At 39.7% G+C, this 72,089-nt stretch overlaps 1 protein-coding gene across 1 annotated transcript; it reads left to right on the top strand.

The window, feature by feature from the left end:
* Positions 1-52,880: 52,880 nt before the first annotated feature.
* LOC131256690 (AAA-ATPase At3g50940-like) lies at positions 52,881-54,966 on the top strand. The gene is made up of 2 exons (XM_058257675.1): positions 52,881-53,415; positions 53,495-54,966. Exons 1-2 carry the CDS (start codon positions 52,891-52,893, stop codon positions 54,521-54,523), a joined length of 1,554 nt encoding a protein of 517 aa, XP_058113658.1. The 5' UTR covers positions 52,881-52,890; the 3' UTR covers positions 54,524-54,966.
* The last annotated feature ends 17,123 nt before the right edge of the window (positions 54,967-72,089 follow it).

Here is a 72,089-nt window from a genome sequence, read left to right as displayed (position 1 = left end):
TTACATGGTGGGGCCCACTTTTGATATATATCCTAGGTGGCCAAATCTTAAATAATCAAATAATTAAAATTATATGTTTATTAAATTTAGATTTTCTTTTTAAGATCCTAAAATTGAATGTCAAATAATTAATCAGGGTGGCCCACCAGATGATTGGATCATCAAGATTCTTAAGGTCTTGACATATCTTGCCTCTACACATTGAATGAATTGTGTGGATCTAACTACATATACACCAATGACCCATCTCAACTTTCTACGCTAAGTGATATCAATTGGTTGTGCAAAAATCTAAGCTTTCCTTATTAAACATTTATAGATTTGACTAGTGTGGCCCATCTGATGGTCAGATCGATCTGAAATTCAAGACACTTTTATCTTTTGGTGCTTAGGATCAAATGACCCGTTCAGATCAATTTTAACACAATTAGATTCCATCCATTTAATTTATTCGTAAAATATTACTAACCAGATCTGAAATCATAAAAGCATCACTTTATTAAAATTGTCTCTATACACCTATACAATGATCGTGTGGATGATCCACACCATCCATTGTATAGATCAAGAAGAAATTAACAACATAATAAAAAATTTAAAAAAATCTAAGAATTAGAACTTACCTGATCAAGCCTTCTTAGAATCTCCTCTCCCTTTTTCTTTAGGGCTTCCTATCTTTTTTCTTTTTTTTTTAAAATTTAAAAATGCAAAAACCTCTCCTATCCCTTTTTAAAGAACTTCTCGTAAAATAAGATGAGCACATCCTCCCTTATCCTGAAATAAAATTTTTTTATGACATTTGATAAAAAAATTTATTATTACTACTCCAAGAATTGATCCCTAAACCTCTCTCTCAATTAAAAATGTCTCTACCAAATCAACTATTGACTTGTTTTTATTTTTTATTTAAAAACAAAATCTTTAAATATTTATTTTAGTTTTTTTGAATGCACCAAAATTTAGGGTTGTTACAGCCTGTCCCTTAAAACCTAGAAGGATGAGAATTCAGATAATTCTACAAGAGAGACTAATCTAGCAAAATCTCATGAAGGTTCGGATGGTTGCGATGTATTATCGGTGTCCAAAATGGATCACTTCTATCAGGAGTAGAGTTTATATACTAGGACTTTATACCACATGATCCCTTACCGGAGTTGGTTCACTACATACAATAAGTATGATGGTGGCCTAGTTCTTATGGGTAATGATCATACCTGTAAGATTATTGGAATTGAATCCGTTCGCGTCAGAATGTTTGATGGGATGGAGTGTACTCTGAACGATGTGAGGCACGTTTTAGATTTGAAGAAAAATCTTATTTCTCCAGGTGCTCTAGATGCACTAGGATGCAAGTTAACCGGTCATGATGGTATCTTAAAAGTTTCAAATGGGGCACTCATCATTTTGAAAACACAAATGAGCGACAATCTTTATAGGTTGATCGGGAATACTGTATCGAGTGTAACTGCAATGTCTGTAGCGGAATCCATATTAGCACGCGTGCGGCATGCGTTCCTTAGGTATATGAGCGAGTGCGGTATCAAGATACTTCTCGATCATGGCTTAATTCATGCTTTAAAAATTTTTGATTTCAATGTATGTGAGCATTGCATATAGGGTAAACAATTAATTTTGTCTTTTAAAACCGAAAAACATAGTAATTAGTAACTATTGGATTATGCGTACTGTAACATGTGGGGGCCGTCACCCATGGTTTTTAGAGGAATGTCATCATTATTCGTAACATTCATTGACCATTTCTTTAGAAATGCGTGAGTTTATGTTACGAAGAATAAATCCGACGTGTTTGCCACTTTCAAGTCTTGGAATGTAATAGTTGAAAAACAATCTAGGCGACAAATGAAAGTACCGAGGATGAACAATGGTGGACAATTTACTTCAAATAAATTTAATCAGTTTTGTAATGATGAAGGGATTGTGAGGCACAACATAGTCAAGTACATACCAGAGCAGAATGGTTTGATGAAACTTATGAATCAGACTCTTTAAGAGATGACCCAAAGTATATTGAGTAATGTTGCATTGGACAAGGACATATGGGCTGAGGTCGTTAACACGGCTTGCTATTTAATAAATTGGTCTCTATCTACGACTATTGATTGTAAGATTCATGAAGAAATATGGAGTCGTCAGGAATTAAACTACTCAACGATGTGTATATTTGGTTGTGATGCTTACTCTCATATATCATCTATTGAGAGAAATAAAATATATCAACAGGTGAAGAAGTGTACATTTGTTCGCTATGGTGATTGTGTGAAGGGATATAAGTATTACCGAGACACACAGAAAATCACAATGAGCTGGGACGTCAAGTTTTATGAGAAATCCTTATTCCGTAAGAATGAACACAAGGAAATAGAAAAAATCAATAGTGATTGATGTCAAAATTGACGAGTGTGAGACACTTAGGGCGTGTTTGATTTTCCAAACCTTTGGTAAATACGCTACAAATGAGTAATAATTATTTCAGGTAATTACGTCATTATTATCGATGCTTGATTTGACACTTTTTAAGCTCTAAAACCGAGGGCACTGCTAAATATATGTGGGGCCCACCGTGATGTCTGTGTCTTATCCACACCGACCATCTGTTATGCCAGCTGAATATAGGGCTTGACCAAAAACATGAGGTCGATACAAAGCTCAAGTGAACCACACTACAAGATTTAGGAGATCGAACATCTACCGTTAAAAACGTATCAGTGCCACTGTTTCCTTTAGTGTGAGCCAATTGAGTGTTGGATCAGGCTTAGTTTTTGGCTCATGTCTCAAAATGTTACGCTAAAACTGATGGATGGAGGAAATATATCATATATATCATGGTGGGCCCCCAGAAATTTAAACAAGTCTTTTTTACTCGGTTTTCAAAATAGAAATGTAAGTGCACTTTCAAACAAGTGGAGGAGTAATAATTACTAATTCCTATTACATTTACATGCGATTTGGAAAATCAAACAGTCCCTTAAAAAAGTCAAGCCGCAGGAAGAGGTACAGGAGCAGGTTTAGCCACCACCTGTTAGGAGAAATTCACTGCGGGGTCGAAGGTTACTGTTGAGGTACAGAGATGACAAAAATTTTGCATTCATTCTCATTATAGATGAGAGAGACTCATCTACTTTTAAGGATGCTCTTAATGATGTGTATGTAGAAAAGTGGATGACATCAATGGAGGATAAGATGGATTCTTTGCATAAGAATGCAACATTTGAATTGATAGAGCTTCTCGCTGGACGTAAAGCGATCAGATGCAAGTGGGTTTATCAGAAGAAACGTGATAGGTATAAGGAAAGATTAATAGCAAAGGGTTATGCACATAAGAAGAGTATCGACTTCAGAGAGAATTTCGCACCTGTGGTCAAGTAGGTATCTGTCAAGTTTGTATTGACACTGGTTGCCCAATCCAATCTTGAACTGGAACAGTTGGATGTAAAGACTGCTTTCCTGCATGGGAATTTAGAAAAACAAATTTAGATGAAGCAACTAGAAAGGTTCGAGGTACAGGGGTCAGAGAATAAATTTGCACATTAAGAAAGTCGTTGTACAACCTAAAATAGTCCCTTAGGCAGTGGTATAAAAAGTTTGATTCTTTCATATTAAGTTAGCAGTTTACTAAAAGTGAATTCAATGACTGTGTTTACTTCAGAACACCGAGCAACGGAGAATTCATTATCCTAGTATTATACATTGATGATATACTTATCGCCAGCTATAACATGTCTGAGATCAACATATTGAAGACTCAGTTATATAGGACATTTAAAATGAAAGATTTAGGGGCTGTAAAGAAGATTCTCGGCATTGACTTGCACAGGGACAAGACAAGGAAAGGAGTAAGCTATGGTTATCTGAGGAGTATTTGGAGAATATACTACTCAAGTTTGGGATGGAGAAGACAAAATCGGCTAACACTCCCTACGCTACTCACTTTCGGCTTTCTTAATAATAGTGTCCTATATCAGATGAAAAAAGAAGTATATGTCTTGTCTGCCCTACTCAAGTGTAATTAGCAGTTTGATGTACGCTATGGTCTATACAAGATCAGATATTTCACATGCAGTAGGTGTAAGACCCATATCCTAGATCGTACTATTTTGTAGGTTTTCGCAATCCTCCCGGTCAAATTCCGGCAACCCGCGATACGTAGACTTCATTTGCGCGCAACCTTGAGTGGCCTCCCATATTCTAAAGTCGGCTAGACCCGAGACTTGTATTATTGCGACCACACCGTCGCCGCGGTTCCAACGCCGCGTCTTTCATACCGATCCGATATCCTGGCCAGGATATGTGGGCCCTCATTCAGTTCGAGGAAAACACTGCGCGTTTGCAATCATAAGAGAATCTCTACAACATGTCCCATCAATCAATTACTCAATCAATCAATCAATCACCTCATGTCAAATACAAGAGCAACCCCAAAGTCAACTCTCTCTCACCCTCTCTCTTACACACCCATACATGTCAAGTACACCTATCAACTCATATCCATCACTCACATCCATCACCTCTCTTACAATCACCCATTCTCTCTCTCTTTTTCTCTTCACATATTCCAAGTAATTAAAAAAGTGGACGTCCAAGCTCTTCCATGGAGAGAAAAGAGTGAGTTGTGTGACCCACTTCCTATCCTAAGATCCATTCCTAGCCATTCATTTCTCATCATCTTCCATCAAAGAGGGACACAAGGAAATCGGCGTTCCATCGGACCAGGAAGATCGAACGGTGGGTGTTTCTATATGCCTAGATTTCATTTTTTTAATGATGGGCCAAGTGGGGCCTACTGATTGATGGTGTGGATCTCACTTTGGACCCTAGGTGTGGCCGATGGCCCACCTTGATTCTCATGATCATTTCATGATGGGGCCATTCTCCATGGACCCCATCATGATGTTTATTTTCCTTGCATGGATAGGGTCATCTAGACCTTGCATTTCGGTGGAGAAAGGATTTCCACCGTTGATTTTGATCGGTGGGCCTATATGTAATGGGACCCACTTGATGTATGTTGTAAATCATGGAAGGGAGGGCCCATAGTACTGGGGTCCCTCCATCACACGACTCTTTCTCTCTCTCTCTCTCTCTCTCTCGTTTTCATTTTGTATGATGATATGGCTGTGTGGCCCACTCGAATGGACCCCACCATGAAGCATGTATTTTATCCAAGTCATCTGTAGGTGGGGGCCACCTTATCTATGTGTTACCCAAACCGTCCAGCGTCCAGGGACTTTGGACGAGGCTATACAATGAAGTGTGAACTGACAGTGTGGTATACCGTCCAGCAACAGAAAATAAAAATATCAGTTTAATTTAAGGCTTTGGGTGGACCACTTATGCAGGCCCCACCTTGATGTATGGCTTTAATCCATGCCGTCCATTCCATTCGCCAGCTCATTTTAGGCGTTGAGCTAAAAAATGAAGTTAATCCGATAATCAAGCGGGCCATACCATAGAAAACAGTGATATTGACCGTTAAAGGCTGTTAGGACCCACTCTGATCTTTCTATGCACCAAAACACATCGCATATTGGGCTCATTTAGTTGGTCTTGAGCCATATAATCCAATGAGTGGAGTGGATTCACCTGATGCAGGCCCTACTAGGAAAAACCATGAAAAAATAAAATTTTTCAAAAAAAATATATGAACAGCAGCAGACGCTACTGCTGCTGACAGAGGACGCACAGCAGCGTCCTGCGCTGCTACGTAGGTGGACGGGTAGGTCCTAGCCATGGGCCCCACCGTGATGTGTGGGAACATCAACACCGTGCATTTTGATGAGGCCCCTTAGGGCAGTGGGCCCTCCAAAAATCAGCCGTACTAGGAACTCAGGTGGCCCACACAATAGGAAACAATGAGGATAGAGCGTCTGCCATTGAAATCCTTTTGGATTTCACAGAAGTTTTAGATCCTTATGAAATTTGTTTTTCCTCTTTATCAGGGTCTGTGTGACCTTATCAACAGTTTGGATGAAAGATAAATGTTATGGTGTGCCCCACATGGGACCCATTGATGTTGTGTTTAAACCAAACCTCCCCACGCATGGGGAAGTGGACAGTTGGTGTACCTCACTCCAGCTACATAGTTGCTGTAGTGGCGTCACCAAGTTCTGTGGGTCCCATCTGTTTAATCCACGCCGTCCATCTATGGGACCCATCATGATGCATGTGTTCCAAACCGTTCAACCCTTTTTGCAAGCTTGTCTTACAACTTGAGACTAAAAAAAGGCAGATCTAGGATCAAGTGGACCACATTATAGAAAAAAATGGGTTTGAACGCCCACCATTAAAATCCCTTGGGCTACCAAGTTTGGACCTATATGATATTTGTTTTTCCCTTTAAATCCAGGCCTTGGTGACCTTATGAATAGGCTGGATGGGAAATAAACCCTATGATGGGGCCCACAAGAATTTAACCGTGGAAATCATTATCAACACGGTTAAATATGGGATGGTCTAGTTGATCTTTTGATACGGTTCATTTTTATATAATACTCTATATGATCTCTAAAAATAGATGAGTTGGACTCGGCCCATATAACTCGGCCCAATCGACTTGGCCCATTTGATTCGGCCCACTGATTAAGCCCATGTGATGAGGCTCATCTTATTGTATTTGTGACTCGTTGTCGAGGCCCACCTTGATGTGTATGAGGCCCATGTGATGCGACCCATTAGATGTATCTGAGGCCCATGGGTTGAGGCCTAATGGGATATATATATATATATATATATATATATATATATATATATATATATATATATATATATATATATATATATATATATTAGGTCCATTGCAATGTGTGATTCCTCATGGTTTATATAATGATGTTTATGGTTGGCCATGCCTTGAGAGCAATGATGGTTTGACGTCCACATTGTAAGAATAATGTTGGTTAAATATCCGCATTATAACTCTCCCTAGGGCACATTGAAAAGCCCATACTTGTTATGTATAGGCCATCTAGGCCCATCTTCGTTGTGAGGGTAGTTTATCACCATATAACATGCTTAGTATAATTCCATACTCATGCCATAAGCATCATATGTATGCTTGATATGAGTAGTGACTGATCATAGCATATGCTATTGGGCAGATTATTTATGGGACTCACTGATAGGAGTTACCCACATGAGCCCGCGGTACGCGCAGGATTGCTATTGACTGGATGGTGTGACTCATGCATCTCGTATATGTATGACATGATCATTGTACGCCCTATCGACATCAGGGCCGTGGCCTCCACAGGCATATCATGGATGGCCAGATGGGATACAGGACACGTTTGGTTCGAGCATCTAGGCACTTTGGATGTCTGTGGGTGAAAGTCCCTAAACCTCCGAGGCCAGGAGACGCCCCAATGTCTAAAACGAGTGGAACGTGAGCACCCGAGTGCCGAATACCAGTAGGCCGTGTCTCCCACTATGTCGTGGTCGGTTGAGAGGGGGTGTGGCCTTATCCGCCCGAGTGAGGGGGCTATAAGCTAGGCTGAGTTTGACCAGCTCGCAAATGGGTCCGCTATCGACGAGCTGAGTAGGTATTGGCAGACTACTGGTCAGGCGGATAGTGTGGTCTCTTCCACCCACTGGGTTGTGTGGCTAGGGAGGCAGCAGTTAGTGTGGTGTGTACTAGACCCCGGTGATGATCCCAGAGAGGAACCGTACTGATATGGGACTTATTAAGCAGGAATTGTATACTTATTCATTCACTATCCACTCGAGCTGGTGGTGCGCAACTATTTGGTACATGTACCTTTGCATGGCTAGGATTTCGGTTGGGCGCCCGACTAACATGAGATCAGGAGTTTACTACATTGAGACTGACTGTCTAAATTTAGGTATGAGACTAGTTTTGATAAAAGTCCCTTGTGATGGACCCCGTAGCCTGTGATACTATGTACTGTCATCCCGACCTCACACTCCAGCTTGGTCATTTCATTCGCATCGCATATTGCATCTGCAGGCATATGACATTTTGGGTTATCATGTTTTTTGTACTTGTATGGTCTAAACGGACTTAGCAGGATTTACGTATTGCATTGTACTGTCGGCATCTGATATTTGGCTCTCTATGACTTCTCATTTGCATAGCTGATCTGTATTGCGTACTCTGATATTGTATGACTCATGGACTTGTCAGTATTTTTGCTTACTCTGTTATCGTATGATTCATGTCTTGTCAATATTTTCGACATTGTATTGCATTGAATACTTAGCACTTATCTTGTGCACACACTTGCACCACCCTATAAGCTTTCTATAAGCTTATGCACAATAGATGCGTGCAGGTGGCGTTAGGTTGCAGCAGCATTGAGCATGGAGTATGCAGCGCTCTTCTGGAGCTTTGTTTTCAACATATGTATTTCCCTTTCAGCATTGTATTCAAAGTTTATATTAGTGGATATGTGATGATGCTGTTGCCTTTATGATTTGGGTAAACTTGTGGTTATGCTTATTATGAGACAAATGTACGTTGAAAAATCCTCCTTGTAGGATCCCAGGATCGAAATCTTGCGTATGCGATTTGCAAGCCGAGAATGGGGTATTACGGAGGCTGTCGGCACCAGATTCGGCGATCGAAAATTTTGTGAGCCCGATTTCTGGGTTTGGGGCGTAACAGTAGGTGTTATGAATAGATACAAGTTAAACTCTGGCAAGTAACAATAGGAGACAGTGAAATAGTTACTTCATTATATACGAGGTATGAAGGACTATACCTTGACATTTGAAAAATCAGAGGAGAAACTAGTATGATATGTGGATTCTAATTATGTAGGGAATGTGGACAACAGAATATTGACTTCCGGTTACTTGTTTATATTAGTGAGTGGAGAGATTAGTTGGATGTTAAAGCTGCAATCTTTAGTTACTCTTTCCATAATCGAAGCTGAATATATGGCAGTGATGGAGACATTCAAAAAAAGTGTTTGATTGAGAGGAATGATGAATGAGTTGAGGTTTTAGCAGGAAGTTGTGCATATGCATTGTGATCAAAAGAGTGCTATCAAATTAGCAAAGATTTCGATATACTATTCATTTACTAAACATATTGATGTTCGTCATTATTTTATCCGATGCGTGCTTGAAGAAGGTAGTGTTACTTTTGAGAAGATTTACACCAGCGTGAATCCAGCTAACATACTTATAAAAATTGTTCTTACAGAGAAGTTCAGGTTTTACTCAACTTCCTATGCCTAACAAAGGTTTGATGAAGACTGAGTGTGCACAAAAAACGATGATGAAGCTATGATAGAGATGATTAGAGATAAAGGAAGTAGCTTGGAGTAGTGAAGCATGGGGATTAAAGAGATGGTGGATATTGTTGAAATCAGGTGCCTTAATCTATGCTGAACATGAATTTTCGATAGGATCGACACCATGTTCGATTTGATTAAGAAATTCCAGTTTTTTTTTTTTTTCCAATTGCTCGTTGGACTGTTTTGGTCCAGTTCGATTTGATCGAAGAGGCTTTTGATTTGATTGAGAAAATCCAAAAATACAAATTTGCTCTCTAGATGATTTTGGGCACTTTCGATTCGATTAAAAGTATGGTCGATTCGATCGACGGGCCTCGATTGGAGTCGATCATATCGAAGGTCCTATGGACAATTTGTGCGGTTTTGTGTAATTCCGCAATTTTATTTCTAATTTTGGAGCTGGGTTATATAAATGGCTGTAATACGGGATTAAGGAAATACAAGGTAATTGGAACTTGTTCTAGAGAGAGTTATGATTTGTTGGAATGTGATTTACCGTGTTCAACTCTAAAGTTTGCATGTAAGTAGATTTCCTCTCTTGTAATTTCATTTTCATAATAAATTGCTTGTTGCATTGTGTTGTGATATTTTCTTATAAGAAATTTTCTACATAAATCAAGAGGCACATCAGAGTGATGCTTTCACGCTTGACATTATCAATATCATTCAAGACTATGATGGCCGATATATAGACCGTCGAATTGTCGGCTTCCATTGCATGTTGAGTTGACCAGAAATATGGACACAGATTTCCTGCGGAAGGCTTTCGCAGTAAGTTCCTGCGTTGGAAATCTAGGTGGGTCTCACTGTGATGTTTGTGATAAATTCACCCTGTCAATCTATTTTATGAGTTCATTTTAGGACATAAGGCCAGAAATAAGCGGAATCCAAGACTCAAGTGGGTTGAAAATGTGAGAATTGAATGTTCATAGTTGAAATATTCATATGGCCATGTAAGTTTTGAATCATGCTAATATTTATGTTTTCAGTTCATCCCAGAAGTAATGACTACGGCTGAAAGTTGGGGGGGTTCAACCCGACCCACCCATGACTGACCAGACATTGGGTTGGGCTTGGGCAAGATGTATCAGGTTTGGTCACGGGCTTGGGCCATACAAGCACCAACCCAATAAAACTTGGGTTGGGCTCGGGTTGAGGTCTCGGGTTGCTTAACCCAACCCAAACCCGATCAATATATAAGTTCCTTATAAATTAATTATAATTGAGTGTAGATTGTCTATGTTGAAGGCACAAAAAATTCCAATGCCGTCGGGTTTCATTGGTCCACGTCATTAACGATGACTCAAGCTAACAAGATATGCTGGATTTATCTCTCCCAAATAGATTGGTTGATACACCATACGACTTTTAAAGGATTAGTTGTCCTATATTTTAGCTTGTTTGTTTAGAAAAAAAAATGATCTTCTTCACAATAAATAACTACATATATAATTAATAAAATTATAAGTACAAAAAAATATATAATTAATAAAATTATAGGTACATAAAATAAGATCTATATTGAAAATATAATAGACTAATGTAATAATGAAAATATTAGCATATACCTACGCAACCAACCCAGCCAACCCGACCGAGCCCGCTTGGGTTGAGCTTGGGTTGAGAATTCCCGACCTGAGGTTGGGTTGAGTTAGGGTTGGAGTATAGGAACCTTGGGTTGGGCTAGGGTTGAGCATCAACCCGACCTAACCCGCTTGACTTTCAGCCCTAGTAATGATGTGATGAAAGGTATGGATGGCACGTAAACATCATTACCGACCCCGGGGGAAGTTTCAATGGTAGGGATTTTCCTACCCACCTTTTCCTTTATTACGGCCCACTTTGTCCTGTTGAATTTGCCAGCTGATCATTGGTGGTCACGAATTGGACAGTTAGGACAGTCTGATCAATGTGATTTTTTTGGTCTATGCTCCAGCCCATTGGACCTCATAATCTGGGTATCTAGAATGACTTTCATGTATGATGTTCACACCCCAAGGATAGGGTTGTGATGTAGTAATAATCTCGATAAGACCGAGGTCGAATCCATAGGAATTGAACCTTGTACATAATCTGAAAGTAACTCGAACTAGAACTAGGCGAAAATGAAATCTAAATCAGAGGTTTTTAAGAGAGTAATAGTGAAATATTAAACTAAGACTTGTGAAATTCATAGGTGGAAAACTAGGGTGCTAAGGATCCACTTGTAGAAATCAGGGAGATCTATGCTTGATATAACCTTAAAAATCAAATATGAACTTCAGTTGATCTAGTTTTCAAGAGACGAGAGGTATGAGAATTAGAATTGATTCCATTACAAAACCATGCCCATGAGACAAAGCGAACAACAGAATTTAACCAATCCACATCCAATCGGAGGAGTTATGAATGTTAAGAAGGATTCTATCGTCTAACCATGCCCAAGGAATGATGGTGAACAATAAGGGTTCTTAAGTTCATAACCTCAATAATGAAAAGAATATGCTCAGAGCTATTGCAGATCCATTTTAATTTAAAACACAACAAACCATTAAAAACTATAAATAAAACCATAATCAAAGTCAATTCAACATAAGATGAATCAAATGCATAAAAAGTATCTCATCACGCTACAAGCTTCACCTCTTAGCCCTAGCTAAGAGGTTTAGCTCGTCATAGACATTAGAGATGATGAACTAAGTTCTCTTTTAAAAAAAAAAAAAAAAACATAAAACAGAAAATAAGAAAAATGAAGAAAACAAAAACTCTTTTCAGATGGATCGCCCACGCTCATTCTCTCTCTCCTCCTTTCGTCACGTCTTGGATCTGATTGGATGCCCCACTCTCTCTCACGTCTCCTTTTATAGAGGCAGCAGGGGCGGTGGCTGGGTCGGTCGGTGGAGAAAAAACTCCATGCTGAAGTTTTTACACAGGCGTGCGCAAGAAGAGGCAAGAACAGCTGCGTTTGGTTTGATTTTGGGAGGCTGTTCTTCCAAATCTCTTGAAACCGATTTCATTGACAGGGTTATGGCCACCTGTTGCAGCATGTAGACGGTCCAGATCATTCCGACCACGATCAAGATCACAGAATGACCCACGGAGGGCCGGATGTGCGGACGCACCGTCCTTGCGAAAAACAGGGCACGCTACGATGATCGGTGGGCCCCATGATGATGTTTTAGAAAGAATCTACCCCATCCATTGGATTCCTGGGGAAAGTTCAGTCGAAAAGGAGTCATTTTGTCGAGTTTTGGTGCTGTCCACTGTATAAAATCAACTCGCCGTCCATCCTGCTTTTTCTGGCGATCCACCTGTGTACGGACTCAAAGGACCAAAATTTCATCTTGGAGATGGTTATGTCCCCCCTATGGACACAATGGACAGTCCAGATCACCGAAATGTGAGATGGGTGGGCCCCACTAGGCGAAACCGGTGGACGCTCGTCCGTCCGCTGGCGTGCCTGCGAGAGAGGACGGTTAAACCGTCTGTCGACCGGATCTGGCGTTGGGTGCGCGTCCAGTGCACGTGTACCCTATTACATGTAGTGTATGTGTGGGGTCCATAATAATGTTCTTGAGAAATCTGTTCCGTCCATACGTTCTGTCACCATATTTAAGTGGTTGAGACCAAAATTGAAGCATATCCAGATATCAGGTGGGCCCCAGATCAGTATTTTAGGGTCTGATCTATATATTGGGCTACTTTCACAAGGATCCAATGGTTGAAATTTGATGTGTACGGTTAATTTAGGGTCTTTAAGCCAGATATAAATTTTTGAACTGAAAAGATGATGAGAACCCTGTGATCTTGCATTATGGACGACTTTCAGGCCCGTTTAAACCCAATCACTTGATTTTCTCAGATCTTTGGCATGTAAATTCTTCGATCTATATCCCCTGGGGTCCGTCCCTTACCTTAGTGACTTCTGAGCATTAAATCCATATTTTTAGTACCCTTTTTCAATACAGGCTCCTAAATTCACCTTCCAACACAAACACAATTAAAATAGGCCGTTAAACAATATTATGTTCGTAAAATCATATAATAACTGAGGTCTAATATGTAATATTTAACCCCCAACATATGACACGTGTTATTAGATAAGTTAACACAGTTTAGCAAATTATAACCAATCCATCGTAAAATTTGACGTGTAAACAATACACGCTTCAGCATGTCCGAGACTGAAACAAACAAGAAAAAATTAGCACTATAGATGCTTGTTTTTTATGTATTTTTTTTCTGAATGGCCAAAAATTTATGTTACGAAAGTAGAATTTTCAGGTACGGAAAGAGGGTTTTGGACAAAAATACCCATAGTTTTCAGGTAAAAGCAGCTGGAAAAGTATGGGTATTTTTGTCTTTATTGGGTTGTTAGTACAGGTAAAGGTCTAGATTGGTAAGTAAGTTTTGTTAGAGTCGAAAAAAGGAAGGTAGATGGAAGGTCGCGTCTATAGTAAAAAATTATCCATTTTCGTTGAGTAATTAAAACTATGAATCTACGGAGTTTTTTCCTAGATAAAAATTCAATTGATTTTTTATTCAAATAATACTTAATTATCTTAGATTACTTCATTACATTATTAATAAATAAGAAAAAATAAATCCTAATTTATAATTATCAGAAGTAGTAAAATTTTAATTTTATTTAAAAGTTCTAATTTAATTAAAATAAAATTTACCCTAAATAATAAATTTGGTTAAAATAGAAAATTTATATAAATTTTACTACAGGAGTCCTAACATGATTAGGAGTAATTAAAAAAAAAAAAAAAAAAGAAGTAATCTAACACTCTAAAACTAAGGAAACATGATAAAAATTGGAATTATTAAAAATGGTAAAATTTTAAAAAATCCCTAATTTTAAAGTGACAGCACGAATTTTCTTGCGAAATGGACTAATGTAACCTTGGATAACCCGTTACAATAAAGATTGATATGTTGTGTGCCCCGCATTGATACCCGAATTAAAAGTTATGGCTAATTTACGGTTCACCTTCTTTGGGTCCAACCCGAATGTAACCGTGCCACATCGTTCATCAAACCCCTCCACTTGGAAAAAGCTTGATATTGAGTTACTCAGGAAACTTTACTCATGATATTCAAATAATTTCTGGCATCGATGTTTATTAGCATTTTTCTTATATTTTGCATTAGGCTCTTAAGCTTACGCAACACATATACCCATGCTCTTCTTGATTTAACCCATATAGATCAATTCCTCCGTGTGTACTTGCAAGATCTCGCATTCTTTTTTATAATATAAATAAATAGGCAAACTTGCTCCTGAGACAATATCAATGCGGTTTTGTATATCTCGCATGAGAGGTAATTCCTTAGGGAGTTCATCAGGTATAGTTGCCTTGAACTCTTGTAACACTGGTTTCAAATTCTCTGAGATGTTCTTGGGCTCCACATCTTTTTCCTGTTTAACAAATACATCTGCATCTTCCCTCTTCTCATATTGTTGGACGAAATCTTATTCGGTTATGAGAAATAGTCCCTCAACTTTAGAAGTTTTAGGTTATTCTTTGTTCCCATAAGGATGTGGATAATCCTTATATTGTCTTTCATAAATATAATATGTTATCTGGGCCTCTATGTGTAGTATCAACATTATATTGTCATAGTCAACCAAGTAACATGTGACAAGCTTCCATATCGATTATGTCATACATTACTTCGATCTTATAATATTTACCAATAGAAAATGATATACGATATTATTAGGTTACCTCTGTTTTAACATCTTTGATCCATCCAATCATGTACGGAGAGGTGTGCTTTTTTTTTTATTATTTTCAGTTGTAAATTTTTTTATCATTGTTTTCAACACAAGGTTGTTGGAAAATCATTTAAGGGTCAAATGACTTCCCAATCACTAGAATTTCAAATGGTCTAGGTTGTCCAATACAAGCAATTCCAATTTGTGATGTGGCCCATCAAATGAGGTATCCAGATCATTCTTAAGCCACGTGGTTGTGCATGGTGATGTTGTTTTTCATAAAGATCCAATAAGAAAGTCTGCCAAAGGAATGGGCTTAAATTGGGCTTGAAGAAGTCAGGGAGGGAAGCCCATTTTAGTGTACATCCCAAGCCCATGGGCCCACATGCCCAATCCCGGCCTGTGACAAACCTAGATGGTCTGGACTTGTGCTCAGAAGTCCAACCCAAGTGGGTTTTAAACAGGGGATTGACTTCACTACTGCTAATCGCTGCATACTCTTGTGAGATTCAAGCCATTCGTCTGGTGGGCCTCATGGAAACACGATCTGGTCTATATTCAACATACACTTATGGCTGTGCGTATGTAAATGGGCCGGTCTGGCCCAGCCCGAGGATTGCCCAATCCAAGCCCGTCATCAAAACATCCAAGCCCACTAGCTAAGCAACTAGATGGAAGCCAGGCCCACACACCACGACCACGGACCTTCGTGGTGTGTTGATGTGGCAAAGTTCTGTGGGCCTGCCATGATGTATGTATATTCACACCGTTCATCCATTTTGTGACATTATTTTAAGATATTAGCCCAAAAAATGAGGCAGATATAAGCCTCAAGTGGACCACACCACAGAAAGTAGTGGAACAATGACACCCACCGTTGCAAACTTCCTGGAGAGTGGGAGAGAGGTGGGAAGCGTAGGAGGAATAGGAAGGTATGAATCACATGGATGGATCATATATAGTCTTCCTCACATGTGGCAATCAGATAAGCCATCCAGACAATTCAGATTATGAATTACATCGTGGATGGAACATATCTCTAAAACCACACTGATTAAGAAATCCTAGCCATCCAACTGATGCCTATCAAACGAATCAGCAAGTGGTCCAAATGCAAAATGAATCAGATGGTTAATATTGTCCTCTTAGTATTACTCTGGTTATGATGCATTTATTGGATGGACTATATGTCTCCAAAATCACGACTACAAAAAATGGATGGTCAAAAGTGAGGAAATGAATGGTCTGAATTCAATATTCAATCAAGTTAACATATTTTTAAGTGGCACCCAAAGGGTTTCCAGTCCTTTCCCGAGTGAAAGACTCTTAAGGAGTTTCAACACGGTGTCTTGGATTCGAAACCCATTGGTGGTGAAATCCCACTACGACAAGCTTGGGTGCTGAATTCACCAATAATATGTCTATGCTTACATATGCTTGAATATTCATCTACAGGTCTGATCTCTCTTTTCTTTTTAAATGGAGCTGCTATCTTTCTTTATGACGCAGGGATGAACGTGATGAGGATAACTACCCCGAATCCACGGAGCTTCTCTGGACTCCTCACAGAGACTTCTCGAATCCACGAGGAAAAGAAAGCAGAAAATAGAAATAAATTCTAATAAATTCGAAATTGATTAATTGATGATTAAAAACGAGTTCACAACCCTTTAAATAGGGCTACCAAGCAATGGGAAAGAAATTAGAAGCAAACTACAACTCAAACTCTTAGAATCCGCGACTTACTATAAATAGTAAACTTACTATTTATAGACGGTCGTGATGTCTACTAGTGCGCAAGGTTTTCGGCCAAAAATAGTAAGTGTCCTATTTGGCTTCACCAAACCGTTCTCCTAATTATTCTAAGCTCTTTTCACGTTGGGCGCAACTCCTAAAGCCCGACGGATGAAGAGTTATAATCAAACTAAAACTTACTATTTATAGTAAAAACGAAATTAAAACGGGGAAACGACCATCAATCCAGGGGTTTTTCACAATTCCGGGCTGCGTAACCCGGCGTAGCGGGGTTGGTTGGCTTCAGTAGCTCGTTCTACCCCAAAATCATATATTTTACGTCAGATAACTCATTCCGGATTGCAAGATACGCCCGATTTAAGGTTCGATGGTCTGGATCACTTCTGTCGTCGACCGGGCCTTTTCTGATCCATCTTGGCCATGTAATTGTCTGCGACCCGCTCTACATCACTTTATTGGGAAAGTCTAGTCATCCTTTTGTCGAGTTAGTCAGGGGTCTTTTGGATATTAAATTTAAATAGTTGTCTAGTCTTACTTTTATCAAATAGTCAGCCTCCTTCTAATGTAATTATCTTTTTATTTTATTAATAAAATTGTGATGTTGTGTCCACTACTTAAAAAAAAATTATCCCACAAAATAATATATAGCTTAAAAGATAACAAAATGCAACATTCAAAGTACACTTGTGGATCACCTAATACACCCTCGTATGTCACATATGCTTCCTAAGCTAACATTTCTATTATATATATATATGAGATGATAAAAGATGATAAAACCTATACCAAGAATAGAGAGAAAGTGGACCATAAGAATTGGCCAATGCGACTCACTTAAATTCGTTATGTCTGAGCCCAACCTGACTGGCCCATTGAATTGGGGTGGGACCATGCTTCGCTTGATCGGACCAAACCAAATTAAGTCTAAGCATTTGTAATATTATGCAAAAGCGACATCGAAGCCTTATGACTTTTAAGGGGTCCAGGGATCAAAATTCTATTATTTTCTTTTGGTTTTTAAGGCCGGATTATCTGGTTCAGCTCATTGATAACTTATAATGGTGGATCTGTCATGTAGGTTTCAACCCAAACAGACCCATTTACATAAGTGGGTCTTACCTACTAGGCCGTGTCTAACCATGAACCATTAAGCATGATGTGAACCTGGCTCAAATGCGGGTTGGGCAAATTGACCTGTGGTAATGGATTGACTCGGAAGTCCTCCGATCTAATCCAGTTGGACACTACGACTCAGTGAGATGAGTGACCCCTAACTCAGCCAAGTTTAACCGATTCAACCCTGATATAATCCATTTGTCTGATGACCCAGAAGATGACATGAAAATGATTTAGAAGCGATGGAGGAGATGATCCTCGCATGTTTCAGTTTATAAAGTATTATATATATATATATATATATATATATATATATATATAGAGAGAGAGAGAGAGAGAGAGAGAGAGAGAGAGAGAGAGAACTTTTTCGTAACTCATCTCCTATGATATGAGTGCAAAATCTGAACCGTCCAGGTGATGTAGCACCTCATGAAACCTTAGGGTCCAACTTTCACCCTAATCCAAAACTTTAGTGGGCCATGAAAAAAGGAAATAGTTTCCTCTCTCTCTCTCTCTCTCTCTCTCTCTCTCTCTCTCTCTCTCTCGCCATGGCCCACCAAAATTTTGGATTACGGTAAAAGTTGAGCCCTGGGGTTTCTTGAAAGAGTGCTACAATATTACATGGAAGGTTCAGATTTTGTGCTCATATCATAATAAATGAGTTATGAAATAGTTCTCACGAGTTCCCGTGACAACTGGTAGGCAATTCAACCTTCCTCTCTCTTATATCATGTGTGCATTATTTTATGAATTTGAACTAATCTAATCAACCTAGCATAGAATATCAATGACCCTTTTTCTGTCTTTTTGTTTTTGTTTTTGTTTTTTGTTTTTTAGATTTTGTCTTTAGCAATATTAATAAATTAATAGCGAATGACAGTGGACCCCCTAAAATTGTTAGTTCCACCTCAGTATCATGTTTCAAACTCTCTGAATAAGTAATCATTTAAGGCCTGTTTGGCTGGACGAATCCCACGGGATTAGGGGGGATGGGATGGATTTTAAGGTAATGATGGTATAGTGTCGGTGGATTGGTTTAAGATCCATAGGATTGCTATATCCCGAGACAAGTTCACCAAGTCTGTTTGGCACGTTTGGCAGATCCCGAGATTTTACCTTCCAATCCCTTCCAATCCATTCGTCCAAACACGCCCCAAGCAAAATTGAATGTGATTAGGAGGGATGGGATGGATTTTAAGGTAATGATGATGGTGTCAGTGGATTGGTTTAAGATCCATGGGTTTGCTATATCCTGGAACAAGTTCACCGGGTCTGCTTGGCTCATTTGGCAAATCCCAGGATTTTACCTTCCCATCCCTCCTAATCCCATGGGATCCGTCTGGGCAACCAGGGCCTTAGTACGAAGTCCTTGACGAGGAGAATAAAATTACTAGATTAATTTTCCTAAAAAGCGGGCAGCAATATACTTGCATTATGAGAGCTGCTCTAAGGCCTATGCACGCACCTTTTTCCCAACTCCACACACTAATCCATCCAACTAGAGGATGTGAGGCCCCATCCATACTTGTATGTCCAGATTTGAACACAAACACAGACACATCACATACACAATATAATAAATAATGAATGGTGTAGATTGTGTAGGACATACGTGCCATTCAATTTAAAATTTTTCATATTTTGGATTTTCTCAGAACCTAAATTTTATTAATACAAAACTGTTAGTATCGAAGGAATTTTGAGTTTTTCCAGAAGAATGAATTTTCAACCAATCAAAACAAAAGACTGAGGTGGCAGGGAGAAAAAACAAGGGGAGAGAGAGAGCTGTGCACGTTAGCTGCCCACTCTCCCTCTTCTCATGTCTGCACGGACGTAGAAGGACAAAGTGGAAGGCTAACATTGACGTGGCACCACATGGACCGGTCCTTGGATGATTTGAACTGTCCATTATTTCCACCTCTCTGATAATTCTCTTATTTTGTCTGTATGTACACGTGACTTTATACGGTATACTTGATTTGGCTTTCATTGACTTGATTTTCATCTCTTAAATCTACATCTTATATCATTGTTTGTAGTTTAAAATACTAGATATAATGAAATTTAATAATTATACAAAAAATTAAAATTTAATTTGATCCAAAATCATCACCTCTATAAAATTATATAAACATATAATAATAATGAAAACATTATGTCCATAGATATATCCAAAGCATCCATGAGCTCTATACGGTGAGGGTAATTACACCTACGTAGTGTTACCCGGGTAACACCTAATGGCCTCCCAGTCAGAAGCTATGTGGGGCTTAGCAGGATGTCGGCAATAAATCCACCTAGGCCAATTTATCCTGCCCACGTTAGGACTGAAAATAATAAATAATAGATCCAAAGTTAAAGTGGACCACACTACAAAAACAAGGGTGATTGCTAGTAAAAACTTCCTGGGGGCAACAAAGATTAAATTTGTACGATCGTTTCATATGACAATTATTGAGAATGCGTCACTGCCGATTAAGTTATGTCTCCAGGCTATCCAAGCCAGTCAAGTAGCACGTGTCTCTACAATATATTTTTGATTTTGCCCCTCAGACTATAGGCAGTTTGACTATCGACCTAGCTCTAATTAGCAAGCTAGCTAGTGTTAAAGTTTCGTGAGCTCCACCACGGTGTATTTGTTTTATCTACATTTTTCATCCATGTCCCAGGCTCAATTTATGGGCATGAGCTAAAAAATGAGGTATCTTAAAAAATTAGGGGTCATTTGGAGGGGATTTGAGGGGGTTTCAAATCCCATTATTGTTTGGCAGCATAAAGTAATTAGGGGGTTTCAAATCCGGGGGTTTTCAATCCCCTCTTTGAGGAGGTTTGTAATCCTCAGTAAGAGCTTGGATTACACCTAGAATCATTTTAATAGTTGCAGGTGTAACATGTGTGTCATTGTACGCTATCGTTCTATTGGGTGCATAGTCCACTAATGACGATCAGCACCGTCCAAATATTGTTCATGTAAATCAACAATTAAAAATCATTGATTAGTCACTCGGACATGATCTTCTGCTTGTGGCCCATCCGAAACTTGGAATTTCATCATTTCTGGGCAAAGCATATATTTTAGTAAGCTTATCACAACCATTGTATCAAAAATTACATATCTTACTAATTAGAGATATTAAAGTTGATTTAGTAATTAAATTTAAATCCCTGTAAATATACTATGGATAGGTACTTTTGGATTAAAGTTAATTTACACTCTAGAGTGCCAAACACACTGAGAGGATTGCAAATCTAGGAGGTTCCGAATCCAGGAGGTCCAAATCCACGCTCCCAAACAGGCCCTTAGGTTGCCGCATAATAGGATAGGGAGGAGATTTGAGTGCTTATCATTGAAAACTTTTGAAGGCTATAGAAGTTTTGGATATAATATTTGTGTTTTCTTTATTCAAGTATGTGTGATCTTATCAATAAGTTGGATGGCAAATAAATATTGCCGTTAGCCTTAAGAAGTTTTTATAATAGCAAGCATTATACTACTTTTCAGTGGCATGGTCTACATAAGATTTTGATCCGCCTGATTTTTGAGCTCACGCCCTAATATGAGCTGGCAAATGGATGCATAATGTGGATAAAATACATATGTTATGGTGGCGCCCATATAGCGCTGACACCGGCTAGTTACCTGGAGTTGGGTCACTAGCCAAATAATGTTTGAATTGCTTGTACGGGAAGATAAGGAACCTAATTACATCCAGCAACTAGCCCATATGGCACATATACTGATGTGGTCCACTTGAGATTGGGATATGTTGCATTATTTGGCTCACACCCTAAATTGAGATGGACAGCGTGGATGTAGGACACATACATCAAGATGGGTCCCACAGTCAGGAATCCACCCACCTACGTATGTCCAGGGATCCACCGGAGCAGCGCCCCTCCAAAACCAAGTAAAACGTGTCTCCACAAGATGCTTTCAGTTTTGGCAGCTTATACCGGTTCATCCACTAGCTTATCAAGAAGAAGCTACTGCCAAGTAACATGTCTCTACCGTACATTTTCAGTTTTGCCCTTTCGATCGGACGTAGTTTGGCCAGTGACCCGAGGAGCTAGTCGAGGACTAGCCAGCTAGCTAGTGTCAAAGCTACATGAGTTCCACCATGGTGTGTATGTTTTATCTAAGCTGTTCATCCATTATGCTAGCTCACTTTTGAGCGTGAGCCTAAAAATAAGGCAGATTTAAATCTTAAGTGAGCCCACAATAGAAAAAAAAAATAGGTATTTCAAAAATGCTTATTGTTGAAAACTTTTTTAAGTGGCCAAAGTTATGGATAAGCTGATTTTGTGTTTTCCCTTCATCAAGTCTATGTGACTTTATTAGTAAATTGGATGGAAAATAATCATCATAGGCTGAATGAAGTTTCTAACAATGGACGTTCAATCAACACCGTTTTTTTTTGGAGGATCCTCTCTCTCTCTCTCTCTATCTCTCTCTTTCAAAAAATTGGGTTAGCTTGTTAGTACACACCCATGTCAATACACACACTCCATGTTAGCCACCTCCACTAGGGATCGATACCCAGACCTCAAGTGTTGAAATGAGGTATCTCCCTCAGTCTGCCGTTGAGCTATGGATCTGTGTGTTGGAGGATCCTTACACTTGCTCTGGTGGTAGAGTCTTAAGAGTTTCAACACCCCATCAAGGGTTTGAGTATCCATATGGTGAAATCCCAGTATCCATATGTTGAAATCCCATTGGCGTGTGTAAAAGAAAAAAAAAAAAAACATTGTTTTTGGATGTTTTGATATGCTTTATTATTATGCTCATGACCTAAATTGAGTTGGCAAAATGGACAATAACTTAGATAAAATACATACATCATGGTGGGGCTCACAAAGCTTGGACACCAGCTAACTGGATGGTGCTAGGGTCACTAACCAAACACCATCAAAATCGCTTGGACAAGGAGATAAGGAAGTAAATTATATCTAGCTCATTGAGCTTATTTCTTGTGACGTGATCTGCCTAAGATTTGGATCTGCTGCATTTTTTGGCACGTGCCTAAAATGTGGGGGAGAAACCGATGAACAGCATGGATGTATGACACATACATCAAATGGGCCCCACAGTCAAAGGATCCACTGAAGCCGTACCCCTCTAAAACCACCGTGACTTTTTATCATGAATGAGCAACTGCCCAAAAGACGTTTTGGGCGCTTGTATGGATATGTTTGTCGAGACGGAGCCACTGCCAAATGACGTGTCTCCGTACCATATTTTCGGTTTTGCCTTTGGGACCAGCAGTTTAGCTAGTGACACAACGCCAGCCAGCTGGTGGGCCCCACCACGATGTACTTGTTTTATCTAAGTCATTTATTCATTATTATTTTTATTTTTATTTTTAGCTCTTTTTAAACATAAGCTAAAAAATGAAGCAGATCCAAATCTTAAATAGAACCTATAACATGATGTTTTATCTAAGTCATTCATTCATTTTTATTTTTTGTTTTTTATTTTTAGCTCTTTTTAAACATAAGCTAAAAAATGAAAATCTTAAATAGACCCTATAACATGAAACTGTGGAGATTAAATGCTTACCTTTGAAAACTTTTTAAAAGTTGAATGAAAATGATATATGTGTTTTCCCTTCATTCCATTCAAGTTTGTCTAATTTTATTAACATGTTGAATGGTAAATAAATATTACAGTGGGCCCTAGAAAGTTTTTAATGATTTATGTTAAAACAACACTATTTTCTTGCAGTATGGTCCACTGGATATTTTGTTCTACCTTATTTTTGAACTCTTGCCCTAAAATAAGCAACAAAAATGGATTGACACTAGCTAGCCAGCTGATTGTTGGGTCACAAGCCAAACCGCGTCCGGACTGGGACAGCTCATTGCGATCGCTCGTACGGCAAGATAAGGAAGCCAATTAGATCAAGCGACTAGCCCGTCCAGCACAAAACTCTGTGAGCCTGCCATGAGAAACAGTGGAATTGAACGTGCACCGTTGAAACATTATTGGGCCCTCCATGGTATTTATATGCCATCCAACCCGTTAATAAAGTGATTTGCATCGGGATGACGGGAAATCACACGCATCATCCCGATTCAAGATTTCTGAGAACCCCAGTGTTCAATACCTGCTGTTTCTTATGGGTTGGCCTACCTTATTTTTAATCTCCATCATTTTGGATGGAGCGGATTGTGTTTTGAGCAACTATGGTACTGAGTAAACTTGTGGGGCCCACCGTGGATGTATTTTCCTTATCCATGCCGTCCATCCATTTTTCCAGATCATTTTATGGCATGAGCCCAAAATTGAAGTATATCCAAAACTCAAGTGGACTACATCAAAGGAAATAGTGTTGATAATGATGTCCATCGTTGAAACCTTCCTACAGCTCACAGTGATATTTACTTGTCATCCAAGCCGTTCATAAGGTCACACGGACGTGATAGGAAAGCACATATCAGCATAATTGAAGATTCATGACACTCGAGAAGTTTTCAATGTTTCCATTCACACATTTTCCTGTGGTGTGGTCCACTTGAGCTTTGGATATGTTTTAGGTTTGGGTTCGTTCACTGAATTGAGCTGGTAAAACAGATGGACACCGTGGATAAGACGCATACATCGCTGCGGGCACTACAGAGTTTATCAGTATGCTATAGGGCCGATGTGGATTTTGTTTCTAATAGTTTTCTGGTGTCCACTGATTCGATGGCTCCTGTTATTCGAACCATGTGTATAGTAAGTTGATGAGCGGTCCCAAATGATAAGTTACCCTTCCACATCTACTGCATAGAGATGGCTCACTCCCACATTCGGGATCTTGTGTTGATCGGACTAGCTATATTGGATATATGATCAAGCACATTCACTTGAAACCCTTCGTTGGTGGGGCCCACTGTATTAATATTCTCCATCAAACCATCTTAGTGGTCGAATAGTGATCTACAAACAATCTTTGGTTGGTCTGGTTTTGGGCCATGGCTCACCTTTAAGGGCATGTTTGGCCTGCGGAATTTGGAGGGATTAGGAGGGATAGTATTGTAAAATCCCTCCTATCCTTATTTCAACTCTGTTTGGACAGCTATGGATAGCTGATGTCCAGTTCCATCGAGCAGTTTCAAGACGATATGCAGGGATTGCAAAATCCCTCCTTGGAATCCCTCCAATTCCTATTTAAACTCTTAAATAAATGTAATCACATGCTTGATGAGCATAGAAGTTTTAGATCAAGCCGATGTTTTTTTTTTTTTTTTTTTTTTTTTCCACTTAATCCATGTCTTTTTGATCTTACTAACAGGTTGGATAACAAATAAACATCACTAGAGTCCTTGGAAAGGTTTCAACGATAGAAATCAATACTTCCACTATTTCCTGTGGTATGGGCCATTTGAGCTTTGGATATGATTCGATTTTGGGCTCAACCCCAAAAATGATCTGAAAAAATGGATGGACGGCGTAGATAAACCAAAAGAATTCACAGTAGGCCTAACAGAGTTTACTCAGTACAATAAGAGCGTATTGAGTAACTTAGTACGCAATCCGATTTCTTTATAAAGGTTCTTGGAGAAGCTATAGCGGTTGTAAAGCTTCTTCAGGAAGCTATACAGCTGTACGTTTTTATCTCTCTGAGTAAATTATGTGAGGCCCATCTTGAACTTTTTAGTTTATCCACACCGTCTATCAGTTTTTTTAGATAATTTTAGGGGTTGATATTAAATTTTAAGTATATTTAATAATCAAGTAGATCGCATTATAGGAGACTAAGAATAATGATTTCTACACCGTTGAAAGAAACGAACGAACTGAGTCTTACCCAATCCGATCCGACTCGGTTTTCCTGACCGAGTCGGACTCGGATCGATTCAAGCCAGTAGTAGTTCGGATCTGTTCGAGTTAGATGACTCGGACTCAGTCCCGAATTGGATCAGGTTCAGGTCAGGCCCTGCAAATCTCGAACAGAGTCGAGTTAGACCGAATGCGATCCAACTCGGTCTGATGCCCAGCTCTAATCAACATTGTTTTTTTGAAGGATCCTTTCTCTCTCTATTTTTTTTTTTTTAAAAAAAAAAAATTAATTGGATTAGCTTGTTAGTACACACCCATGCCAATACACACACTCCATGTTAGCCACCCCCACTACGGATCGATACCAAGACCTCAAGTGTTGAAACGAGGTATCTCCACTCAGTCTGCCAGTTGAGCTATGGATCTGGGTGTTGGAGGATCCTTACTCTTGCTCAGGTGATGAAGTCTTACAAGTTTCACCACCCCGTCAAGGGTTCGAGTATCCATATATGGTGAAATCCCATTGGCGTGAGTGTGTGGGGGGTGTGTGCGCATCTATAAAAAATAAAAATAAAAATAAAATAAAATAAAAAAGCATTGTTTTCGGAGATTTTGATATGCTTTATTATTATGCTCATGACCTAAATTGAGTTGGCAAAATGAACGGATAACTCGGATGAAATACATACATCATGGTGGGGCTCACAAAGCTTGGACACCAGCTAACTGGCTGGTGTTAGGGTCACTAACCAAACACCATCCAAATCGCTTGTACAAGGAGATAAGGAAGTAAATTATATCTAGCTCATTCAACTTATTTCTTGTGACGTGATCTGCCTAATATTTGGATCTGCTGCGTTTTTTGGCACGTACACTAAAATGTGGGGGAGAAACCGATGGACAGCATGGATGTATGACACATACATCAAATGGACCCCACAGTCAAAGGATCCACTGAAGCCGTACCCCTCTGAAACCACGGTGACTTTTTATTATGAATGAGCAACTGCCCAATGAAACGCTCTGGGTGCTTGTATCGGATATGTTTGTCGAGACCAAGCCACTGCCAAATGACGTGTCGCCGTACCATATTTTCAGTTTTGCCTTTGGGACCAGCAGTTTAGCTAGTGACACAACGCTAGCCAGCTGGTGGGCCTCACCACGATGTACTTGTTTTATCTGAGTCATTCATTATTATTATTTTATATTTTTTTTTAGCTCTTTTTAAACATAAGCTAAAAAATGAAGAGATCCAAATCTTAAATAGACCCTATGACATGATGTTTTATCTAAGTCATTCATTCATTTTTATTTTTTATTTTTTATTTTTAGGGCCTTTTAAACATAAGCTAAAAAATGAAGTAGATCCAAATCTTAAATAGACCCTATAACATGAGACAGTGGAGATTAAATGCTTACCTTTGAAAACTTTGTAAAAGTTGAATCAAAATGATATTTGTGTTTTCCCTTCATTCCATTCAAGTTTGTGTAATCTTATTAACATGTTGAATGGTAAATAAATATTACAGTGAGTCATAGAAAGTTTTTAATGGTTTATGTTAAAACAACACTATTTTCTTGCAGTATGGTCCATTGAATATTTTGTTCAACCTTATTTTTGAACTCATGCCCTAAAATAAGCAACAAAAATGGATTGGCAGTGCGGATAAAACACGGAGTCCGCATAACTTTGGCACTAGCTAGCCAGCTGATTGTTGGGTCACAAGCCAAACCGCGTCCGGACCGGGACAGCTCCTTGCGATCTCTCGTACGGCAAGATGAGGAAGTCAATTAAGTCAAGCCAGTAACCCGTCCAGCACAAAACTCTGTGAGCCTGCCATGACAAACAGTGGAATTGAACGTCCACCGTTGCAACATTATTGGGGCCCTCCATGGTGTGCCATCCAACCCGTTAATAAAGTGATTCGCATCGGGATGACAGGGAAAACACACACATCATCCCGATTCAAGATTTCTGAGAACCCCAGTGTTCAATACCTGCTGTTTCTTATGGGTTGGCCCACCTTATTTTTAATCTCCATCATTTTGGATGGAGCGGATTGTGAATTGAGCAACTATGGTACTAGTAAACTTGTGGGGCCCACCGTGGATGCATTTTTCTTATCCACGCCGTCCATCCATTTTTCCATATCATTTTATGGCATAAACCAAAATTGAAGTATATCCAAGACTCAAGTGGACTACATCAAAGGAAATAGTGTTGATAATGATGTCCATCGTTGAAACCTTCCTACAGCTCACAGTGATATTTACTTGTCATCCAAGCCGTTCATAAGGTCACACGGACATGGATGATAGGAGAACACATATTAGCATAATTGAAAATTCATGACACTCAAGAAGTTTTCAATGTTTCCATTCACACATTTTCTTGTGGTGTGGTCCATTTGAGCTTTGGATATGTTTTAATTTTGGGTTCGTTCACTAAATTGTGCTGTTAAAACAGATGCACGCTGTGGATAAGACGCATACATCACTGCGAGCCCTACAGAGTTTATCAGTATGCTATAGGGCCGATGTGGATTTTGTTTCTAATAGTTTTCTGGTGTCCACTGATTCGATGGCTCCTGTTATTCGAACCATGTGTCTAGTAAGTTGATGAACGGTCCCAAATGATAAGTTACCCTTCCATATCTATTGCAGAGAGATGGCTCACTACCACATTCGGGATCTTGTGTTGATCGGACTAGCTATATTGGATATATGAACAAGCACACTCACTTGAAACCCTTCATTGGTGGGGCCCACTGTATTAATATTCTCCATCAAACCATCTTAGTGGTCGAAAAGTGATCTACAAAAAATCTTTGGTTGGTCTGGTTTTGGGCCGTGGCCCACCTTTAAGGGCATGTTTGGCCTATGGAATTTGGAGGGATTAGGAGGGATAGTATTGTAAAATCCCTCCTATCCCTATTTCAACTTTGTTTGGACGGCGATGGATAGCAGATGTCCATTTCCATCAAGCGGGTTTCAGGACGATATGGAGGGATTGCAAAATCCCTCCTTGAAATCCCTCTAATCCCTATTTAAACTCTTTAATAGATGTAATCACATGCTTGTTGTATGCACATTAAGACAGATAGTACCACACACTTCGTTTAGAGAAAGGGTACGTATTCACGACTTTTTTAATACATTTGATCACAGACACTATTTTTCTTTTATTAGTTGGACATGTAGTTATGTATAATTTTTAAACGCGATCCTATTCAAATACATGAATCTCATGTCAATGCAGATGACGAAAGAAAAGTACTACGTTGTACTAGTGGGGCGTCGATCGAGCAAATATTTGTCATGGGACGATGCTAGATTGGAAGTCGATGAATACAGCGGAAGCAGACGTCAACCTTTTCAGGAATTAGAAGAAAGCTGTTGAATGTTGGGACTTGAATGAGGATATCATGCGGGATATGTTGCCGCATATTCTCACAAGGTTAACATCCATCATTCATCAACTTCGTCTATTTAACAGACGACACGAGCCATGCTTTCTAGGGACATGTTGACTGATGATCCTGCACTGTCTTTTGGAGAGAGATTTTGTAGACTTCTAATTGTCATCTGGGTTTTTTTTCTTTGCATTATATATTATTTTTAAATTTTAGGTATCAGTGGTTCTGTACCTGATTGAAGAATACATATTTTGATCTGTTTCTGTATGGTGGTTGATTTGATCACATGCATAACATTTGGCGTGGTCTCCTGTATACCTAGGACTGCTTCACCTTGACTTTGATTTTTATCTCCAACTACTATTATTTGGTATGATTCACTAGATATGCGGAACAACTATACGTGAAAGTGATTTTAATGTGGTCCCGAATCATTTAGCGTGGTCCACTGGAGATTTGGACAACACCCATTTTTGCCTCACTTCTCATTATAGAACTGAGCAGTTATATTGGACGGTCCAGATACTGCGATCTTCACGTGGTGCGTCACTTCATTTCTGGACCTGCTATACCCATATGAGTATAATGCCTCATAATAAGAATGGCGTGGTCCACTGGATATTTAGACCACCCATTTTTGCCTCACTTCTCATTATAGAACTGAGCAGTTATATTTGACGGTCCAGATACCTCGATCTTCATGTGGTGCGCCACTTCATTTCTGGACTTGCTACACGCGTATATGATTACAATGCCCTATAATAAGAATGGCGTGGTCCATTGGATACGTCGACCACATTCTTCTTTTTTCTAAGACGCTAAGTCCCCTTGCATCAGTTATATTAGACAGCTTGGATGACAGTGTTTCAATTTATGCGGTACATTAGAGATCTTTTTTTATGGCATGGATTGTATACAGTGTACCTTGCATGTGGATGGAATTTTATCCAACGGAATATCAATCATGGGATTTTGAAACTAGTATTCAAATGAGCAGTATGTTTTTACCTAATGAATACATACCGTTCCATACCACATCCTAACAAACTCACTTCCGTGACATCGGGAGATGCCAAATTAAGCAAACGGACCTTCGGTGCTTGTAACAGGATATAACCAATGCCTTGGATCTTAAACCAATCCACTAACGTCACCATCATTACCTTGTCCGGTCACAGTCACTTACTCCCGTGACAACATCTGAGTAGACAGAAAGGACCGGTGCACTGAATCTTGATGCGCAAGAAAGAAAGGGAATTATTTGATACTCGGGCGCTTGATACGCAGACGCTGACGAAAATATAAAAATTATGTCTGCGACTCAAGACCACTGTTCATCAGCATGTTGGGCGCCAAGTGGTGCCCAAATGTGGAGATATCGAGATGATCGGATCCGTCCATTTTTCTGCACGTTATCCAATACAACACTGAGAAACTTATACAGAACGGATGATTGTAACCATTGATATACGAGTACGAAAAGAAAATATTCATTCATTCACATTTAAGGTCCGCAAATCAATGGCTGATCAGCATCCTCTTCATGTAATTTAGGCCATTCTAAATTGTGGTCAGAGGGTTTACGGCTTCGATCATCACTCCATCTCTCCATGTGTCCACAACGGGCCTTCCATGGACTTCCACCCAGCAATCGATACATGTACGCATGGCTCACAGAGTCTCCCGGGTGATGGGCCACATCACGAAGTGATTAAAAATCAACTGTTGGATAGAAATCAGTGGACTACGGTTAAAAGATATTCTTCCGTCGTAGTCGGACACTGATTCACTGTTAAAGCCTTTCACATGAAAACTTAAGTGGGCCACCGTGATTTTTTATGAGAAATTCACTTTATCCATCCATTTTGTGAGCTTATTTTCGGAAATAAGTCAAAATAAAACAGTACCCAAGAATCAGGTGACTCGATCTGTGGGAAAAGGTGAGTAGGGAAGCTACTACCTACGAAACTTGCATGGGCTCGACGGTAATGTTTACATGCCATTAATACCGTTCCAAATGTTATTACTTTGGGGGATGAATTGAAAATAAAGATATTTACCTGACTCAAAACTTCTGTATCCTTGTGAATATTTTAATCGCGGACATTTAATCTTCACGTTTTCTGCCCAATGAAGTATTGGATCATAGTATTTTTGGCCATGTCCTAAAATAAGCTCACAAAATGAATAGAAGTGAATTTCTCACAAATATCAGAGTGGGCCCAGTTAAATTTCTCAAGAGCTTTCTAAAAAATGGCTTCGCAAGAAATCGCGTCCGTCGTAGTCGGTAGAGCCTGCCACGGCCAGCTTTATCTGTCCCTGCACCTTCCATGCAATTGTTGGCCGAATAAACTCCAGGGGGAGTTTTTATACACTGGCAGCACACGACGCTTGATACACAGGTATTAAGATACTTCATACGTGGCAAATAGAACTTTAATTAAAACGACTAATTGGGTAACCTATGGCCTTTAAATGATAGTTCCAAAATTAGATCGGTTGGCAATTTTCACCTCTGAATTGTGGACACCCTGATCCATAACTCAAGTGGTAGAATGAGTGAACGATGCCTCGTTTCAACACTGAGGTGTTGCTTTCGAACCCTCGTGGGGGCGGTTAACACCGAAGTGTCAACTGACTGTGTTGTGTACTAACAAGCTAACAGAACAAAAAAAAAAAAAAAAAAAAACCGTTGGATTTTTTATTTCATATAAACCGTCTAATAAATGCACAAATTTTTGGTTCATAGTCATTCATAATGGAACTCCTAAATATGGATAGTCTACTTGTATGCCACGTATGCAATACCTGTGCCTGCGTATCTTCCGTTCACTCTGCCAGATTATTAAAGTTTTTGTTTTTTCTGCGGCATAAAAGACTCTGAAGCCGGACGTACACCACGAAGCACGAAAAAATCGCAATCCCTGGGCCGCGGGTCGCACGCGGATTTCCTGCGAAAGCCTTCCGCATCAAGTTCCAGCACTGCGACCAAGGTGGGACTCACTGTGATGTTTGTGAGGAATCCTCTCCGTCCATCCGTTTTATGAGTTCATTTTAGGACATAATACCAAAACTTAACCGTATCCAAAGCTCAAGTGGGACATGCCATCCATACCGTTAATAATGTCATTCCTACTGGAATGAACTGAAAACATAAATATTAGTATGATTTAAAACTTCTGTGGCCCACAAATATTTCAACTGTGAAAGTTCAATTATCACATTTGCAGTCCACTTGAGCATTTGATATGGTTCATTTTTGGCATATTTGCCTAAAATGAACTCACAAAACGGATGGACGGGGACGATTTCTCAATAAACATCACAGTGGGTCCTACCTAGGTTCCCTGCACAGGAACTTGGTACGAAAGGCTTTCGCAGAAAATCCACGTCCCCGTGGGTCACGAACACGTGTTGAGGACTGTCAAAAGGGTGAGGCGATTGCGCTTTCGTGGAAAGTTCCTTCAGCTAAGGTAGGCCGTGTGATATTTGTGATAAATATATCCTGTCCATTCATTTTGGCAGTTTTGGAAATGAGACAATAGGTGGATCCAAACCTCAAAGACGGCCCCACGAAAAGGAAAAGTAGGAAAGAAATGCCTACCGTTGAATGCCATCTAACTGTTTATCAGTTCCTTCTAAGATAAAACTTCAATTGCCATGTGAATGTTTCAACCACTGTCATTCCATCTTCATTGATTCCTTTCGTGCATGTGTTGGTTTCATGTCGTCAAACGAGCTGGAAAAATGAATGCACCAAGTAAACTTCTAACCTACGTCACGGAGGGCCCCACCTGGCTTTGGGACGATGGAACTTCTTGCGAAAGTCTTTCGCAGGCAGTCCTTGTCGGGCATGAGCCCAGAATGTTGGAATATCACAGCCATTCTATATACGGACCGATGTGAACGGTCATTGTTGCTTTTCCCGGGCAAATCGAGAGTGGATTGCCGACTGAGTTCTGTGAGGGCCACAGGTGATATATGTCACTCAAGTGGGCCGCACCACAGTGAGAATAATGACATCCGCCGTTTAAATCTTCCTAGGGCCACGTTGATGTATATTTTTCATCCAAACGTTCAATAAAGACGCACAGATAAGGATGAAGGAAAACACAAATATTAGATTGACCCAAAACCACTCTTGCACATAAAAAAAATTTCAACAGTGATGTAGAGCAGGTGGTGGACACTTTCATGTCCAAGATGAAACAAGAAGGCCCGATCAGAGGTAGAAGCCATCAAGACCGTCATAATTTTAAAACATGCCTACCTCATAAACTGGAATGAGTTACTTAACGTACCATATATATGATTTTGGGGTAGGACGAGCTGTTTTACCCAAGCAACCCAACTATGTCGGGGTGCCCATGCCAAATTTGTGAGATTCCATCATATCGACGGCCAAATTTCATGTTTAGTTCCGTTTTTACTATAAATAGTAAGTTTTAGTTTGATTATAACTCTTCATCCGTTGGGCCTTAGGAGTTGTGTCCAACATAAAAAGTGCTTAGAATAATTAAGAAAACAATGTGGTTAAGCCACATAGTACACTTACTATAGTTTGTTTCCGATTTCTCTTCCATTGCTTGGTATCCCTTTTTAAAGGGTTGTGAACTCGTTTATTTCATTAATCGATCAACTAAATTTCTAATTTATTAGAATTTATTTCTATTTTCTTACTTTCTTTTCTCATGGATTCGAGAAGTCTCTGTGAGGAGTCCAGAGAAGCTCCGTGGATTCGGAGTAGTTATCCTTGAGGAAGACGGTGATCAACCTCACCACGTTCATCCCTGCGTCAAACAGTAAGCATCTGAATCCCTTTGTTTCCTATAATGTGGTCCACTTGAAGTTGGGTATGGTTTAATTGTGAGTTCATACCTAAAATGAGCCGCAAAAATTGATGGAGAGCGTGAATAAGATACATACATTATGGTGGGCCCCACAAATTTTACTCGATATGCAATCCCTTGCCGCTCAAATCATTATCAAAGAGGAAAGAGCCATGTTGAAATGTCCCAAATTTTAAGAGTCAAGTATGACCTTGATTTCCATTATTTTGAGAGTTACTTTTGCTTGCGGAAGCTTGATTTACTTGTATGGTTCATGATAGCCAAGTAAGGTATGAAGCTAAATAGAACTACGTAAAATAAATAAAAGATCAATGTATACAAACCACCAACCGAAAGAAGTGCAACCACATGTCCAAAAATCACAGGGTCCACACGGTTGGGAACCGAATCTACATGTCCAAAGTAAATATAAAGTGTACCGCTCCTGCCCAAAACAACATTACACTACTTTGGCATCCATAAAGCCGCTCTATAACTGATCATCCACCACATGAATTGTCACGCTCCAAACTCAGAAACCGGGCTCACAAAATTTTCGATCGCCGAATCCGATACCGACAGCCTCCGTAGTACCATATTCTCGGCTCCCGACACCCATATACCAGGTTCCGATCTTGGGATCCTATAGGGAGAATTTTCAACATGAATTTGCTTCATAACAAGCATAACTATAAGCATAACCCACGAACAATTACGAGAACATCATCACAAAATTCACTATGATAAAAAAAACTTTAGGTAGAATGCATATGGGAAATACAATATCAATATTAAAAGCTCCAGAAGATAGTTGCACGCTCCAATCTCAATGCTGCTGCGGCATCCTAGTGTCACCTGCACACAACGATTGTGCATAAGCTTATGGAAAGCTTAGAGGGTGGTGTAAGTGTGTGCACAAGGTATATGCCAAGAATGCAATATTAGAGTAACGCAGAATCATGTTGGTAAGTCCATGAATGCTATCATCTGTAACAAGGCTATGCGATGCAAGGCATAAATGCTATCAGCCATAATAAGGTCGTGCGATGTAAGGCACAAATGCTATCGGCCATACCGAGGTCATGCGATACGAGGCCTACTGTAATGCCCTGAAAATCGGGGTCGAGCAGAAGCTCGGCTCCCAAGTTCCAACGCATCACTTATACAACATAGATAATGATAATTAAATGTCCATATTAGTGCATTAAACATGAATAAGATTACACCAAATCAGCATATCATACTCCAAAGACAATTTGATTACGCAAGCGGAAGACTATGTTAAATATATAAAGCATATAAGTGGTTGTGAGTCCCCAGAGTATGAACATGATACCAGGTTAAATAATTATATGTATAGTTTCAAAATATACAAAATGACTAGTGTGATGTTTAACTAATTCATATCCTTGTAGCCCCGTTGACGCAACTGCAAGTCTACATAGACTCGCCAGAGAGTTGCATATAGGAGAACTCCTCGTCGTCGTTGTAGAAGGCCGGCTCCAACTCGTAAGCCTCGCCATCATCTAAAACTACAACAGAGTCTGGTTGGTATTTTAAAACACCGTCTCAGAGTGGGAGTGAGTGATCAACTCAATGGAGCTATAAGGCAAAGGTTAGCATGTTATCAATTCAATCAAGCAATAATGATAAAGTAATACAACAAGCATTCCTAAGTACTCTGGTTAATGCAAGAATGATATGTATTAATGATGCATGCCCTCGCCTGCACTCCCTCAGCGACACCATCTCACGATTGCACATGCTATTTCATCGCCAAAGCATATGCAATGCAGTGCATGATCGTGTTAGCCAAGTAATTTATTAGGCATATTCATACAGTAGATTTGGAAAGCTAAGGTACCTCCCTTTATATCATTTACCTATACGATGATTCATCTAAGGTCGTCAATCTTAGTTAATCACATATGATAGGCAAGTTATATGGCAACGTCACCCCTGATTTAAAAACAGTGGACAGGCAAGTTCAGGTCGCCACAAGAGGCTCGTCACTTCGGCGTAGGCTTAGTTTATACTCGAGGTCACTACGGGAAAGGCTCGTCACCTTAGCGTAGGCCGACAACTTGAATACAGTGTCCCATACCACTGTATTCGGCCCACGAGTTTGGGTTACTCACTGGTACTAAGGTTAAACGGGCTTTTTAATGGTAAGTGGTACCTTAGATTCAAGTAATAGCGTCCATACATGGTGAATATACATGAGGTTAATCGGGTTACTTGACAAGCTCGACTGGTACGAGCACACATTAAATTAATCGACATGGAGCACATACGCACTCCTCGTAGTCTAACCACTGTCGATAATCACCGTACGACTCGGATTCATCAAACGTATCCGTTATGGTAAAACTAGTTTGGCCACTTATCATAAACCGTTACCGATTGCCTGGACTACGTATCAGTCCTAATCATACTCAAACATAATAGGCATTCATATATAATAGCCAAAAACAGCATGTGACAACCAATCCAAATATAAATCTCATTTGAGCATTTTAACAAACACATAGTGCACATGTTATCATAAATAGGCATTTCAACTATAAATCACGTAGTAGTAAGATAAGTTACATGAAGGAAACTGTAACTATAGATAAGGTAATTGAAAATCTTATCTCAACACCTTCATTAAATACATTTTAACAAGCATTTTCTCATTCAGGCATTTTATCAAACACTTAGACTACACATATCAACATACATGAAATAATTTGTTATAACCTATATTATAGCAAATCCTTTCACAAAGGCGTTGTCACACATACAACAATCATGTATTCTCAATTCATAACCATAGCAAGCACAAATCATAATTCCATATTCATTCAAATATTTCAACAAACACATGGAATGCATTATATTCAACATAATTCATATATATGTGTAATACTCGGAAAATAAAGCATCTAAGTACATGTGACAGCAATCAAGTTAGTTATAAATCATTAACTGACATTGAAAGCTTTGAAAACCATAACCTAAACGTTTATAATTCACACATTTCGTCGGTATGCCGATTACGAACTCGGTTCGTACACTACACCTTTGTTTATGGCACAACGACTACCTACAGTATGAAATATGTTAGTTATTTCACTGATTTACCTATTTGGATATCTAAACCAGATTAAGGTTAGGATTTCTTACCCAAAAATGGAGTCGAAATCGTCGGTATAGCGACACGGAAGAAGGGATTCAGCACGTGGAGTGGCGGGAATGAATCCCAGCAACAAACCACAACTCTCTCTCACTTCTCCTCACCTTCACCTTCTTTTTTCTCTCTTTTCTCTCCTAGGGTTTAGGAAATTCGTATGGAATGAGAGGGGTGGGTTAAGGCCCTTATATAGGCCCAAAACTGATGTCAATGGCCCCAGGGCCATGGTATACTTATGTTATAGCCAAAAGTCATCTGTTTCGGACCAACGGAGCTCATCTGGAGGTCCATTGCTCGCATACAGTCTGAAAAAAGTTCTCTGGCAATGGACCTATGCCAAGTTAAGATTTCAGTCCGATCGGATTTGTGGATCGACCGCGGAGGACCAGTTTCAGTTCAATGGCTATCGTCACTCGATCAGGGCCACAAGTTCACTGACCTGTGTAGGGAAATTTTCCTGATCCAAGGGTGTAGTTGAGTTAGCGATTCTACTGGTTTTGGGTTTTACAGTTCGTATAAAAAACGGTTCAAGCTAATCTACTAATTAATTCAGTTTAGCACTTAATTAATTTTTGTCTAATTTCTAAAGGCTTCGGTCCTTAGCTATTTTTGCCTGAGGTGGTACTCGAGTCATTGTAGGGATTTTTTCGAGATGTTACACCTATATGGACAAAGTCATATGCGAGATACAACTCAAGTATACAAATCTGCATTTGATTCCACATAATAATACAGCTCATCTCTAGAATATCACCGAGGTCTAGTACACTCAACACCAGCTTGCCGCCCCATCTAAGCGCACAACTGAGTAAGTGGAAGAGACCTCACTATCCACCTGCCAATATCGGGCTCGGCTCGTCGATAGCGAACCCATTCCTTAAGCTGGGTCAGACTCAGCCTACTCATTGCCCCCCTCACTCGGGCAGGTAAGGCCACGCCCCTTTCCAACAGACTACGACACAGTGGGAGACGCGGCCAACTGGTATTCAGCCCCCATACGCTCATACATCTACTCGGTCTAGATGTTGGAGCATCCTCATGGTACCATAAGGGAATGGAGATTTTCACCTTGAGACATCTATGACACCCCCGTTCTAAAACAAGTATTTTCGAAATCTAATATGCTATCTACACTATGCCTGCGGAGCCTACAGTCTTGATATCCCTAGGGCATATAGTAATTGTATCACACAAATGCAATATGCAGGAGTCACACTATCCAGTCATGCATCAATCCCGCGTGTACCATGCGCTCATGTGGGGCAACTCCATCTCTCAGGGAGTCCCATAATTAATCTGCCCAATGGCATATGTTATGATCAATCACTCCTTATAACAAGCATGCAAATGATGCATATGAACATGTATCATAATGCTATATTAACACATACTCAGTGATAGTCGGCCTATGTATATAGCGGGGTCCATAGAAGGATAACAAATCCATAACATGAAGGTCAGTCCTTAAATGTGGATATACCAAATCCGACATCACAAATCCTACCATCTACGGTAATGATATACTCTCATCATAACAAGGATGACCTAGGAATAAGGAGTGGGCTTCCTCGCCCGTTCCGACACGTAGCAAACTGGGCTTCCCAATGGGCCCGATATGCACAAGTTGGGCTCTATGACCTTGGACAAATCTACAAGACATGATGAAAACACAAGCAATAATGGGGGCCCAACAGTTTGGGGTAAGTCCAATGAGGTGGGTCATGTTAATATCAATGTGGCCCAATGAATTGGGATAGCCCAATAAGGTGAGATGGATCATACTAATAACAGTGGGGGCCCATCAATTTGGGTTAGCCCACTAAGAGAAGATAAGAATGAGCCTAATAATGGGCCTTAGGGATATTACAATGTGGGCATTTAACCACCATTGCTCATATAATGTGGACATTTAACCACCATTGCTCCCAAGGCTAGGCCCATTTAGAATCTATCCTATAATGGGGGTCCATAGGCCTTATTCTAGCTAGGAGATGGATGAGCATCATAATCATTATCACATACATCATGGTGGAATCACACATCACAATTGGGCCTCATCACATAGGCCTCATATGTACCACAATAGGCCTCACACAAGGGCCTCATGTACATCACATTGGGCCTCACACAAGGGCCACATATACATCATATTGGGCCTCACCACACGGGCCTCATATACATCACATTGGGCCTCACACAAGGGCATCATATACATCATATTAGGCCTCACACAAGAGCCACATATACATCATATTAGGCCTCACCACATGGGCCACATATACATCACATCAGACCTCATCACATGGGCCTCATACATCACATTGGGCCTCACCACATGGGCCTCATATGTATCGCAATTGAGCCTCATGAAATAGCCTATGATTCTAGGCACAATGGGAAGATGGTGTGTGTAACACATACATCATAGTGGGCCTAATGGGGGTAGCCCATGATTCAGTAAAATAGGTGGGCAACTTGTATAACTGATGTAGAGCGGGTCGCAGACAATTACATGGCCAAGATGGATCAGAAAAGGCCCGGTCGACGACAGAAGTGATCCAGACCATCGAACCTTAAATCGGGCGTATCTTGCAATCCGGAATGAGTTATCTGACGTAAAATATATGATTTTGGGGTAGAACGAGCTACTGAAGCCAACCAACCCAGCTACGCCGGGTTGCGCAGCCCGGAATTGCGAAAAACCCCTGGATTGACGGTCGTTTCCCTGTTTTAATTTCGTTTTTACTATAAATAGTAAGTTTTAGTTTGATTATAACTCTTCATCCGTCGGGCTTTAGGAGTTGTGCCCAACGTGAAAAGAGCTTAGAATAATTAGGAGAACGGTTTGGTGAAGCCAAATAGGACACTTACTATTTTTGGCCGAAAACCTTGCGCACTAGTAGACATCACGACCGTCTATAAATAGTAAGTTTACTATTTATAGTAAGTCATGAATTTTAAGAGTTTTAGTTGTAGTTTGATTCTGATTTCTTTCCCATTGCTTGGTACCCCTATTTAAAGGGTTGTGAACTCATTTTTATTAATTCATTAATCAATTTCGAATATATTAGAATTTAATTCTATTTTATGCTTTCTTTTCCACGTGGATTCGAGAAGTCTCTGTGAGGAGTCCGGAGAAGCTCAGTTGATTCGGGGTAGTTATCCTCATCAAGTTCATCCTGCGTCAATTGGTATCAAAGCGAGGATTTCCCTCGCGATGGCAAACAACGAAGGTATGAATCAAAATCCGGTGGGACAGTGATCCAGGATTCGTTATCTTTCGGAAAGAATGGAAGCTTTCCACCGAGAGTCGATTGACCATGCAAGGGTGCAGCAACTCTCGACCGTCTTGCGGATGCGCTACTTCCCCGAGCCCTAGGCGGTGCTCCACCACCCATGGTTGCCACGACACAATCCCGATTTTCGTAGAGCACTACCGGTGGCAAACCGTAGGGCTACACGAGATGATTCAAGTTCTAGCGGCGAGGACCTTAATGAGGGTTTTGCTCGACGACCAATCCATGGAGGTGATCATCTAGATCGTCCTTGAAAGAGACTATCGAGGTAAGAACTTCCTAGTTTTAATGGTTTATTACGTATAGAAGATTTTCTCGATTGGCTAGCAGTAGAGATATTTTGATTACATGGACGTGCGGATCATAAAAGGGTAAAATTGGTAGCGTTTAAATTAAAATCTGGTGCTTCTGCATGGTGGGAACAATTACAACTCTCACGAGCCCGCCAGAACAAGGCACCCATCTCATCATGGCCACGGATGAGACGTCTTCTTCGATCACGATTTCTCCCCAGTGATTATGAGCAGATATTATTCCAGCAATATCAAAATTGCAGACAAGGAAATCGAACTGTCACAGATTACACTGAAGAATTTCAACGGTTGGCTACACGAAACGATCTGTCAGAATCTGAGTCACAGAAGGTGGCACGATTTATAGGTGGGTTGCGACCGATAATTCAGGACCGAGTTCAGATGTACCCAGTCGGGACCGTGGATGAAGCAGTTCAATTGGCGGGTAGGGCAGAAACACAACTTGCAAGAGCTCCTGCTCGTCCATATCCTTCAAATCGACCCCCCATGACGGGTCCCACGCAGGATCCAGTGCTGCCACGAGGAAAAGATCCAGTACCTCAACTTCCTACAACCGCAAACCGTGATACGGGGAGTGGCTCATCTAGACCTCAACGTGCAGCACCCACAACAGCAGGTCCGAGTAGGATTCCAAATCCTTATACTCGGCCAAGGTCGAACAATTGTTACCGCTGTGGCCAACCAGGCCACTTATCAAACACTTGTCCTCAACGTCCTGCAGCGCACTTGACTATAAACGAAGGGGGCACTGAAGATGAGGCCGCAGAAGAAGACCATCACTTTGATGAACATGAACAAACCACTGAAGAAATAGCAGGTGGCGATGAAGTGACGGGCGAGGATCGTGGCGAATTTCTAGTTGTGAGGCGATTACTGTATGCCCCACGAAAGGAATTACATCCACAGCGACACAACATATTTCGTACTCGGTGCACCGTCAACGGAAAGGTCTGTGATGTGATCATAGACAGTGGTAGTAGCGAAAACATCGTCTCAAGAGTAATGGTGGACAAGTTGCGGCTACCAACGATGAAACATCCTTCCCCATACTCTATTGGCTGGATAAAAAAGGTGAATGAGACCAAGGTAACTGAACAATGCACTATCTCGTTTTCAATTGGCAAAAATTATAAGGATCAAATACTTTGTGACGTGGTCGATATGGAAGCTTGTCATATGTTACTTGGTCGGCCCTGGCAGTCGGACCGTGATGCGACCCATCGGGGACGAGATAATGTCTACGTATTTGTCAAGGATAGTCGAAAAATAATCCTTGCCCCTATGGCACCAGAGAACCACCCTGAAGCCTCTAAAGTGGAGGGGAGTTCTCTCTTGACCATTCGGGATTTCATGGAGGAATCTAAGGAAACTGGCGAGGTATACGCCGTAGTAGTGAAGGGCGAGGAAGAGGAACCCTCAAACATCCCTCCAAGTTTAAGACTGTTGCTAAACGAATTTAAAGAAGTCTGGCCTGAGGATTTACCTGATGGATTGCCCCCCATGAGGGACATCCAACATCACATAGACCTCGTCCCTGGGGCTAGCTTGCCCAATCGCCCTCATTATCGGATGAGTCCGAAGGAGTGCGAGATACTTCAGGGGCAAGTGGAGGAATTGATCCGTAAGGGTCTCTTGAGAGAGAGCATGAGCCCATGTGCCGTACCAGCATTATTAACGCCAAAAAAAGATGGAAGCTGGCGCATGTGTGTCGACAGCCGAGCAATCAACAAAATTACCATCAAATATCGGTTTCCAATACCACGGTTGGACGACATGCTTGATATGTTAGAAGGGGCCAAGGTGTTCTCTAAACTAGATCTAAGGAGCGGGTACCATCAGATTCGTATTCGACCCGGTGATGAGTGGAAAACGGCATTCAAGACCAAGGAAGGGTTGTATGAGTGGCTGGTCATGCCCTTCGGCCTATCAAACGCACCAAGTACTTTTATGCGTTTAATGAATCAAGTTCTAAAACCGTTCACTGGCCGATTTGTGGTAGTATATTTTGATGACATATTGATATATAGCCAGGATGAGGCGGAGCACAAGAAACATCAGGCAGGTGCTACAAGTCCTACAACTTAACAAGTTGTACCTCAACTTGAAGAAGTGTAGTTTTTTAACTGACAGCCTATTGTTTCTAGGATTTGTTGTAACGTCCACAGGCATTCGTGTGGACGATGAAAAGGTGCGAGCTATTAGGGAATGGCCGATCCCAACAAACATTCATGAGGTGAGGAGTTTTCATGGGTTGGCGACTTTCTATCGTCGATTTGTGCGAGATTTTAGCACCATAGTCGCGCCTATAACAGATTGCATGAAAAAGGACCGCAGTGGATCGATAAAGCTGACAAGAGCTTTCATGAGATCAAGCATCGCTTGTCTACAACACCGGTCTTGGTGCTTCCTAATTTCGACAAATTGTTTGAGGTTGAGTGTGACGCTTCATACGTCGGAATTGGAGGAGTATTATCACGGGAAGGCAGACCAGTATCTACAGCGAGAAGCTCGGCGAAGCCCGAAAGAAGTGGTCGACTTATGAGCTTGAGTTCTACGCAGTTTGTTCAGGCACCGCGACATTGGCGGCATTATCTCGATTCAAAGAGAGTTTGTTTTGTACACGACCATCAAGCATTAAAATTTATTAATAGTCGACTAACGTGAATCGTGTGCATGCTAGATGGGTTGCGCTTTTACAGAATTCACGCTCGCTCAAGCACAAGTCGGGCGGAGAACAAGGTGGTGATGCACTTAGCCGTCGGCATCACTACTAGTTACAATGAGCAACGAGGTAGTCGGCCTCGACTGAAGGATCCGTATGCCGAGGATGAGGACTTCAAAGATTCTTGGATGAAGTGTCAAGAAGGTCACCCCGGTGACCTTCATATACGTGACGATTTTCTCTTCAAAGGGAATCGATTGTGCATCCCCCAAAGTTCTCGAGGGAGCAGATTATTCGGGAGCTACATGGAGGTGGCCTTGGTGGACACAGGCGAGACAAGACGCGAGCTCTTGTGGAAGAGCGGTACTACTGCGCACTTAGTACGGGATGTGGGAAAAGCCGTCCAACGTTGTCATGTTTGTCGACCTCCAAGGGGCAATCTCGGAATACGGGCCTCTACACCGTGTTACCTTTCCTGACGGTCCTTGGGAGGATTTATCAATGGACTTCGTGCTTGGTCTCCCACGAACACAACGTGGCATGGATTCGGTGTTCGTGGTGGTAGATCGTTTCTCTAAGATGGCACACTTTATCCCATGCAAGAAGACCCTCGATGCAACACACGTGGCGAATTTATTTTTCAGGGAGGTCGTACGGCTACACGGGGTCCCCAAGACCATTACTTCCGATCGTGACACGAAGTTCATTAGCCACTTTTGGCGGACTTTATGGAATCGATTCGATACACAACTTCAATTCAGCAGTGCTTACCACCCACAGACTGATGGGCAGACCGAAGTTGTGAATCGCACGTTGGGAAACCTCCTTCGCTGTATTTCAGGAGAAAAACCGAAGCAGTGGGATTTGGCCTTGTCTCAAGCAGAGTTTGCATTCAACAACATGGTGAACCGCTCAACAGGGAGATCACCATTCCAGATTATATACGGACGAGTGCCTCGCCACACACTTGACTTGGTCCCTCTGCCCAAGCACCCAGGCACGAGCATTGCAGCAGAACATATGGCAGACAAGATCATGGGCATCCATGCAGAAGTGCAGACCAAGCTAAATGCCTCGAACGAAAAGTACAAGGAACAAGCGGACAAGCATCGGCGACAAAAAGTGTTCGAGGTGGGCGACCGCGTTATGGTCCATCTGCGCAAAGAGAGATTTCCGACCGGGCATACAACAAGTTGAAAAATAAGAAGATTGGACCCGTCCCCAATCATCCGAAAGATTAATGATAACGCTTATATTGTTGATCTTCCGGGATGACATGGCAATCTCACGACTTTCAATGTCGCGGACTGACCGAGTATCATGAACCATAGCATGACGAGAACTCGAGGACGAGTTCTTTTGAAGTGGAGGAGATCTGATGTAGAGCGGGTCGCAGACAAGTACAGGGCCAAGATGGATCAGAAAAGGCCCGGTCGACGAAGTGATCGAGACCATCGAACCTTAAATCGGGCGTATCTTGCAATCCAGGAATGAGTTATCGACGTAAAATATATGATTTTGGGGTAGAACGAGCTACTGAAGCCAACCAACCCAGCTACGCCGGGTTGCGCAGCCCGGAATTGCGAAAAACCCCTGGATTGACGGTCGTTTCCCTGTTTTAATTTCGTTTTTACTATAAATAGTAAGTTTTAGTTTGATTATAACTCTTCATCCGTCGGGCTTTAGGAGTTGTGCCCAACGTGAAAAGAGCTTAGAATAATTAGGAGAACGGTTTGGTGAAGCCAAATAGGACACTTACTATTTTTGGCCGAAAACCTTGCGCACTAGTAGACATCACGACCGTCTATAAATAGTAAGTTTACTATTTATAGTAAGTCGCGGATTCTAAGAGTTTGAGTTGTAGTTTGCTTCTAATTTCTTTCCCATTGCTTGGTAGCCCTATTTAAAGGGTTGTGAACTCGTTTTAATTCATCAATTAATCAATTTCGAATTTATTAGAATTTATTTCTATTTTCTGCTTTCTTTTCCTCGTGGATTCGAGAAGTCTCTGTGAGGAGTCCAGAGAAGCTCCGTGGATTCGGGGTAGTTATCCTCATCACGTTCATCCCTGCGTCAATAACATATACATCAAGGTGGGCGCCACAAGTCAGCCCTATGGTCCAGAAAACAGATGGACAGTGTGCTTACAACACACACATCAAAGTGGACCTGCACATGCAGTGGGTGGGCCCTGCTCGTGCACAACAGGTGGGCCTCGTGTGTACTGCAGGTGGGTCCTACGTGTACCACAAAATGGATAGACGGCGTGGATATGAAACACATACATTATGGTGGTCCCAGCACCACCCACGCTTGGACGGTGCGCGCTGTTAGGTGGACCCCATCGTCCAGCAAAATGGATGGACAGTGTGAATACAACACATCCATCAAGGTGGGTCTCACTGTCCAAGGACGGACGGTGAGGATAGAACACATACATCACAAAGGGTCCCACCATCCAGGGGTCTGGACGATGTGGATGAATGTATACATCACGGTAGACTCCACCGTCCAGCCTATCTGGACAGTGGATAGCATGGATGAAACATATACATCAGGTGGGACCACATGTGTGGCCCATAGCATGGGATAAAGCTGATATTTGTGTTGTCTCTAACCCGTCCAGGCACGCTGGATGTCCGGCGGACGGACAGCCTGGATAGAACACGACATCAAGGTAGGTCCTGCGTGGTGGCCCACAATGGGTTGGATCAAACTAATATTTGTATTTTTCCTCCATCCGGGCTTGCCTGAAAATGGGCAGCAAGTGGGCTCTATTAACTCCAGCTCATTTGGAATTTTGCTATACACATCCGGTGGGCCACACACATCATCATCATCACCATAAAAAAAGAAAAAGAGAGAGACAGAGAGATAAAGAGGTGTGATGAAGGGGCCTCGCCATTATGGACCCCTCTAGGATCTACAACATACATTATACATTCATCAAGATGGGTCCCATGATTGGGTGGGCCCTCAAATCAATAAATCAAGGTGGGGATGTCATCCCCACCACAAATCAAGGGTCTAGATGACCCATCAAGGCCATGGATTAAATCAAAACATCATGATAGAGTTCATGGAGAATGGCCCCATCATGGACCATGCATGTAACAAGGATGGGCCATTGGCCACATCCAAGGGATCAAGTAAGATCTCCACCATTGATTGGTGGGTCCTACATGCTCCCATATAATAAAAACTAAAGATCTAAGAAAGGAACGAAAGATCTAGTCATAAACATGCACTCACCTTGGATCTTCTCCTTCTTCTTTCACCTATAGGTTCTAAAGCTTCAAGAGGGTTGATTTAATGGTTGAGATAAGTTTAGGATGGTTGGATTAGAATGTACTGAGCTTGCAAATGGCAGGAAAAATGGAACTCTCATGGACGTTGGAAGCTCTCTCTCTCTCTCTCTTGCTACGAAATGAGAAATGAGAAATGAGGAAGAAAGGGAGGGAAAGAGAGAGATAAAAGAGAGATAATCATTGCTTGCAAGGTAATCATCACACATGTAAGAGGCATGGTTAGCTAGCCATCATTACATGTGAGAAGCAATGGTGGTGATGTCACCCTAGTCTAGCTAGGATGACATTATCATCATCATGGGTTCTAGGGAAATGCACATTCTGGAATAGGTAGGTCCTGCAATGTGTGGTCCACGGTCGAAATAGAGTGCAGGCCATATCTCATAATCTAAGCATCGGATTGGCGCACGCGACACGACATCGGAACTGCAGCGACGATGCGGTCGCAATGGCATAGGACTCGGGTTGAGTCGGCTCAGGTCTACAGGGTGCGACTTAAGGTCGCGCGCAAATATTAACTACAGGTCGCGGATTGCCAGAATTTGACCGGGAGGACCATGGGATCCTACAGAACGTTGAGATACTAGGACACGAGCTTGACATGAATATACGAGATCTCCTTGACGAGGTCTGTGTACTCCTCCTTTAAGGTACGCCGATGAAATTCTCTGGTTGATGTTTTAAAACACTATCCTAGATAAGAGTGAGTGATCAATTCAGTGGTACTGTCAACCCAAGTTACATATGTTATCAAAGACATCGGGCTTAGATAATGATAACAATACACATCAAATGGTTCCCTAGGCTAATTATTTAAATGCGTGAGTGACATGAGGTGCAAATACATGGCACGCGATCAACCACAAAATAATATCACTTCATCATTCACCACACCACCACCACAACAACCAAGTTAAGAGGCAATGGTTTGTATACAAGGCAACCCACAATGTATGTCATGATATGTATGATTAGCCAAGTACTTATTAATCTAAATTCAAATAGCATTTTAGTAAAGGTAGGATACCACCATCGTATCATAGGCTTCTATTCGGATCACATGGTTTGAAGCGGTACAAGGTGGCTCCTTGCCCAAGTCCTTTGATCCTTATGGAAGTTCATTACTCAATGGTCCCCACATACATGGTTAACCATAGTCGGCTCATATCCCTGGAACAATCTCAAGTAAGTACGGGTTCGTCACCCAATACAAATATGAGGACGCGACCTCAGTCCTATACACAATACAATAGGCTTACATCCTCCTCTATCGCTCAAAGGCCACTACGGGGAGGCTCATCGTCCCAGCATATACCGACAACTCGGACATGGTGTTTCATACCATCATGCTCAGCTCTTAAATCTTGTCGGATTGTAATGCACTATGCGGACCTCAGTCAATAATAACAATGTTATCCTATATTCCTCAGTGTATTGTACAATCATTAAGCATAACATTTACTGAACAAGGCATTAAACTGATCTGATTGACTAAGAGGAACCTCGGAGTAACCCACATTGGGAGCAAGCACCCCACGTAGTTCCGACCACTGTTGTTCACCCACATTCCACCTCAATCGACCATAGAAGTCGGGAATGGCTGACACACGGTGGCTATCCTTTGCACAATGATTAGCCTAGCTCGAGCTAAAGCAATATTAACACCACTACGGCCCATATGTATACAAAAAATTCATATTAGCTCCAAACAGTGCTTCTCAGGATGAGATAATCCAACTCATAAGTATCACATCAAATTAATATCACAAATGTATATCTATAATCCTAATAGACTTCAACCACTCACATCAATAATCATAATAATATTGTAGTGTGGAAATATCATACTTAGTAAACATTCCATTGAGCATATTAACACTAAAGACATTAATTGTAGGGCTACATTAAGAAGGCATAATCAACACAATTATCACAAGAGCTTTTACCAAAACAACCAAAATCATGACCTAACACCCTCACGTTTCGATAACAGGGAAACTAGGAGAATAGTTTGCACCTTGAGAGTGTTTCACCCAACCTATAACACTCCTAGGGTTAGGGTTTCAGGGAAAACCATTGATTCCTATGGAAACAACCAAACTACTGTGAGATGCATGAAATTTATCCTAGAAGAACTAGGACTCGAGAGTGCGATCAATCTCTTACCTCCAATTGCCAACAAAAAGAACTAGTCGAAGACTTCGATAGTGTTTAGGGTTTTTGACTGAGGGAGAAAAGGATGAGGGAATGCACGAAACTCAACTCTCACTTTCTTTAATTCTCTCCTTCTCTTTTTCTTTTTCTTTCTCTTCTCTCTCTCTCTCCAATTTCTCTACTCTTTCTCTCAACCTAGGTTAAAATTCGGATGAGGTGAATGGTTATCCGAAATCCTTCCTTTCATATCACCAGAAGTGGTGTAAATGGCCCCAAGGGGCATGTGTTAGGTATACTAATCCCCCAGGAGGTTGATCTAACCCTAAGGGTCCACGGGGAGGTGAACGAGCAATCTACACCACATGGTAGGTAACCCTAGGGTAGATCCACATATGGATACCATTGGCCAAACATTTGAACACGCTGATCAACGAATAAGGTTTTAAGTGTATTCGACGGTTATCAGTCGTTGATCGGGGTCATGAATATACGGATATGAGTAGGACATTGTTCTAGGTTATTGTCTTAAGTTTGGTCGCAATCCAACGACCGGAAAGCCACAATTTTATCAATGACTGAAGGTGAACAATCTACTTAAACTCTTATTGATTTCAACCTAGCCTCACACAACACAAGTATTACCCTATGGCCCTAAGTTGAGTGATTCCGAGTACCGCCTTGGCTTAACATTCACAATGGACATCAAGCCCGGCAAGGCAAACATCCATCTATAGTTTTAGATTTAGCAGCCCACCAACAAGTAGTCTAGAGTCAATTTGGTGAATCTAGGCATTTCGGGATTAAATTAAATTACGAGGTTTCTCGCGTAGGTCACTTTGAATTTGGTCCCACTAAGCTCATGGCATGAGCTACTCGCGGTTAGTGGAAACAAGAATCCAGTCCTAATCACCCCAATTTGATTAATCTTAAACTAATCAGTGCAGTTAATAGGTTTTGCACATTCCCTTGCACGGGTTCAAAGCCGAGTACAAATTTTTACGGGACACTACACATGTCTAGGATGCACTTTTCTTTTACAATGGACCTTCACACGTGGCATTCATCGGGTGGGTCTCACTTCATGGATCTCTCAGGTAGTCCAGGTTGGCATTTTATTTATTTATTTATTTACACACGCACACACACCGCCACACACTCACGCCGCAGTGGGATTTCACCACTACTCGAACCCTCGCCAGGTGTTGAAACTCCTGAGAGTTTACCACCGGAGTAAGGGCAGGTAGTCCAGGTTGGCATGTACCTCAAGTAAATATGACGGCTAATATCATTTAAAAAAAATTCTGCCTAAATAAATGTTACTATGCACTTCACCTCATTGAACTATTGTGCACCTCCTTCACATGTGGAAGACACCCTTGGTGACCACAACAGATCTGCCTCGTGTTTTGTATCATTCCCTAAATGGCATGGAAAAATGTATGGACGGGGTGGATCTGATATATACATCATGATGAGCCCACGAAAGTTTCACATGTCAACACTCCGGTTTTCTTCTCTCACCGGGTATGTGGTGCACGAGTGGAGCAGATTACATCCGACCCGGACTCACCAAAGACGGTGCGGCCCTTACCGTGGTACCCACCTTGACGTTTGTATTCTGTATCCACTACATCCATCTGTCTTTTCACATAATTCTAGGGCATTATTCAAAAAATGAAGCAGATCCAATTATCGGGTGGACTTATAACATGGGAAGAAGTGGTGATTGACCATTAGTTGGCCACAAATGCTTTGTATCAAGCCGGTATTTGTTATTTACATTCATCCAGGCTTACAGGAACGTCAACAGATTTGATGGAAAAATAAAAACTACCGAAACATTAATAAGGTAAGCCCTAAGAAGTTTTTAATGGTAGTGTTCAATCACTACTGATTTCTGTAAGTATGGTACACCTGATAATGGAATCTTCTTAATTTTTGATATCATGATGTAAAATAATCTTTAAAAAAAAAATGAATGAACGATGTAGATAAAGAATACACAGGTTAAGGTGGACCCCTAGGTAAGGGCTGCACGTAAGTGTGAAATTTAAGTGGGCGCTATGATGAAGTATTTCTTATATTCACAGTGTCCATTCATTTTTTTTAGATCATTATAAGGATGAGAATGCAAAAACTATAAATGCAAATCCAAAGCATAAGTGAACCACACCATTGAAGACACAGTGGAAATTTATGCTACGGTTGAAAGCTTTTTACAGAAGGCTCTGATTAAAGTGATATTTGTATTTTAACTTTATCTACATGTGATCCCGTGAATAGGTCATATGAAAAGCAGACAGCACTGAAATTTCAGTACACTCATTGTTAATTCACCCACCAGGGAATCCATACCAAGAACTCAGTGTATATCTTTCACTCAGTCCACCACTTAGAGCTATAGATCTCAAGACAGATGATCCGTACTCTGTAAGAGGATTGTTGGAGGGACATAATCACCGTGACAAATCCACTCCGTCTACCAGAGTTTCAAGACCACGAAAGTGCCGGACTAGAAGGATTGAACGCACAGCATTAGGGGTGCACATTTAACCGGTAGAACCATGGAACCGGACGGGAGCCGACCAAACGGTCCGGTTTGGTCCGGTTCTAGAGTGCACCGGTTCCAGTTCCGGTTCCAAAAATTAAAGAACCGGTAACATCGGTTCGGTTCTCGGTTTGGGGGTATGTAGAACCGAACCGAACCGTGAACCGATCCGTAGAACCAAACCGTGGATCCGATCCGTAGAACCGAACCGTGGAACCGAACCAAGGAACCGAACCGATGTATTTTTGCACACCTTATAATTATTTTCTCTAGAACAATTATTTTCGTAAATATATTTTTGCACACCTTATACAATATTTAAACCATTCATCAAATGGACCACAACAGGGATGGACATGGGCTTGCAATTGGGCTGGATTATAAAAAGCCCAGAACCGTAGAACCGATCCGGAACCGAACCGTTTTTAATGGTTCGGTTCCGGTTCAGTTTTAGGGTGCCAACGGTCCGGTTCCGGTTCCGAATTTCCTAGAATCGTTAGGAACGATTCGGTTCCGGTTTCACCCCAAAACCGGACCAAACCGAACCGTGTGCACCCCTACACAACATTGGAAACTTTGTTGGCTAGTGCACCACTCACCACCGATATGGCTGTTGTGCTACCATCATGAGGTATGTGTTATATCCAAGCTGTCCATTCATTTGGTGAACTCGTTTTAAGTCTTTAGCATAAAAATAAGAAAGATTAAAGATTAAAATGGACCACACAGCAAAAAGAAGTAGGGGATTGAACGTATACCATTGAAATCCTTTTAGAGCCACAAAAGTTTTGGATCAATATGATATTTATTTTTCCTATTCATCCAGTTATTTGTGACCTTATGAACGGATTGGATGGGAAATAAACGTTTCTATAGGCCCTGCTATTCTTTCAACGGTGAGAATCACTGTCTCACTGCTATGTGTGGTGTTGGTCCACTTAAGCTTTGGATATGATTCATTTTTGGGTTCATCCTCTAAATACACCGTTGTGGGGCCATATAACTTTGATATCTTTTCAACCGTTCGTACAAACTCGAGGAGCGTAAGCGCTCGTTTTGGGACGCGGATTTCCTGCGAAACCATAGGGGCACACTGTCGAAACAGGATGTTATGAGTGGTACGTATGGCATGTAAACATGACTGTTGATATAGGGAGGTTTCAACCATTAAAACAGATGGACGAGATAGATTTATCACAAACATCACGTGGGCCCACCTAGTTTTTCAGCGCATGAACTTCACTGCGAAGCCGCTTCCCTCGTCTTCGCACGTGGTGTGTGGTACAGCAGCCAATCCGCTTCCAAACACCGAAGTTTTGTATCATGGTCAGGTGCAAGAAGTTTCAACGGTGTAAATTTCTATTCTCACTGTCTCGTTTGGTGTGGCCCACCTGAGTTTTGGGATTCCTGATATTAATATTTTTGTCCTATCGTGATCTTAAAAAACGGATGGACGGAGTGGATTTGTAACGTACATCTCTGTGGCCGCACACAGCTTCACAACAGGGAGATATTCCTGTGCCCGGGGCATTGGTAATCCATTTCCCTTCCTCTATTGACCTTCTCCTCTCCATCTATGAAAAAAAAACTCTCCAATCCTCTCTCTCTCTCTCTACCCTCTCCACTCTCTCCAACTCCCCAAAACATGGAATTCCTTGACTGGAAATCCATCGGCTCGATCCTGGCTACCTTCATGTTCCTCCGCACCGCTATCCATGACTTCCTCCCCCCTGAAATCTACGAACCTCTCAAACAATTCTTCCTCCGCCTATTCGCCGCTTTCCAGTCCAACGTTTCCATCCTCATTGAGGAATTCGATTCCTCTTACAACAACGAGATCTTCGAATCTGTACAATCCTACTTGAGCTCTAAATGCTTCTCCTCCGCCAAAATACTCAAACTCTCAAAACCCAAAAACTCCAAGAAACTTGTGTTTACGATGGACTCTACCCAGAAGATCGATGACACCTTCAACGGCATACCAGTGAGTTGGTCACTGCATCGCATTCAGAAAAATCCCCACACTTACTCAATCTTCGGCTCTGGTTCTCAAGAAAGGCGATTCTTCCAATTATCCTTCCATAAGAAGTATAAGTCACAGGTAATTGAAAATAATTATGTATTTCATATATTTTTCTATGCCATATATTAAATTAATACATGATTATTTTCTTTTACAGGTGCATTCAGTTTATCTTCCTCATGTAATGGAAGAAGCTGCAAATATCAAATTCAAGAACAGAGAGCTGAAGCTCTATACTAACAGATCAGTTGACGACCATGGACGGTTTTGGTCGTCGGTACCTTTCTCACACCCATCTACGTTTGACACGGTGGCGATTGATCCAGTGCTGAAAGAGGAGATCAAATCGGATTTGCTGAATTTTGTGAATAGGCAGAAGTATTATAGCAGAGTGGGGAGAGCTTGGAAGAGAGGGTATCTTTTGTATGGCCCACCTGGGACTGGGAAGACTAGCTTGATCGCTGCGATAGCAAATTTTCTAGAGTTTGATATCTATGATCTGGAGCTGACGGCAGTCATGAGCAATTCAGAGCTGAGGAAGCTGCTGATCGGGACGTCGAGCAAGTCGGTGATTGTTGTGGAGGATGTGGATTGTACACTGGATCTTTCAGACAGGAATAAGCAGTTTGTGAAGAAGGAAAGAGAGTGCGGGGATTTCATGATGGAGACGGAGGAGAAGATGGGAGAGAAGGAGAGGAATGATGGGGGTGTGAAGTTTAGCATGGTGAGTCTTTCAGGGGTGTTGAATTTCGTCGATGGGCTGTGGTCGTCTTGTGGTGGGGAGCGGCTGATTATCTTCACCACAAATCATAAGGAGAAGCTGGACCAGGCGCTGCTGCGAGCAGGCCGCATGGATAAGCACATCCATCTCAGTTACTGCGAATTCGACGCATTCAAGACACTGGCAAGGAATTACCTGGACACTGACGATCACAAGCTTTTCGGAGAGATTGAGGAGGTGCTTGTGGCGGCGAAGATGACACCGGCGGACGTGGCAGAGATTTTCATGAGCTGCAATGATGATGCTGATGTGGGGATGAGGAATGTGCTCGAGGAGATGAAGAGGAGGTTGAATGCAGAGGAATGTAAGAAGGAAATGGAAGGGATGGAGAAAGAGGTTGAAGACAAGGAAGAGATGGGGAAGGAGATGGAAGCAGAGGAGTTGGGGAAAAAGCACAAAGAATAGATCATCAAGCACTTAATCTAGGTACACATGGCATACGTGTCTGAGATCCAGACCGTTCATCCCTTGCGCCTCGCCTTAGTTAGCTCATTTGCGGAAAACAATAGTGATCAGATGATTCTAACAATCCATTGGATGTTTTGATTTAACACATTTGCAATTACCAATGGTTGATTGGAATTTTGGGCTGCCACCCATTTGCAATTCTGGAGAGTCGCCCAATGGGTAAGGCCCAATCAATCGACGGTCTGGATCACCCACGCGTGCCACATGGAGGAGATTGGGTGCTTGAGAACTTAGATGATATTCCACTGGGTCCTCTTTATCTTTTCCAAAGGATCTGTTTTTGTTTGCCTTATCTGCTGCTGTGGGGCCCATTAGATTAATGGTATAAATCTACCATGATGATTTAGTAACTGAAGTGATATGGATCTTTTCCCACTCTTTGTTTGGCTTTTTGGGTGGATGGAAGGTTGCAAAATAGCTGAGTGATGGAGTATAATCTTATTATTATCCGATGATTGTTCATGTTTTTACTCTAGTATTTAGGGACTGTTATCTCTGTATTGAAAAGGTTCTGCTTTCTGTTGTCTTCTACTAGGCTATATGTGTTTCTGCCAAACTGGCTTACATAACAAATCTAGCCTCATCTTCAGGTTCATATGGGGAAATTATCTGTTTTAGGAGTGTTTTTCTTGCCAGTGAATTCATTCCAATTGCGATTTCAAGATGACCCAAACGTAGACACAAGTGTGCACAGTTCCACTGCCCGAAATTGTCATTAAATTACAAGAAATAGGAAAGAAAATTAATGTGAAGTTAGTGCTGAAACTACAAAATAGTTCGGAACACATTCTTCTCTATGCATTTCCATCAAAAGAGAATTAAAAAAACAGAAACAAAAACAAAAGAAATTTTACAGCTACATACCCAATGCTCTTCATTCAAAACCCCAAAAAAAAAAAAAAAACATAGAGCAGAGATCTAAAATCCTACTTTACTATGACTTTCTAACATTCTCCCTTAAATCAGACTTTTAAAAGAATGCAGTGGAGCTTCTTTCCTTCTGCATCAGTTGAATCTTTTTAATGCCAAACATTGCTCTTTTCTAAGATTAAAAAACACCCAACCACTCTCCTAAAATATGTTTGTGTTGCAGCACTACCCTTTGACCTTAACACCCACCACTCATGGGAGTGGTATCGGTGGGTGCAGTTGAATGCTCTATTGAACTTTTTAGAGAAAGGAATGCATTGTCTTTTAATTTTGGTGCTCTCTTGGGAACCGTACAAATCAACCTAGGTCATTCCTTCCCTACAAGGATTTTCCCAAGCAAGGGCTTTTAAACTTAGGCCCCGTTTATTAAATCTGAAGTCTAAAGACCGAATCTGTAATCTGAAGCCTGAATCTGAAATCTGAAGTAAAAAAAACTTATTTGATAATTATGACTGAAGTTTAAAAATTAAGTACTAAATATGAAACAAAATGTTTGTTAACAAACATCTTAAATGTCTGAAATATGTTAATTTGACACATTTGCCCCTATCTCTCGTTTGGAAATATTTTACATTATAAAAAAATTAATTTTTGTTAAATGAAAATAAAATCATTATATTTAATTCAAATAAACTAAAATACTTAATAAAAAACTAAAATATCATCATAAGGCCCCCAATTCCTCTTAGCGGGGAGATTGTCACTATGTGTTATATAGGATTGAACAGCAGTAGCAACAAAACCTTCAAATAAGGCCCACTTTATATTTATATGTTATCCAAACCGTTTATAAGGTCATTCCCAATTGGATGAAGTGAAAACATATTGATCCAAAACTTTTGTAGCCTATTTAAGTTAATTTTCCATCCAATATGTTCATAAGGTCACAAATAACTGTATGAAGAGGAAAAAAAAATCATATTGATCCAAAACTTCCGTGACCCTAAAAAGGGTTTCAATGGTAGACGTTCAATCCCCTGCTGCTTTTTGCCGCTTATATATCATCTCAAGCTTTAATAAGAGCTCGCTAAATGGATGGATGGTTCGGATATAATACATACCTCATGATGGGACCCACAAAACTTGCTGACGTCAATACAACAACTATATAGCCAGTGTGAGGTACTCCAACCGATCCGCATCCTACTTTGGACGTGGATTAACTACTGACAGGTTGAATAGTGAGATTAGCTACCGAAGTGACGTCATCAAGTTCCATAGGCCCACTATGATGTATGTGCTTTATCTACACTGTCCATCTATTTGGAGATTTAATTTTAGAGCATGAGTTAAAGAATGAGGCAGATCCAAATATGTAGTTGACCCCCACCACAAAAAACAACAACGAGATTAATGCCTACCGTTGAAACCTTCTTAAGGCTCACCGTGATTTTTATTTGAAATCCAACCTGTTCACAAGTTAACACAGACATGAAAGAAGGGAAAAAATAAATATGAGCTTGATCAAAAACTTTTGTAGCCTATTTAAGTTTTTAATAATGGGCGTCACTCTCCTCACTGTTTTCTCTGGTGAGGTCCACTGGCGCTTTAGATTTGACTCACTCTTTGGATCTTTACCTAAAATTATATTTCCAAATGGATGGATAGCGTGGATACAAAAAATACATCATGATGGGGCCCACATAACTTGGTGACGTAACTTTCAACCTATCAATATCCAATCTGGATCCGCTGAAATAGATGGGCTACTCCATTGCCACCAGCCAATGGCTAATGGTCGGTGCTATATAGGCCCCACCATGATGTATGTGTTTCATCCATGCCATCCATCTATGTTTCTAGATCATTTTATGTTATGAGACCAAAAATGAGGTATATCCCAATCTCAAGTGGACCACATTACAGGAAAACAGTGTTGAATGAATCTTCAACCATTAAAAACTTTTTGGTGCCATAAAAGTTTTGGATCAAGCTAATCTTTGTTTTTTCCATTCATCTAGGCCTATATGACATAATCAACAGATTGGATGTCAAATAAACAGTACATTGGGCCTTATGAGAATTTTAGTGGTGGATATCCAATCACTATTGTTTGCCCGTGGTATGGCCCACCCGAGATTTATATTCATCGCATTTTTGGTATCAATCCCTAAAATGATCTTTTAAAATGGATGAATGGAATGGATGAAACACATACATCATGATGGGGCATAAAGAAGTTTCACAGTTAAAAGTTGATTTTGGAAGAAATTGTCATAGCAACTTGAAAAGGGGTAATTTTGGATGCAAAAATTTTTGTTTAATGAAAAATCCACTGAGCGCATTCCGCATTCACAATTAAGACAGATTCCTATCACGAAAAAAAATTCAGTGAAAAACTACTTAGTGCTTTCCTTCTTCCGCGATAACGACGCATTAACAAACACCACTAAACACGGAACATTTTCCCAATTCCACATTAAGTGCACAAATTCAGCGTTAACAAATAGGCCCTTAATTCTTCTGTTCCTTTCTTCTCCCCTTCTCTATGAAAAGGAAATAGAGGGTCTTCGGACATTTTCTCCGGTTCGAGGGCATGGTGCCAGCAAAATGAGGGTACCCCCACATTGTGGGCTTTCTTCACTTTGGTCATTTACTTCTAGTTGAAATAATGAGCCACTGAAATCTAATAAGATTGAAAATCCAAGTTCCACCTTACTTTTGTTATACCGTCCTTCATTCAAAGCCCTTAAATTGATGAGGGAATGATAGTGAATCCTTAAGGGGGCGAACGTATATAAGTTATTTATGTCTCAAGTAGCTCATCTTAGTTTCTACTTATTAAGTAGATAAGTATGTTTGGTAAATAATATACTTATCAGCTTCTTCTCTCTTTAGTCTATCTTAATTCTCTCTTTAACAACTTATGAAAAGTAAAAAAGCTAACAAAAAAAATAGCTTAAGTACTAGTTAAGTAACTTAGAATAAAAAAGTTACTTATAACTAATCATAAGCCAAACTTACTTATTTGAAATAAGTTACTTATCTATTACTATACAAATAGAAAAAGTAACTTATTTGGTGGTATCCAAACAGGCCCTTAGTAAATGAGAAGGGAAGCTTTTAGATATAGTCTCTAAAGAAATATTTCATTATAACATCACCTTCGATCTAAAAGTAATGGTTTCATAGGTTTTGCTATCATTTCCGCAGTATTTGTTAAGATGGTAATGATCCTTGACGTCAAAGCCATAGGCTTGGATACAACTTCAGGCATAACAAGTCCACATGAATCCCCTTTAAGAAATCTCTCAATAAATCAATCATATTGCAATTTTGGGTCCACCGAATCATTGGCCCTTGATCTCTTACTGACCTTTCATACTTACAAGCATGTAGTAAATGTGAGTTACTACCTGCGGCAAAACCTTTAGGTTGTAAATGAATATTCAAGAAGAAGCATATGTCTAAATGATTCGATTGAGAAAAATAAGGCTAAGTAGCTAAGGATTTCAAGCAAAATAGAAAGTGTCAATTACTTCGAAACTTATCTTCCCTTGTAAAAATTGCATTAATTCATATTTTTATTGTCATTGCTTGTATGTATAATTTTTAATTCACCAATGAATATTAAATCTATTTTCTAAATGGTAAATTAGAGAAAGAAATATATATAATCCAACATAAAGAGTTCATGAAATCAGGTCCAGAATATAAAATTTATTGGTTGTTAAGATCCTTGTATGGATTTAAACAAGTTTTCAAACAATGACATGATAAGTTTGACCAAGTTATCATGTTTAATGGATTTAAGTTCAATAAAAGTAAAAGATGCATTTATTCTAAAGTGTCTAAATATTTTGAAGTCTTAATCTACTTGTATGTAGATGATTTTCTAATCTTTAATACAAGTTTTAAAGTTATTAAGAAAATTAAAATATTTTTATTTTCTCATTTTGACATGAAAGACCTTAAAGAGATTGATGTTATCAAAAATGAAAAGTGTTCAATTGGAACATGAAAATGTGACTGAATTGGTCCTATTTACTCTTCGGAATGAAGTGAAAGAAAGGAGGAGATTCTCAAACGAGGAAAATGATCTTAGAAATTATAATCATTTGAAGTGGGATAACATTAACTCAAACCCATTACATTAAAAATATTTTGAGAAAATATGAGGCCAGAAAAACACCAACTGTGGTGAGGTTATGATCGTGGGGCCCACCTTGATGCATTTATTGTATATCCACATTGTCCATCAGTTTTGCTAGCTCATTTTAGGGCATAGGCCCAAAAATAAAGCCAATCAAAATCCCAGGCAAACCACACCATGAAAAATTAGTATTAATTGAATGCATACCATTAAAAACTTCTTATAGGCTACAAAAGCTTTAGATCAAGCTGGATTTGTGTTTTCCTTTCATCCAAGTCAGTGTCACCTTATCAACAGGTTGGATGACAAAATTCAATGGGGGAAATTTTATCAATTAGATGCTAGGATTATTCAATTAGAATGCTTCTTCTTTCTTTCTTTCTTTTTATTTATTTATTTATTTATAATTCGGATTTGCGGAAGGTCCCACCACCAGTTGGATGGTCCTGGTTCACTAGAGATACATGCATTATTTTCATTTTGCTGTGTTGAATAAGCATAGTTGGCACGATGTCTTGTATGAGGAAAGTGAATGGTATTACAGGGCTTGTACATGCGTGTATCTTGAAAAAAAAAACCTCCTTGCTTGCACTGCATGTTCTTAAGGTTGACACCGGTTTCTGATCCAATCCAGTACTGGTGTACCTATATCTAGACCCACCTAGGTTTTGGGTCCGCTTGCTCAGCACCATCCTACAAGTAAAGGACCTAAGGTTGAATCAGTCCTAACCTTCAAGCAAAAGGCGTGGTCTGACCCTCCCATTGCCTGAGCTAACATCCCAAGACATAATGTGTATTTAGCCAGGTCAGAGTGACCCGGGCCATTGGGTTTAACAACATACAGGCTGAGCTCACCCACAGAGTTCTATGTTCCAGCTGTCTCATATGTGTAACAACCTTAAATTTTGGTACATTATTAAAAAAACTAAATTAAATATTTAAAGATTTTATTTTTAAATAAAAAATAAAAATAAGTCAATAGTTGAGTTGGTAGCGAAATTCCTAATTGGGAGAGAGGTTTAAGGATCGATTCTTAAAGTAGTAATAATAAATTTTTTATTAAATATCATAAAAAAAAATCAAATTCAGGATAAGGGATGATGTGCTCATCCTATCTTATGAGAATTTTCTTTAAAAAGGGATACGGAAGGTTTCTGCATTAAAAAAAAAAAAGGAGATAGAAAGCCCTAAAGTAAAAGGAAGAGAAAATTATAAGAAGGCTCAATCAGGTAAGTTCTAATCGTTAGATCTTTTTAACTTTTTATTATGTTGTTAATTTCTTCTTGATCTATACAATGGATGGCGTGAATCATCCACACCATCATTGTATAGGTGTGTAGAGTCAATTTTAATAACGTGATGTTTTTATGATTTCGATCTAATTAGTAATATTTTAGGAATAAATTAAATGGATAGAATCTGATTGTGCTAAGATAGATCTGTACTTAGATCTAAAAGTGTTTAATAAAGGAATCTTAGATTTTTGCGTAAGTGTTGGTATTACTTGGCGTAGAAGGTCGAGATAGGTCATCGGTATATGTGTGGTTAGATCCACACCATCCATTTAATATGTAGAGGCAAAACATGATAATACCTCAAGAATCTGGATGATCCAATCATCCGGTGGGCCACCCCAATTAATTATTTGACATTCAATTTTAGGATCTTAAAAAGAAAATCTAAATCTTGATAATTAAATTTACATAAACATATAAATTTTAATTATTTGATTATTTTAGATTTGGCCACTTAGAATGTTAATCAAAGGTGGACCCCATCGTGTAATACAAATAAATGAATAATAATATCGTTGATATAATTGATAGGACCCCGGAATTCAAATCAACCTAATTACATTGCAGAGTCAATACTACCAAACTCAGGTGAGTAACCCAACTTGTCTTATAATTCATTAAAATTAAAATAAATCATTGTGATTGTTTGATTGATTTACTGGTTTGAATATTTTGATATGATAATTGTATAATAAATTTATATGTGAATATTTTAATCGAGACAACTATGCCAAATATGAAAAATATGCATTTACATATCATCCCTCATTCATTGCATTGCATAATGCATAGTCGATCCTAGGGGCCCTCCATGGAAGAAATGTCGATCTTGGTAGAGCGTTACCAAATGCGGGCTATGCCCAAGCCTACCAAAAGGTGGAAGCCTACCCAATGGGTGGATGCGGGTTGACGACCTCCAACCTAAGCAGAAGGACGATCATCCCATCTGATGCATTCATACATCATTTTACATTCATATCATTGTACATGTATTTATATATTATTTTAATTGCTATGATTATAAACCATGCTGGGTTATATCACTAAGCCTGGCCAGCTTACATTTTTATTGATGAAAAAGCCGTACAGAGGAGCTATTAGCAGATGATGTGACGCAAGAACCGGAAGGATCTACTGTACCTAAATACGACCCACCTGAAACATGGGCATACTTATCTGAAGATGAAGTAGCAGCATTAGATAATTTTTGATTATATGTTTTATTTTGTTAGCATAGTTTAATAATGCATACTAGTATTTATTTTGAAACTTTAAGCAATTATTTAGATTTATTTCTTTGAAATAATGTTAGCACAGAATAAATATCATTATAGTATAATGGTATAATAAGTGAATAATTTTAAAGTTCATTTTATTTTAAGGGTCGTCAAGATTTATATATGTTTAGTTGATTGGTGCTAAGTATTATGTATGTGTGATTGAGATTATGGTGGACCTTATATTGAATATAATTATTATCTCTGATTAAACCGATTAAGGAATTAAATTAGTACACTTTGTATACGAGTTACGAACTGAAACTCGGGTCTGAAGGTGCAAACTCTGTACCCGAATTTTAGGGCGTGACAGAATGGTATCAGAGCGAGGTCTTTTCTAAAACTTAGAGTTACCTGTAGGTTATGTACTCAACTAAATTTCATAAATTGTAAACCCTTGAAATTAGAAACATTTCATTAGGATATCTCTCTTGATTGATGTATGGATTGATGAACTTAGAGACCCAAATCTCAGTTCCTATTAATTTTTGTGGAATGTAGAAATAAAAATTTAAATTCCTTACACTCTTATTTGAATATAATTTAAACTAAGATGGATTAATATAACGAAAATGAATTTTAAAGATATTTTAATTCACAAAATTCTACTGGATAGCAATGGGCAACAAGAATTACCTAACTTGTAAAATTCATAACTTTAAAAGTACTACTTCGATTGAGGCAATTTGAAAGCCTGATCGAAGATAGACAAGTCTAAATTAAGATAAAAATAATAATAAAATTTTAATCTCATACTCACTATACTGATCCGGTGCGTTAATAAAGGTTGATCATAAATCATCAAATTATAGACAGGACTGACTGCAGGAATTTTAAAAAAATTTATAGTTGAAATTTTTAACTAAGATTTTATAGAGACATAGAAAACTTATGGTAAGATCTCTACAAAAAAAATTTAACATAATCTGAAATTTTAAAGTATAATAAAATGTGATAGAAACAACGGTCATCAAACCGAAAATCAATCTGCGCATACTGACTTTCTATAAATTTAAATTAATAGAATTTTTCATTTTGATAATTACCTTTAGTTAAATAAATATTTTTATTTGAAGTACTTTATTTAAAGAAAAAATATATTAAGTATTAAAAAAAAATCATAATCTCTACTAAAATTTAAAAATTCCTTCTTATAGGATCATAAGTCCATATTGGGTGAAAAAAATACTTAAAAAAAATTTTAAATATCAAACTCACTAGAACCTTTTTTCAGGTATAAGACAATGTCCTCCTCAAATTTCAAGGTATAAAAAAAAAATTCTAATTTTCTAACAAATTTCAACATTATAGAGTGAAAATATGGACTAGTTTAGTATCCCTTATCAAACCAGATAAAATTATCATTCAAAAAAATTCCTAAATATTTTTTTGAATCATATACATACCCCTAGACAACTCCATAAAATTTTATGATGATTCAAATTGTAAAGAAATTATAAACATTTAAGCACTAGGCTGTAAATGATAAAAACGACTGTTGAACAGCAAGATTTTTCACCCTTAGCAGCGATAAAAACCCTAGTAAAAGTATTAATTTTAATTTGAATTTTTTTTTCTTTTTTTTATCATATAGTTAATGACATATTTTTCAAATTTCAAGTCATTTTGATTTTTGATTCCAATGTTAAAATTCTGTAAATAACATTGTGTCTGTGAGTCCAAATTTAAAATATTCCGTTGGTTATTTTGAGTGATGCAATACATAAGATCATTGATTGTTGTGGTATCTGAAACTTAGAAACCTAACCTAAGACCCCATAATATTTAAAAGAAAAAAATTTGCTCCTTATATTTTGTTAAATAATGAAAATCACCTGATTTGAGAAACTCGTAACTAATTAAGTACGAGTCCAATTAAGGTGATTCAAAGGCTACATCGTAAATTAATAAATCGAGTTCAAAAGAAAATAATTAAGAAAATAAAATTTTAAAATTTTTTTTAAAACCAAATTTTATTTTTAACTGGAAAAAAAATGTTTATTTCTATACAATACTCACTGTCTGAATTTTTGAATCTTTTATAAACCATAGTTTTTGACAAAATTTTACATATTTATAAATTCACTATTACAAAAACTAAAAGACCAATATAGTGTATAAAACTATCCATAATATAAATGTGACCAATGCCATTAAAAGCAAAAAAAAAAAATTGAAATGTTAGTTTCTAAATCTCGAGGACGAGATTTTATTTTAAAGGGGGTAGAATGTAACAACCCTAAATTTTGGTACATTATTAAAAAACTAAATTAAATATTTAAAGATTTTATTTTTAAATAAAAAATAAAAACAAGTCAATAGTTGAGTTGGTAGCAAAATTCTTAATTAAGAGAAAGGTCTAGGGATCGATTCTTGAAGTAGTAATAATAAATTTTTTATTAAATATTATAAAAAAATTTAAATTCAGGATAAGGGATGATGTGCTCATCCTATCGAGAATTTTCTTTAAAAAGGGATACGGAAGGTTTCTGCATTTAAAAAAAAGAAGATAGAAATATTAAAGTAAAAGGAAGAGGAAATTCTAAGAAGGCTCGATCAGGTAAGTTCTAATCGTTAGATCTTTTTAACTTTTTATTATGTTGTTAATTTCTTCTTGATCTATACAATGGATGGTGTGGATCATCCACACCATCATTGTATGGGTGTGTAGAGTCAATTTTATTAAAGTGATGTTTTTATGATTTCGGTCTAATTAGTAATATTTTAGGAATAAATTAAATGGATGGAATCTGATTGTGCTAAGATAGATTTGTACGGATCATATGATCCTTAAGGCTAAAATATACAAGGGCCATAATTTTTAGATCAATCTAACAATCAGATAGGCCACATTAGTCAAATCTAAAAGTATTTAATAAATGAATCTTAGATTTTTCCGCAAGTGTTGGTATCACTTGGCGTAGAAGGTCGAGATGAGCCATCGGTGTATGTGTGGTTAGATCTACACCATTCATCTAATGTGTAAAGGTAAAACATGATAATACCTCAAGAATCTGGATGATCCAATCATCCGGTGGGCCACCCCGATTAATTATTTGACATTTAATTTCAGGATCTTAAAAAGAAAATCTAAATCTTGATAATTAAATTTATATAAACATATAAATTTTAATTATTTGATTATTTTAGATTTGGCCACTTAAAATGTTAATCAAAGGTGGACCCCACCATGTAATACAAATAAATGAATAATAATATCGTTGATATAATTGATAGGACCCCGAAATTCAAATCAACCTAATTACATTGCAGAGTAAATACTACCAAACTCAGGTGAGTAACCCAACTTGTCTCATAATTCATTAAAATTAAAATAAATTATTGTGATTGTTTGATTGATTTACTGGTTTGAATATTTTGATATGATAATTGTACGATAAATTTATATGTGAATATTTTAATCGAGACAACTATGCCAAATATGAAAAATATGCATTTATATATCATCCCTTATTTATTGCATTACATAATGCATGGTCGATCCTAGGAGCCTTCCCTGGAAGAAATGTCAATCCTGGTAGAGCGTTACCAGATGCGGGCTATGCCCAAGCCTACCGAAAGGTGGAAGCCTACCCAACGGGTGGATGCAGGTTGACGACCTCCAACCCAAGCAGATGGACGATCATCCCATCTGATGCATTCATACATCATTTTACATTCATATCATTGTACATGTATTTATGTATTATTTTAATTGTTATGATTATAAACCATGCTAGGTTATATTACTAAGTCTGGCCAGCTTACATTTTTAATGATGGAAAAATCGTACAGAGGAGCTATTAGCAAATGATGTGACACAAGAACCGGAAGGATCTACTGTACCTGAACATAACCCACCTGAAATATGGGCATACTTATCTGAAGATGAAGTGGCGGCGTTAGATAATTTTTTATTATATGTTTTATTTTGTTAGCATAGTTTGATAATGCATACTAGTATTTATTTTGAAACTTTAAGTAATTATTTAGATTTATTTCTTTGAAATAATATTAGAATGGAATAAATATCATTATAGTATAATGGTATAATAAGTGAATGATTTTAAGGTTCATTTTATTTTAAGGGTCGTTAAGATTTATATATGTTTAGTTGATTGGTGCTAAGTTTTATGTATGTGTGATTGAGATTATGGTGGACCTTATATTGAATATAATTATCATCTCTGATTAAACCGATTAAGGAATTAAATTAGTACACTTTGTATACGAATTACGAACTGAAACTCGGGTCTGAGGGTACACACTTTGTACCCGAATTTTGGGGCGTGACAATATGGGTCACACTTAAGGCTTGTAAAATAGACCCGTGGGGTCAGGTATGAGCCTAGTTTGAAGACAGTTAATAAAAGGTCAGCCCATGCTGTAAATTTTTATAAATTTTCTATTGGCCCCCACACAAGCCCAAGAAGAGGCCCATCTATGATATTTGTTGAGTAGAATGCCTTGGATTTTGCCAATTTGTTGTGTAGAGATGTCCTATTTCAGGGGTTTACAAGGGAGAAAATGAGGATTTTTGCATTTGTTAATTTATCAAGCTCTTATAATTCATTTCTACAGTGGATTTGTTGTCACTTTGTATTGTGGCTTTTTCTTACGAGAGTTTTCCATGTAAAAACTATATGTTCCTACGCATATTTTGTTGTATTCATCTTTCATGTGTTTGATTCGAATTTGGTATTTGCTTCTATGGTCCTCCAACAATTAATTATAATAAACATGATTAGAGATGAAGTTTGGAGCAGTGGTTCATGATGATTGAAGCAATGGTGGAGATTATTGTCTGGATGTCATCAATCTGTTATAAACATGGGCTCTCAATCGAATGAACCCTGGATTAGACGGATTGGTCTCTAGACGGTTTTGGTCAAGTTTGATCAATCGACAAGTTAGGTCAATTAATCAAGGAAACTATGAATTTATCAGTTAACTCTCTTGACACATTTAACCATGTTCGGTGCTCGATCGGTGCCAATCAATCGATGCATAAATCGATGATGTGCACAATTTTGTGCAATTGTGTGATTAGTTTCCTATTCCGGTTTAACACTATATATATGGGTGTAATTGCGAAATTAGGATAGAAGGAGAAGGCCTAAGTCGATTATATGGTTTGCAAGAGAGATAATGAGGGTTTTCAAGTCTGTAAGTTCATCAATCTCTTATAAATCGTTTTTATAGTAAATTTGTTGTTGCTTAGTGCCATTGTTTTTTCTCTCAAATGTTTTCCACATAAAAATGGTGTGCATTCTTTGTTACATTTACCTTTCATGTGTTTGATTTAAATTCAGCGTTTGCTTCCCTAGTCCCCCAACAAATAGTTATAATGAAGACGATTAAAGATGGAGCTTAAAGTTATGGTTCATGATGATTGAAGCCATGGTGGAAGTTGATGTTTAGATGTTTTCATATATGTGTGTCAAATCCACAGTGCATTGGTCTTAATTTACTAAATTGTGGTTACTCATCTACTACACACGTGGCATACATGAAAACCGTTCTAGAAGGATTATCTTATAACTCATCTAATATCATGGAAATAAAATACATTATTATACCATCTCCACCTTTCAATAGGGCTCTAATGCGGGCCGGGCCATCTAAGGTATTTACAAGCCAAAAAAAAAATAAAGGGCCCTTAGCCTGGCCCGTGCTTACCTCGACACTCGCCTTTATGCAAGATTTGGGTTATTTTCTATGAGACCCGACCAGAGTTTGCAGGTGTGCATATGTGTGTGTGAGTATGCATTCCGTCCATCTTGATCCCGCGATCCTACCGGTCGAATCCCGGTGACCTGTAATCCTTGGATAGTGTTTGCAGTCATCCGTGAGCCCAGTCGTGAAGACCCGACTCGGATTGAGTTGAAACCTATGTCATTGTGATCGCAACGTCGCTATGGTTCCAACGATGCGTCTTGTGTGTCCATCCGATGTGTGGATCATAAGTTATGTGCATCTCATTTGTAGCCTTTGAGCATGATCATGTGGCCCACCTAGTGTGGAGGGCACATTTTTTAAGGTGGCCACCCTCTTTTGTGCAAATTCCAACACACACTACCCATACACTACCTAAACCCCGAAATCCTACACCACCCACCACCCACACACTACCCATCCCTACTCTAGCCTAGCAACATAATTTATATAACCATAGGCTATGATGATTTTTCTCTTATCTAGGAGAGAGAGTGATGATTACTTTTCCCCTCTCTCTTTTCTAGCAATTTCCATACTCTCCCTCTCATTTCTCTCTATTCTCTTCTCTCTTTCTTTCTCTCTTAGAAAAAAATTCAGCGCCATTTTCCCTCTTCTCCAGCCCCTTCTCCCTCAAATCCCCTCCCATTTAACCTTCAATAATCCATCTCACCCATTGAAACATGTCTCTTGGAGCATAAAGAGAAGATTGATGTAACTTTGGAGTGGGATCCATTAAGGTGGGTGATTATAATTGCTGATCTTCTTTTCTATCATTTGATCTTATTTTTCTTTCTAGACGGATCATATGGGACCCACCAATCCATGTTGGGGATCCCATTTGATCCCATGGATGTGGCCCTTTGGCCCATCCTACATGCATGTCATGATCCATGATGGGGCCATTCTCCATGGACCCCATCATGATGTATTTAATGATCCACTCCATCTTAAGGTCATCTAGACCCTAAGGATCATGTTGGGATGGCATCCCAACCATCCATAACAATTATAGATCATGCATGTAGTGATTTTATGTTGCATATACAATCAATGTAGTTATATGGGTATGATTTACTCTTGGGAGGGCCCACTAGTGGCGGGGCCCTACCCCCATGGCCGGATTACTCTCTTTCTTTCTTCTCTTTTCTCTGATGTATGGATGATAATGTGTGTGTGGCCCATTTATAGTGGGCCTTGGATGTCCCAAAATAAATAAAAATAAAAATCCAGCAAGGTGGGATGCTCTTACCACTTAACTCCGTGATCATTGGACACCTTAATCAATGCATGCAAGTGTCCTAGCCTTAGTATGTGATCTGGACTTATGTGGGGTCCACTGAGAAAGGCCACACACCCTTTTTATGGCTGAGATTATTGAGATATAAGCTGATGTGTCCAACCATGTATTGCTGTCCAAAAACTTGGACTGTTGCATGACTGTCATGTTCAATCTTTGGCATGGACTTTTGGATCATGATTGCCATTATTTTCTTTATAATTATGGGGTGTAATGAGAAGGTGTGGACCCCACCGTGAGGTATGATGGTTCATACCTCAGATGGCCCATGAAATGGTACCCAAAAAGGAGGCCCATAGGAGTGGGCGGTCCACTTTGTTCGGCTATCCAGCCCACATGTATGGAGGGAAAACATACACTTCAGCTTGGTTACTCTTAGGGATGGGCCACTTTTATGGACCCCACCTTACTTTATTTTATGAAAAAAATACTAAACCTCCATTTTCCCCCTCTTGGATGAAGGTTGGGCCCATCTTATTGGGTAAACAATGCATAGACAGCAACATCTCTTCCTGGACAAACTGAAATTCCTAATTTAATTAAAATATTTATGAGTATTCAAAAATCATAAAATTTTACAGAGAGGTGGTTCACTCATGGTAGGACCCACCTATAAAATTTTGGGGCCAATGGACACCTGTACATACCATGGTGGTGGCTGGACCAGCCCATTACAATATGGTGTCCAGATCAGTCCGATTTTCTGGACAGTCTGTTTCATTTAAATAAATTAAAATATTTTTAAGTGTTCAAAAATTTTGAAATTTTTTGGGGATGTGACCCACCTATAGATGTATCTCTCTGCAAAATTTTAGGCCCAATGGACAATCGAACTGACTGTGGTGTGGCCTGCAAATTTGGGTCAGTTTGGGCCAAATACCCAGGCCCATATGGGACGCCCCATGTGGGCTACCTGCTGGACTTTGGTCTAGCAGTGTGGCCGACCTACTCCCTTTTGTAGTATGATATAAACCTATGTGGTGGGGCCCTCTGACTTGATAGCTGGACCACTTGGGCTGATGTCCTAATCAAATGAAACAATTACTGGACTCCAATAAGCCCATAAACCTGTTGGGTTTAAAATAAAATCCAGCAACTTGTTATAATTATGATTGGCCTTTGGGCTGAAATTTTGAAGAGTGGGGCCCACCACATTGTGAAGATCTTAGAGAGAATAATTTATACCTTTGGTTCCTTAAATGTTAGGCTTGATAAATGCACTTTTGAGGCCCACCACAGTTGAATTCAATCGGGTCTATGAATGTAGCTGGTTGTTGAACTCTTTAGGCCTAATTAGGCTGGAACTTTCCAGATAGGCCCATTGAACTCTTAGGCCATTTTTACCATAATATTGTGTTGGGTTAGTGGGCCGGATTACACAAGTATATGGGCCCTTGGTTGCCCACCAAATCAATTTTAATACTTGGGCCGGTTTGTAGGCCTAACTTACTTGACTAAGAGCATGACATTTGCCCATATGGTTTGAGCAATGGGTTGCCCACTAGGCCACCACAATATACGGGATTAGTGGCCTTTATATTGGGCCCTAACCTTTCCCCTATGGGCCCATAGTGGTATCTAATTGTTGGGCTATGTGTGTTTCCCTTGGACCCATGTTTTGGATAGGCTTTGGGCCACCTTTTTGAAGCCCAACATGAGTGTTTGTGGTATGATTATGGCTGCCCGTTTCTTATTTCTGATGTTGCGTGGGCCTTGGGCCTTGATCCATGATCAATTAGAGATAAGCTACCTCTTGGGGACCAATTGTGGTTGGATGTCCACATTGGTGGCCCTAAGGTAGGCCCACGGGCTTCAATGGGTGGTTAAAGGTCCACCATAGACCCTTGTTAGGCCCGTTTCATCTATTTAGGCCATACCATTGTTCTCCTTAGTCTCGTGGGCTACCCCATGTGTATGGGCCCCCACTAGAGGTTGTATTCCTTATGAGGAATTGGTTAAGTACCTAGACCCTTCATGGTTAGGTAGAGAGTTCATCTTCACCTCATTAGCACCCCTATTCATCTTCATGACCCACTCTCATACGCATCATATGCATGCTTGGTTGAGGTATGATTGGCCATGGCTGTGTCATTGTGTAGGACATGTTGCTATCTCCTCGAGAGATGGATGCTTGGAATTGATGCATGGGTGATTATGTGATTCATGCATTTTTGCATTGTATAGCTTGTGGATATCTGCCCTTACTTCATCAGGGCCTTGCCTCCACAGGAGTATTCGTAGATGGCTGTATGTGTGGACACCGAAAATATTAGTTGAGCATACTGGGTGCATAGGATGCCCATGGGTGAAATTTCTAAAACTTTCATGGTACCAAGGATCTTCTCCAACGCCGTGATCGGGTGGAATACATGAGCACACGAGGGCCTTATACCGTTAGGCCGCGACTCCCACTGTCGTGTAGTCGGTTGGATAGGGGTGTAGCCTTACCTGCCTGGTGTAAGGAGGCATTGCTAGGTTGAGTCTGACCAGCTCGTAAATGGGTCCTCTACCTCCTACTTTCAGGCCTTGTTGGTGATTGGTTGTCCACAGGCGGGTAGTGAGGTCTCTTACGCTCGTTTGACTGTGCGGGGTCTGTAGAGCGGCAGTCATTCAGCAGTGTAATGGACCCCGGTGATTTCCTTATGATTGAACATGTACTTGACTTATGGTTTGGATATGAGCATTGACATTACTTGCATCGCATTAGCATTGGCTGTACAAGCCCCCCTTTCATACATTGCCTTGGTATGACACCGATTACTTATTGCATCGTGTTCATAGTAAGCCTTGGTAAGACTAGTGATATGTTCATTGATTATGCTTCTCTCCTTATACCTCCAATTATTCTTCTATGCACCATTGTCACACACTTACACCACCCTCTAAGCTTCTA

Source organism: Magnolia sinica, chromosome 9 (genome assembly GCF_029962835.1).
Source record: "Magnolia sinica isolate HGM2019 chromosome 9, MsV1, whole genome shotgun sequence".
NCBI lineage: Eukaryota > Viridiplantae > Streptophyta > Magnoliopsida > Magnoliales > Magnoliaceae > Magnolia > Magnolia sinica.
The sequence above is the reverse complement of the archived record's forward strand: the minus strand, read 5'-3'. Positions and strand labels throughout refer to the sequence as shown.

What these genes read in the sequence shown, in the direction of transcription:
- LOC131256690 (XM_058257675.1), top strand. Translation starts at nt 52,891, where the DNA reads ATGAAAAAAAAACTCTCCAATCCTCTCTCTCTCTCTCTACCCTCTCCA. An exon ending in ATAAGAAGTATAAGTCACAG is followed by an intron (nt 53,416 to 53,494) that starts GTAATTGAAAAT and finishes TTTCTTTTACAG; the next exon opens with GTGCATTCAGTTTATCTTCC.